The sequence below is a fragment of the Triticum urartu genome, chromosome 2 (assembly GCF_003073215.2).
Source record: "Triticum urartu cultivar G1812 chromosome 2, Tu2.1, whole genome shotgun sequence".
Taxonomy (NCBI): Eukaryota; Viridiplantae; Streptophyta; class Magnoliopsida; order Poales; family Poaceae; genus Triticum; species Triticum urartu.
The window spans coordinates 558,440,957-558,513,045 of NC_053023.1; the positions used below are offsets into that span (position 1 = coordinate 558,440,957).

Here is a 72,089-nt window from a genome sequence, read left to right on the forward strand (position 1 = left end):
GTGCATACTCAGGGAGAACACTTTTATCTTGAAATTTAGTGAGAGATCATCTTATAATGCTACCGTCATAACTAAGCAAAGTAAGATGTATAAAAGATAAACATCACATGCAATCAAAATATGTGACATGATATGGCCATCATCATCTTGTGCCTTTGATCTCTATCTCCAAAGCATCGTCATGATCTCCATCGTCATCGGCATGACACCATGATCTCCATCATCTTGATCTATATCAATGTGTCGTTACATGGTCGTCTCGCCAACTATTGCTCTTGCAACTATTGCTATCGCATAGCGATAAAGTAAAGCAATTATTTGGCACTTGCATCTTATGCAATAAAGAGACAACCATAAGGCTTCTGCCAATTACCGATAACTTCAACAAAACATGATCATCTCATACAACAACTTATATCTCATCATGTCTTGACCATATCACATCACAATATGCCCTGCAAAAACAAGTTAGACGTTCTCTACTTTGTTGTTGCAAATTTTACGTGGCTGCTACGGGCTTAGTAAGAATCGTTCTTACCTACGCATCAAAACCACAATGATAGTTTGTCAAGTTGGTGCTGTTTTAACCTTCGCAAGGACCGGGCGTAGCCACACTCGGTTCAACTAAAGTTGGAGAAACTGACACCCGCCAGCCACCTGTGTGCAAAGCACGTCGGTAGAACCAGTCTCGCGTAAGCGTACGCGTAATGTCGGTCCGGGCCGCTTCATCCAACAATACCGCCGAACCAAAGTATGACATGCTGGTAAGCAGTATGACATATATCGCCCACAACTCACTTGTGTTCTACTCGTGCATATGACATCTACGCATAAAACCAGGATCGAATGCCACTGTTGGGAAACGTAGTAATTTCAAAAAAAAAAAATCCTACGCACACTCAAGATCATGGTGATGCATAGCAACGAGAGGGGAGAGTGTGTCCACATACCCTCGTAGACCGAAAGCGGGAGCGTTAGCACAACATGGTTGATGTAGTCGTACGTCTTCACGATCCAACCGATCAAGTACCGAACGCACGGCACCTCCGAGTTCTGCACACGTTCAACTCGATGACGCCCCTCGAACTCCGATCCAGCCGAGTGTTGAGGGAGAGTTTCGTCAGCACGACGGCATGGTGACGATGATGATGTTCTACCGACGCAAGGCTTCGCCTAAGCACCGCTACGATATGACCGAGGTGGATTATGATGGAGGGGGGCACCGCACACGGCTAAGAGATCCAAGGGATCAATTGTTGTGTCTTTGGGGTGCCCCCTGCCCCAGTATATAAAGGAGTGGAGGAGGGGGAGGGCCGGCCCTCTCTATGGTGCGCTCTAGGGGAGTCCTACTCCCATCGGGAGTAGGATTCCCCCTTTCCTAGTAGAACTAGGAACCCTTCCAAGTGGTAGGAGTAAGAGGGAAGGAAAGGAAAGGGAAAAGGAGAAGGAAGGAAGGGGGCGCCTCCCCTCCCTAGTCCAATTCGGACCAGTCCATGGGGAGGGGTGCGGCCACCCTTTGAGGCCTTTCTCTCCTTTCCCGTATGGCCCATTAAGGCCCAATACGAATTCCCGTAACTCCCCGGTACTCCCGAAAATACTCAAATCACTCAGAACCTTTCCGATGTCTGAATATAGTCGTCCAATATATTGATCTTTACGTCTCGACCATTTCGAGACTCCTCGTCATGTCCCCGATCTCATCCGGGACTCCGAACTCCTTCGATACATCAAAACACATAAACTCATAATATAACCGTCATCGAACTTTAAGCGTGCGGACCCTACGGGTTCGAGAACTATGTAGACATGACCGGGACACGTCTCTGGTCAATAACCAATAGTGGAACCTGGATGCTCATATTGGCTCCTACATATTATACGAAGATCTTTATCGGTCAAACTGCATAACAACATACGTTGTTTCCTTTGTCATCGGTATGTTACTTGCCCGAGATTCGATCGTCGGTATCTCAATACCTAGTTCAATCTTGTTACCAGCAAGTCTCTTTACTCGTTCCGTAATACATCATCCCGCAACTAACTCATTAGTTGCAATGCTTGCAAGGCTTATAGTGATGTGCATTACCGAGTGGGCCCAGAGATACCTCTCCGACAATCGGAGTGACAAATCCTAATCTCGAAATACGCCAACCCAACATGTACCTTTGGAGACACATGTAGAGCTCCTTTATAATCACCCAGTTACGTTGTGACGTTTGGTAGCACACAAAGTGTTCCTCCGGTAAACGGGAGTTGCATAATCTCATAGTCATAGGAACATGTATAAGTCATGAAGAAAGCAATAGCAACAAACTAAACAATCAAGTGCTATGCTAACGGAATGGGTCAAGTCAATCACATCATTCTCCTAATGATGTGATCCCGTTAATCAAATGACAACTCATGTCTATGGTTAGGAAACTTAACCATCTTTGATCAACGAGCTAGTCAAGTAGAGGCATACTAGTGACACTCTGTTTGTCTATGTATTCACACATGTATTATGTTTCCGGTTAATACAATTCTAGCATGAATAATAAACATTTATCATGATATAAGGAAATAAATAATAACTTCATTATTGCCTCTAGGGCATATTTTCTTCAATCCCCAAAGTGCTTGACAGTGTCAGTGAAAAACTAGATGTCCTCCTTGATGGGCGCAAGAAAAATCATGGCGTCATCTGAATAAAGCAAAGCTCAGATAGCCATAGCATTTCCACCAAGGGGTGTAGATTTCCTTGAGCCATGCTCTTTGCCAGGATGTGGTGCGGCGAGTCGATGGCGAGCACAAATAACGGGGGGAGGGGGGTTAGAGGGTCCCCTTGCCTCAACCACCGACCTAGCTTAATGGGATCGCCGGGCACGCCATTAAGCAGAACACGAGACGAAGCCGACGACAGCAGGGTCGAAGTAGGTCGAGGAGGAAGTCCCAATGCACCAAGTCAAAGGCTTTTTTATGTCAAGTTTAAAGAGCAACGCCAGGGTTTCCCTGTGATAGAAGCATTTCGCGAGACTGCGCACATACATGAAGTTGTCATGGATGCATCTTCTTTAAATAAATGCACTTTAGGCGTGTGAGACCAGCTCATTCATGTGCGGGGCAAGCCGGTTGGACATCATCTTATCAATTAGCTTAGCGATGACATGGATAAGACTGATGGGACGAGAATCGCCGATGTTCTCGGCACCATCCTTCTTCAAAATAAGAGCAATGTCGGTAGAATTCAACCAATGAAAGTGCGTAGCATGAAGATCAGAGAAATGGTTGATGGCAAGCATGATGTCAGGCTTGATAGTATCCCAACATTCCTTGAGAAAGGCACCCATGAATCCATCGGGGCCCGGTGCCTTGTCACTAGGCATGAAAAAAACAGCTCTCTTAGTTTCCTCCTCGGTGAAGGCCTCTCCCCTCGGTGAAGGCCTCTCCCAATACATGAAGGTCATAATTGGGCGTGCGAATGATTTCCCAATTGATGTCAATGTCATGTGAAGGGCCCTTTTTGTGATGTTCTTGAAGTGGCAGTGGACAATGTTTTTTCTTGTGAAGGGCCTTTTTTGCGATGTTCTGAAAATGGCAGTGGACAATGTTTTCCTTGTGCCCGTGCTCGGTGACCCAATCGTTATTGTGCTTGAGGCGGTGAATGAATTTCTTTTCTCCTTCAATGGTTGACACGTAGGTGGAAGAAACGGAGTGTTGGGATCTCCTTCTTTGAGGTAGGTGGAAGAAACGAGTGTTTGGATCTCCTTCTTTGAGGTTAGTGATTCTGGAGTTTGACGCTCCCTAACCTTCTCCAACACGACAAAGCTAATAATCTTTTTCCTAAGCCTTTTACGGATGTCACTTTCTTCTAGAGTAAGGCCCTGTTTGGTTCGGCTGTGGATTTCTAAAAGCAGCTATGAAAAATCTGCTGTGGAAAAATAGCCGTGAAAAATTTGATGTGAAAAAGATGTTGGTCATTTGGCAAACCAGCTGATACATCTTTTTCAGATTTTGGCCCGCAGCGAAATTAGATTTTGGAAAGCACGTCCTGGTCTGCTTCCGCTTTTGATTTAGATTTTGACAGCGGATTTTTAAAATCGGATTCTGCTGGGTTCTCTCTTTGGTTCAGATTCTGCTGCGCGGCAGCAAAATCCATCGATAAAAGCTGAACCAAACAGGGCCTAAGAACTCTTTCCTCTTGCGCTAAATCGGGGTGGAGAACGACTTTGAGGGCCATGTGGAGTTGGACCTTCGAGTTGGCAAAGAGGGTCTTGCTCCAAACACAGAATTTTTGGCTTGTCTTCTTTAAGCTTGTGGAAGAGCCTTTGTAGGGCTCAACATGCCTTGTTTCCTCCCAAGCATCACTGACCACCTGTTGGAAGCCCGGCATTTTGATCGGGTAGTTTTTGAGGTGGAAGGACTTGGTCTCTTGGGCCCATCATCGTTAGCAAGCAAAAGGGGACAATGGTCGGATAAAGATGATGAGAGGGCATGAAGTTGAGAGGATAATGCTGCATCTTTATCTCAAAGTTGAGAAATTGCACCTGAACTGAACTTAAACCGCGACAAATCATGCCATAAAAAGGTCACACAAACGCTAGCGATTTCCGAACTTACCACACACAACACGTATTCACATATTCTACGCAACATCAACCAGCAGTAAGCATTTTATACAAAACCAAACCATCTAAACATCAGACGCCACATTGGTGGACAAAGATCATAGGCACTCACATATATACACACACATTTTGAGATCCAGAGCAAAGGATCTCAGCTGTCCTGCAGCTGAGCAGAGCGGCTGGTGAGAGGGACGTAGCGAACAGAGGCATCGTTGCGGGTGCTGATGGATCCGTCGGAGCTCTTGTCGATCACCTGCAGGTCCTGAGAGTATGTGCCGACGGGTATGACCATCCGCCCGCCAGGCTTCAGCTGTTCTAGCAGCGGCCTAGGGATCTCGGGTGCCGCTGCGCCCACATGAATAGCATCGTATGGCGCCACATCCGGCCAGCCGAGCCTTCCATCTGTGGTTTTGTGAATTGCAACAAGACAACTTTGAGCTCCAGATGTTTTGGACTTCCATAGAAATATTTGCTTTATCATAGTATGCATATCATATCGGCTTGACGTTTTGAGGCTATAAAACGACCAGCGGAAATTAAAATTTCATTGATGTATTGAATGGCTCAACACACCATAGTACCAACTAGCATACCTGAAACATGAAGAGAAAGTGAACCATCCTTCAGTAGTGCTGCTGCAGCACTCCGTTCAACATTTTCAGTTGAAGCAGCAACAAGCTCAGGAATGTGTTCAATCCCCACTGCGCGACCTTCTGGTCCGACCATCATTGCAAAACAAGCTGTCAAGTAGCCACTGCCTGTGATAGGAAATGGATGAAGATGGCAGTAGTTTGAGACAAAAATGTCAGTTGGATATTGATAAAGTTATTTATTTATACAGATACAGGTGTATCATCTGAAGGCACTAAACAGAGTGACAGCGTATCAGGCAGTCAGCAACAAACCTGATCCAACATCTAGAGCATGCATGCCTGGCTGTAAATGATCCTTCAAAAGTTCTAAGCAGGTTGCATGCATGTGAGGAGCAGATATCGTTGCATTGTAACCAATAGGCATAGGACTGTCAATGTAAGGGGTAAAGCCCTCTGGTACAAATAGGGCTCGATCGATAGTTTCCATAACTTCTGCCACTTTATCTGTTCGAACAACACCATACTGTTTCAGGTATTCAACCAGAGCGTTGTTCTTCTCCAGTGATCCTTCAGTCCAAAATTGCTGCAAGTTAAACAACAGATGCTGAGATGTACTCCCTCCGTTCCGAATTACTTGTCACGGGTACGGATGTATCTAGATGTATTTTAGTTCTAGATACATCCATTTCTACGACGAGTAATTTGAAATGGAGGGAGTAGCCCTCATAGGTAAACTCCAGTGCTTGCCGTCACTGAGCAGCAACGACTATGTGCTTCACTAAAACATTCACAGTGTGCCAAAAATATATGATGATCGCAGATTTCATTACATTGATATCGCATAACATTGTCGCATTTGTTAGGAGTAAACTGCCCTTTCCAAAATAAAATGTTTGTGGGCACATAATTCCCAGTTTCTGCAACAGATAAGCTACCTTCACAGCATAGTTAGGTTCAGATTTAACCTATATTATCACACTCAAGGTGCCACGCTTGCACAAGATAGCTTAACACTATTGAATTTTCAGCACCAACCGGTAAAAAAGATCAGTAGCATGGCTTCACTCATAGCTGGACCTGCTAGAAGCCAAGTTCACCATCATACTCTTGTGCTCTCCAGCCCTCAAAATCATAATCGCTCTCCTTTAGAGCTATACAAGACTAAAATCCACCGATCAGCTAGAGCCTAGGGCTAGCCCTCCCGATTTCCAAATCTCTCTCGAGTCCAAACGCGCAACTAAGATATCCTGAATCGGCTTAAACTCGAGGGTGCAGGTTAATTAATCATCCAATTTGCCGCGGCAATCGTCAAACAGTTATGCAGGATGGCAGTACAACAAACAAAAAAGGGGAAGGAGAAGGGTAGGGCGTCACGTGTGCTGCTACGTACCGCCATCCAGTGGTACGGGGAGCAGCGACGAAGCTGCGGCGGCCTCGGGGGCGCGGCGAGGAGGTGGTGGAGGAACCGGCGGCGGGCGGCCGTGGAGGGCGACAGGAAGCGGCACGACGGGGAGGCTGCGGCGGCGAGGGACATGGCGCTGGCGCGTGGAGTTCGGCTATAAGAGGGGTAAGGGGGGCGAGGCGAACAGGTGTGGGAAGCTCGGCCCGCCGTGGCGATGCAGGGGAGCCTCGTCTCGACAGGTGGTCGCGCCGCCGTTCTTTCTAGTCCTAGCGTGGCTGCACCGCACGCATCCAGAGACCCAACGGCGGAGCTTCGTGGGGGAATATCCTATTTGACGCATTTTGCGTCAAACTGTCGACGAGCCGTATACCCCTTCGCCTGATTTGGGCCGGCCTTTTTAGTACATGTTTGCTGTTTCTCCGTTCCTCTTTCTCGAGTCACTATTTTCCCGTTCCTCTTCCTCATCCTGCATCTCCCGTCTTCTTCCTTCCTCGTCCCGCATCCGCCGTGCTCTTCCTCCCTCGTCCCGCATCCCACTTCCTCCCTTTTCGTCTGCTTTTTCCTGCGGGGATCCCGCTCTGATAAGAGGCCACCGCCCTGGTAAGCAGCCGACAGACCTCTGTCCCGTCGAATCGTCCGAGGCATCGCCGATTAGATCTGGCGGACATCGTCGTGATGGATGCTTTTTTGCAGGTGGTCACTGCTTCCTCGTCGGCGTCGGCGTCGTCTAGGGTTCCCTCAAGATCGGGTCATCTAGGGTTCCATCGATCTTCGTCAAGTTCGTCATCTTCAAGGTAATGCCCCCAGTTCCCTCTTCTGTGTTCTTGTCAAGCTGGTTCGTGTCCTCTGTGTGTGATTTCGCCAGATCGAGACATTTTTTTCCCGTTTGTGTCGGTCCAGCGTTTCTAGGGTTTGTAGGAGGTTTGGTGGTAGCAGTGGAGCGATTTTTTCAGTCTGATTTGGGTGAATATGAGGCTAGACAAGGTCCCTTTGGAGCGATTTTTTCAGTTTGGTTTCCCGGATGTGATTCAGAATTTGAAATCAGGTTATGAATGCAGCATAATGATGGTAGGAGGTTGTCTGTTTCATGCGGTTGCCCTTGGAAATTTTGTGTGTGTGTTTATTTTGATGATGATAGGACACTTGTTAGTTTCTGTAATGTGTAAATTTGTTTGAACATTGTGTGTTCACTCAAATGATTGTTCTTGTACTACATCACATCTAAATTTTATAACATCAATTTTTTTTAACTTTTTAACATGGATGAACATTTTCTGAAATTGAGGATCAAAAAATGTTCGCCAATTTGAAAAGGTGTTCTAGAAAAATTCAAAAATAAAATAATGTGAATTGTTTAGAAAATTTAGAAAAGCAAGGAAACAGAAGAGGAAGAAAATAAATTTTAGAAAATAAATTTTAGAAAAATTGGGTGTTAGGGCTACATATCCTTCTTGCATTGGAATTAGTCCTTCGTCACTTCTGCTTTCTTGGCAATCAATTGGCATCTTCTGCTTTTTTGTGTATAATGTAACTATGAGTGATACTATGTACTTCTCTTCTGTTTTGCAGAATTAATTTTTGTTTCAGCAGCTTACATTTACATGAAATGTTTTTTATACCTGAAATTTCAGCACCTTACTTTTTATTATTTTTATACAGCTCTCACTCAACTGTCAAAATGCCTAAACTTTACAAATACCCTCCGGGTAGTATCAAACACAGATTCTCTACCATTAGGTGGCGTAAGGCAGTTGCTGATTTAACTGACATCCGGAAGTCATATGTTACGAAATATGAGCTTGATCATCTCCTGAACATTCACCCTCATTTAATGATTCCAATTCCAGTACTGCAATGGGTTGCGAACCACTTAAATTGTAATGGAACAGGAGTTTTCAGGAAGGGTCAAAAGATAATTCATCTGAGAAGGGAAATGGTAATTCAAGTTTTTGGTATTCGTTCTGGTTCCGTGCCTTTTCCTATGGACAGCACAGATCAAGTTATCGTGGCTAGAGTATTGGAACTTAGGTCTGAGTATCTTAGTGCTGGGGAGAAGAACATTTCATTTGATAACATAATCACCAAGATGAAAAATGATGAGACTGAGGAAGGCTTCATACGGAGCTTCATGTTTCTGTTCATAACATCTGTTTTATGTCCAACCACTCGGAAGTATGCAAACTGGAAACTTCTTTATGGGCTGGATGACATTACCAAGCTGAAGACCTTTGATTTGGCTCAGTTGTGCATTGATCACCTGAACAATGAAATTGATAACTTCAGCACTAAACTCTTCAATAGAACTGAAGTTCCATTGAATGATTCAATCTATGTTGGTGGATGTTTACCGTTGGCTGCTGTAAGTTTTCTTTTCTCTGTCATTTTCAATTTTTTACATAGACTTTAGTTCTGCAATCTTTTTTTATAGTCACTGATTACCTCTTATATCTTCTCTTATGATTCAGAACCTTCCTAGATTGTGTATCTGGACTTTGTAGACTTCACAAAAGCTTCTAAACAACGAAACATCAATTATGGAGTCCCTAGAATTGCACATGTTCAGAATGAAGACTTTGACTATCTAGCTACAGTGGATCTGAACAGAGCTTCCAAGAAGAGTTTTGCATTGGGTTTCTTACCAGTAAGCTTCTTGTATAAATTTGTTGTTGTTCATTTTTCAAGTTAGCAAAAAGTTTTTTCTTCTACAAGCAATCTAGAAGGAGCAAATCTTGTCATTTATAATCCTTTTCAATTGCAATTTTTTGTGCAGTTGAAAGACATCTCTAGGACACCTTACAGTGCTCGTGCAATTGTATTGGCTGAGGAGAAGTGGTCCAAAGCGCCAGAGTCTTTTCATAATGATGAAAATGACATTCCAAACCAAAATGACAGAGAAAATGTTGCATCTACTTCGAACAACAATCCAGAAGTATGTTGGCCTGCTTTTTTTCTTTTCTTAATAGATATTAGTGTTGTCACTTTACTTTCATACCAGAAACTAATACACATATATCTGTTCTGTTTGCTCAAACTAATAGGTTATGAAGATAGTCTCTAAAATAGTTGCAAAACATGATGTCATTTGGAAGAAGTTCCATGAAGAGCATGTACAGAGTATGCTAGCAGAACTCAAAGCAACTGTCTTGTCTTTACAGCAAAATTCTAGCAGCCAAGTCAATGATGCTGGCACTTCAACCACGAATCCAACTGTTCTTCTGTCTGGAGCCAGCAACAGAAATGTTCTCAGAGAACCATTAAATCCTGGCAATCGCACACTCCAAGTTAACAGTGAGGCAATTACAGGTTCTTTATTTGACGACCATATCAGAGTCATTCCTACTCCAGTTGTTACCAAGGATAACCAAGTTCAAATTTTCGATGAAGTTCAAAAGCAAGTGTCATTACCTCAGCAATTCCAGGAAAATGAGCAAGCACAAACAGGTGTGGACAATGATATTCATTCTAATAACACATTTGGTCAACATTTTTTCTTTTACTCAAACTAGTCATAGCACTCAATTTGTTGTTCATGAGGCAGTTTTATTAGTACTCAGTTTCCTGTTCCTGACATCACTATTATGGTAAATACATTCATTCTGTAAACACATTCTGACATCACTATTTTTTGCCATTTTCAGGTAACGTTTCTGAGGCAGTTCATACTAAATCAACTGGATTCCTGGAACCACTGGATTATGTTCATCCTACAAGTGTTACTGAAGCAAATCAGATAGATTCTCAAAATGTCAACTCTGTGACGGTAAATCTGCAGGAAACTCCTCTTACTGGAAACTCATTTTCTATGAGAGAAAATGTTCAGTTACTGAATGAGCAAAAGCCAGGTGATGTTAGACCTGCCAGTCAGACACCAAACAATGAATCATCTTCCTGTCCCATCTCTCCTTTTCTAGTTCAGAACAATCCTAGTCTCGAGATCATATTGTCTCCTTCGAGCAACATTATAATTGAAGATGCCTCCACACCAACAAATCTGAATTCACAATCAATTGACAATGTTGCAACTGGCATTGAAATTGCCATGAAGTATGGAGATGATTTATTAGTCGAAGAAGTTGTCAAGTCTGTTCCCAAAGGTAACTCAAAACATTTTTTTATCATCTCCCCATCCTGCTGTTCCCTTGTTTTGCTTTTTGCTTCACTGATTTTGTTCTTGCAATGCCCTGTCTTTTTTTTATATGTTTCATTGTGTTGTCAGCACAATACTTATTATATGCAACTGCTTAATTGGACAGATCCTCTAGTACCTGAGAAGCAGTCATCTGATGTTACACTAAACATGTCTGGTCCAAGCACAATAGAGAAGAGAAATAGAAAGAAAAGGAAAGCAAAAGTAATATCTCCTCAGGAAAAGATTTCAAAGATGATTGTTGAACCTCATGTTCAGGAGTTTTATAAGAAATACCTTGCAAACAAATTCTTCAAGAATGGCAATAAGTAAGTCATTTCAATGTGCAAACTAATTTTTTCAATATCATGCATTCTTCTGTTTTGTACAATTTGTTCAATAAGCGTTTCTATTCTTTTTTATCGTGCAGTCCAACTGTTATTGATATCAATGGCTTTCCTGTGGAGTATGATAATTTCTATAATTCATTAAAGGCAATAGGAAATGTTGATAATGAAGTATTCAATGCCTATGTCCAAGTTTTCAATTATGAGAATGAAAATCCAGACCCAAACAGCAAGGACCCTTCAAAATATTGCTTTACTAGCTATTTCACGGTAATTCTCTATTCCTCATCTATGTTTCTTTTTGTTCACGATACACTCATGGAAGTTATGTTTCTTGGTGTTATGATCTATTTTTTAATTTAACTTTGCAGCAAAAGGTGCTTGTAGACCCCAAAATCTTCAATTCTCGGTCTTGCCTAAGAGAATTCAAGAAAATTACCTCTGGAAAGAACTTGCATAAGCGTGATCTGGTAAACAACTTTTATCATCACAAGTATTTCTCTTTTTTGCATTCTATCTCATCTTATCTGTTTTTTCTACTTTTTTTGCCATCCAGCTATACTTCCCCAGAGTTGACTCATTCCACTGGTCTTTGTTCTGCATCAACAATTTGTTTGAAACTATCAATTTCTTTGATTCAAGATCTTCTGTTCCTCAAAATCTTGTCAACAAGTTAACATCAAACCTGGTTTGTTTTCTTCCTTTACTTTTAACTTCTTTCGCTTTGTAACATAATCTATTTTTACTGCTAACTGCCCTGTAAGCTTCTGTATGTTTAGGCATTCAACAAAAATTAAGTACCCTTTTCTTATTGAAGTTCTGTGGTTGTTGAACTCTACTACTTTTCAATATAGATCATCAACATGGCTACCCTCTTCAAATCTTCTGGGTACACATACAAAAACATCGAAAATTTTGAGTGCATTTCTCCTGAGGACTACCCCCAGCAAAACAACCTGTGAGTAAAACAAAAGCATCATTACAGAGAATCCACTCTTTTCTGTTAAACTCTTTTACTCACTTGAATTTTTTTAAACAAGTTTCTTTTACTGAATTTTAAAATTCTTGTGCAGCCACAATTGTGCTCTGTATGCTATCATGTACATGGATATCTGGGATGGGAAGAACATGAAGGAATTTGATGATGTATGTTGCCATGAAATTGTTCTTCCTCCATACTTGCTCTATGTTTAGTTTCCAGCACTTCTCTTTTGTCATGCCTAATGTGTTGTTCACCTTTTCATTTGTATCAGGAAATTATTCCTCAATTTCGGCAGCTCGTTGCTTACAAATTGGCAAAGTCTGACATCAATGAAGAAGACTTCGAGCGACTTCAAGAAGATGTTTCAAGCAAGAAGAGGAAAAAGCGTCGTTAGTTCCGTGCAGAAAGAAAACACTTCCAGCTTCTAAAATTGATCTCTTTCCAATTGCGCCATGAATGAAACAGAAGTAGTTGTAAAGTCAGCTGTCTCTTATTTGAAAAACTTTTTAAGAACCGCTCTTTTCTCTTGTTGTGGGAATAAGTCTTCCCCAGTATGACCAGAAAACTACAATTATTATGAGGAGAATATTCCCAACAATTTAAATTTTTCCTCTGGGTTTCGACTAAATGATTTCCCAATAGTTTAATACATTTATCGGAATCGTGTCACCAGCATCTCTTCTTTCATATATGTGTTTGGTGCTCATAGTTGTTTTCAAGTTTTTTGATATCTGGATCAAACATAAGTTTATAGAAGGAAACACAATGTGATGAACAAAACAATGCTGATACAATTTTTGGTCTTCCTTAGGACAGACTTCCCAAAGAACATTGAAGAAGTGTTCACTACAATTTGAATAATGTTCTTTTTCCTGTTTTAATAATGTTAACAAAGATTCACAAAATTTGGTCCGCTTCTCGACCTCGTTCCTAGGAAATTTTGTTCCAAGGAACATTATTCAATTATCATTTTGTTCCTAGAAATATTTTTTGGCTTGAAGAACATTTTTTTTTACTTCAGAGAACATTAAGTAATGTTGGAGAACTTTTTTAAATTTTTTTACTAAGAACATTATTTTAGGGAACAATATTCAGTGAACATTTTTTATTCAAATTGTAGTGAACACTTCTCCAAAATTAAATTGGTCAACGAACGAACAGTATTCAACAAACATTATTCATTATTCAACAAACATTATTCAACGAACGAACAGTATTCAACAAACATTATTCAATTATTAAAGAAAATTTATTTAGGCAACATTCCTCCGCATCAAACAATAAATATAGTAAAAAATTCCTAAAAAAGGGTGAACAAAAAATTCCGCATCAAACAATAATATTCCTAGGAACGAACAAACGAAATAAATGTAGTAAAAAATTTCCTCCAAGCAAATTTTGTTCACCCTTTTGTTAGAAGGAACATTATTCGGTTATCATTTTTTTATAGAATATTGATTGTTCGCCTAATAATGTTCCTTCAATAATCTCCCCCAAATAAATGTTGAATTTTCTTTTTGTTACCCTATTTTCCCTGATTAATGTTCCTTCAATAATGTTCTTCAAATAATGTTCAAACTTTTTGGTTCCCCCAATAATGTTCTTTGAATAATGTTCTCTAAATAATTTTATTCCTTCAATAATGTTTCTCAAATAATGTACAAACTTTTTTGTTCCCCAATAATGTTCTCTAAATAATTTTATCTTTTAATAATGGTGCTCAATTGTGTTCAATAATTGTTCTTTTAAGAATGTTCCACAAATAATTTTCCCCAAACAATGTTGAAAGTTTTTTTTCACAATAATGTTCTCTTAATGTCCTCTAATAATGTTCCCAAGATAATGTTCAAACTTTTTGTCCCCCTAAAATGTTCCCTGATTATTGTTATGTTCGGCAAGTAATGTTCAAACTTTTTTGTTCCTCCAATAATGTTCTCCGAACAATGTTCTCTAATAATGTTCCCAAGATAATGTTGACCAAATAATGTTATCTGAAGTCCCTAAATAATTTTGTTTTTAATAATTGTGTTCAATAATTGTTCTTTTAATACTGTTCCATAAATAATGTTCCCCAAATAATGTTCAAATTTTTTTCCCAATCTTGTTCTATTGTTCAAACTTTTTTGTTCCTCCAATAATGTTCTCCGAACAACGTTCTCTAATAATGTTCCCATGATAAATAATTTTGTTTTTAATAATTATGTTCATTAATTGTTCTTTTAATAATGTTCCACAAATAATGTTCCCCAAATAATTTTTTTCCCAACAATGTTCTCTTGTTCTCTAATAATGTTCAAACTTTTTTGTTCCTCCAATAATGTTCCTCAAATAATGTTTGTCTTTTAATGTTCCTCAAATAATTGTTGATTCTGAGGAATTTTTTTTACTTGAAGAACATTTTTAAACTTTAGAGAACTTTATTTATAGGGAACAATTTACTGATTTTCTTAGAAGTAATGTTCAAACTTTTTTGTTCCTCCAATAATGTTCTCCTAACAATGTTCTCTAATAATGTTCCCAAGATAATGTTGACCAAATAATGTTATGTGAAGTCCCTAAATAATTTTGTCTTTAATAATTGTGTTCAATAATTGTTCTTTTAATACTGTTCCACAAATAATGTTCCCCAAATAATGTTCAATTTTTTCCCAATGTTGTTCTATAATAATGTTCAAATTTTTTTTGTTCCTCCAATAATGTTCTCCGAACAATGTTCTCTAATAATGTTCCCACGATAAATAAATTTATCTTTAATAATTATGTTAAAAAATTGTTCTTTTAATATTGTTCCACAAATAATGTTCCCCAAATAATGTTCTATTTTTTTCAAATAATGTTCTCTTGTTCTCTAATAATGTTCAAACTTTTTTGTTCCCCCAATAATATTCCCAAATTAATGTTTGTCTTTTAATGTTCCTCAAATAATTATTAATTCTGACGAATTTTTTTTACTTGAAGAACATTTTTAAACTTCAAAGAATTTATAAGGAACAAATTACTGATTTTCTTGGAACATTATTCAGGAAATATTATACAAGGAACATTTTTATATTGAAGAGTTTGAACATTGTTGACCTGATTATCATTATAGTAAAAACATCCCTCCAAGGAAATTTTGTTGACCCGAATGAAACATTATTCAAGGAAATTTTGTTCGAGGTAATATTCACTTATCATTATTTTATATAATATGTTTGTTCCCCCAATAATGTTCTTCGAATAATGTTCCCCAATTATCTGTTCAATTTTCTTTTTGTTCCTCTATAATGTTCCCTGATCAATGTCCTTTCAATAATGTCCCCCAAATTCTGTGAATAATGTTCCCTAAATAATGTTGATGCCGAGGAAATTTTTTTGCCTTGAAGAACAATTTTAAACTTCAAAGAAAATTATTTATTATGGATCAATTTAGTGTTTTTTTAGAACATTACTTAGGGAACTATAATGTTCCCTGAATAATGTTCCCTAAATATTGTTGATGCCGAGGATTTTTTTCTTTGGACTTAAAGAACATTTTTAAACTTCAAAGAAAATTATTTACTTTTTTATGCAATAATGATTGTTCCCCCAATAATGTTCTTTTAATAATGTTCTACAAATAAATGTTTTTCAAAATGCAAATAATAATTTAGTCTAGAATAACCTTTTTTCAGAGAACATTATTTATTTTTGAATAACAATTTTTAACTTTTCACTAAGAACATCATTGAGGGAATATTCAATGAATTTTTAAAAATCAAGGAACAATATTGAGGAACTATTTAGTAAGCGTTAAACAGTTTTTAATTGAGGCAACATTATTCGGGGAACAATTATTTATTCAAGCTTCGGACAATATTGTTCAACTAATTTGTTTTGGCCCCAAGGAGCATTTTGTAAAGAACATTATCCTAGGAACATTATACAATTATCATTTTTTTATCCAACGAACATTATCCAATCATCATTTTGCAAAGAACATTATCCATGAACAAGAAAACAAGGGACATCATCAAATTTCTTTGTCCACACAATAATTAAAATCCATCTAAATTTTTTCAGCTAACAATGCAAAAAATTCTTCAACGAAGGAAATTATCTTCTTCCTTGCTGCAAACAGAAATTATCTTCTTCCTTGTTCTGAACAATGAAAACCATCAACTAGTCTTCTTTTTTGGAGCTGCTTTCTTCCTAGATTTCTTTTCAGATTGTGGCTTCAATCTTTCTCCTTTGTTCACAGACTTGGAAGGCCGTATAGGAGGATCTTTCAACGAATTTTCAGACTGCAATTCTTCTTGCTGTTTCTTCCCTTGCAAGTACTTCGTATGAATTTGAGCAACAACATCCAAAAGTTCTTTGCTAAGTTCAGAATCTTTGCTGATGTCTAAGCAAGCTTCACCAACTTTACTCATCAGAATAGAATATCTGACTGCATTGTGTGACTGATCTTCACCTGTAAGCAGCACCATTTCTTTCTTGCACTTATCCAATTCTTTTTCTCTGAAGGAAATAGTCCATCTGTCAACAATCAGCTTATCTGGAATATGGGTAATGTCAAACTGCGTAAAAAGTCTGAGGATATGGCAACAAACAATACCATCACGCTCAAACTTCCCACAAAAACATTTGAATGAACCAGTACTAAGGTCCACATGGACTCTGAACATTTCTCTTGTGAATTCTGGTTTTTCATACCTGATGTGTTTTTCCAAATCATACACTTTATCCTTCTCAATTTCTATAACTTTAAAAGCTGTTGAATTCACTAATTCTGTCAAAAACTTCAAGTAGATTCCTCTGGTATATATTGCTGCTGCATGCCGTTCAACAAGCTGATGACTCCAAAAGACGGGAGTCTTCTCATTAGACAAGAATCTGTCCTGGTTTTCTATGTGAATAACATTCTCTTGGAACAGCACATACTGTTTCATGAAAGCCTCTATAGTATCTTTCCTCTTGATGTAGTCCTTGAAATTTGAGTTGAAGCTTTCACTCCAGCTGGTCGACCTTATGAAAGGGCAAAACACGCCTCGAAAATAAGCTGGAACAAAGAAGGTCCAGTTCTCCCACATCCTTTTGATGTGAGCATGTTCAGCACAGTTATACTTCAGCACAAATTTCTCCCATCTTTCTTCGAATTCCTCAACAGTAATGGACTGCAATAAACACTTCATCATATGTTTTTCCATCTTTTCCCTTGTAGCCATGTAAGCACTCATGTTTTCCCGCACATTTTTAAATATATGCCAAAGACAGAACCTATGTAACGCATCTGGAAATACTTGAGGAATAGCAGCTTTCATCCCTGCATCTTGGTCAGTCAATATTATTCCTGGTTTTTTCCACTGCATGACCTCCATGAAAGTTTCAAACAGCCACACAAAAGTATCTGAAGTTTCATCTTGCAATAGCGCCCAACCAAACACAATTGTTCTTCCATGGCCATTAATTCCCACTATAGACGCAAAAGGCATGTTATACTTATTTGTGCTATAAGTGGTGTCAAATGAAATGATCTCACCAAACAACCTGTAGTTCAATCGGGAACGAGCATCTGTCCAGAACAAGCTGAGAACCGTGTTGTCTGTATCTCTTTGCATCATGTAGCAGAAACCAGGAGTATCAATTTGTAGCTTCTCAATATACTACAATGTCCATTCAATATCTGTGTTCTCCTTTTTACGCATCCGTTCTCCCTTTTTCAAATTATCCAGTTTCTTCACATCAAAGGTAATGTTTCCCAGCTTGCCACCACAAAACTTTCTGAATATGCTCATGATTCTTCTCGGTTTCACTCTGTGTTCTTGAAGCAATTTTGACAACATGATTTCTGCCTCGTTCATGTTTCTGTGGCTTAAGAAAAATTTTGTAAGTGATGGAGACCTTACTAGATCATGGTTGTGCTCAAGACACATTGAAGCGATATGCCACTTGTCATCCACCAACTTCACTGTTATATTCATTGGACAATTTGTCCCTTCAATAATGTTTCTTTTCCTTTTCCTCAAACCAGTGTTGATACTTGGTCTTTTCCTACTTTTATTGCACTGGAAATACAACTTCCTATTCTTATAATTCCTTCCTTTTATCGTTGCGAAACCATTCAGCTGAGCATAAACATTTACAAACCGGGCAGCATCATCCAATGTTGTAAAGACTTTACCAATTTCTGGCACACTACCATTGTCTGCTTCATCTGGTGTAGGGAACACATACTCTTCATTCCCGCACAAGCTATTGTCTCTTCATCAGAATCTGCACTCTCAGAATTTCCTTCGTAATCACATTCAGAATTCTGAGCCAAAGAAAGTACCTGCAAAGGGAAGGAACACAAGTATTCAACATCAGAATAAGAATCTTTACAAAACAAAGTTAAAATATGAAAAGTCTATTTTTATTCTTTTTCCCAAGCATGCAAAAATCGTACCTCGCGGCAAATATTTTCCACTTCTTCTGTTGTCGTCAAAGGTTCAATGTTCATGTTCTCACCAACACTGTCCTGTAAAGATTTATTTACATTTTAATACTCATATCACTTCTTAATTTAGTATATTTGCAAACAAAAGCACTTGCAGGTTTTCATTTTTTTTCTCACACTGACCTGCTTGCTCAAACTTAGCACTACTGCTGAAGATGATTCAGAAGCATTGTGGTTGTTATCATCATTTCTCCCCATTGACTGCAAAAAACAATGAAGATATACTTTCTGTCAAACACTACAACTGTATTCAAGATCTTGTCACACTTTTTGGTTGAGAAAAACATGTGCTACAATTATAATCACACTACCCACTTTGAAAGTAGTTACAGTCTGTTCATTGTTATTTGACATTCGCAAAAGTTCGCTGATCATGTTTGGTGCAGCTACTTCTACTTCTTTGTCAATGCCACCAAATAAATTGAACCCCATTTCAGCTTCTTGACTCTCAATCAGTTCTTGGACACCATTTTTGAGTGTATTAAAGTTTAGTACTGCATATCATTTGCAACGAAGAAATGCATTTTAAATCACAGATCTCAAAGAACCAACCTCAGTTTCTTTCCTCAAACTTTGATATTGAACAAACTAATCAAATTCTTCCATCAAAGGACACCCCTAAGAGAAAAGTGATAGTAATTTAAAAGATCTTGTCATCTTAACTGAAACCCTGCAAAGCAATGATTGAATCAAGGACAGTCACTCACCACACTTGCAGGTTCTGCAACATATTTGCCCGCTGAACGTTCCAGCAGTTTGTTTTCATTGTTGGTCCTTCTCTTCTTCACTTCTTTTCCATTGGATGCAGTTCTTTTCTCAATTTGTTTCTGCATCCAGAAGAAAACATGACACATTCTCTCTTTTGAATTTTTCCTGGTGTTGTAGTCACTAACTTTTTCAATGAACACACTCAACTTCTATTTTTATAAACAAGAAATGTAGAGACTAACCTTCTTAGTAATCTTTTTCTCCTTACTGATTACTTGCTGGTTAGCAAATTGCACAAAACTGCTTTCACCTTCCATCTGGATGATACCATAGGCTGCAACAAACAAGACAACACGTACTGCTTATTATGTATTTTCAGTGAACTTTGTCAAACTTGCAAATATGCGAAGTAAAATGAAACAGAGGATTAAACTACGTAACACATTAATACTTTATAAATATTGTGTATATGTGGTGATAAGTATTTGTAAAACGAAACTTAGCTGGAATATGTCCAACATAAATAGGTAGAAGATAGATAGATGCCACTAAGGCAGAACCTTGCAAACATAGTTGGATCATTAATCATATTACTAGATTCAACTAAACAGCTCGGATATTCTCAAGTTTCAATGACTGGACAATTTCTTTGGTCTTCCTCATGTGTTTGAAAAAATGGCATTATATTCCTACAGATTTATCATGCATGTAACATACTGGAGCTCGGTGGCGGCATCATCTACGTGCGTTTATTAGTCCTGTGTTTCACTTCTCTACTCTGCTGGCACTATTTTCTTTTGTGACATTTGTTCAGGAAACATAGCAGCGGCCAGAGCAGCTTCAGAGTATTTTCTCTAAAACATGTTAGCAATTTTTGGGAGAACTAGCATTACATTGCCGCTACAACATCTGCAAGACAGTGCTTGGAATAACTTTTCACTAGTTTAAGGACTGATTCAATGAATTTTTAAAAATCTAGTTGAAATTGAATCATAACAACAATTGCAACTCAGGCCACAGGAAATTCTTCAGAGCATTAAACTAGGTAATCATCAAGGTTCAATGACTGGCCAATTCTAGCTAGTCATTAAACTAAGTACTTGTTCGTCAGATCAACAACAACTAACTGACCAATTCTACCTCTTACTATCCTAGAAACTTCAAGTAATTTTTCTTCCACTTCTTCCTCCTTTTCCCCCAACCAAACTTTCTTCAATGTACAACAGAATTAAGGAAAGGAAAGGAAGAAGATCAAGAAGAGAGGGCGAGGTATTCTACTACCTGTGCGCTCGAGCACGGCCGCCGGTGGAAATGGGATTTTAGGTGCCCTGGCGGCGCCGCCGCTACACTGCCGCCGCCGCCTATCTCGTGGTTTGGTGGAACAGATCAGGCCACGTACCCCCCAGGTCTTATCTGGTCGGAGTTTTTTTCCTCCTTTATTTTCTGTTCAGCAACAGACAAGTGGGACCATCCACTTAGAACACTTTCCCCATTTCACTTCTCTGTTCTCTCCTCCCCTCCGCTCGTCGTCGCCCCTCCTGAGATCTGAAGTGTTGTTCACCGGTATTTCTCCGTTGGCTGAATCGGCTCCAAGCAAAAGGTTCCATCCCCTCTCCCTTCCGCCCTGCCTATGTTCTACTCGCCTCTAACCTCTTCATTTGTGTATATTTTGTTCAATCTTGCGGAAGTATCATCGTGATTAAGATCTTCTTCCAAGGATTGCAACTTAGATAGGTTGTTATTGCTGTCTTTTTTAGGTGCCTCTGACTACAACGCGTGTTCTGATGGGCTAGGGTTTGTTCTCATGGAATATTTTAGCAGCCATGTAGTTCGATTTGAACATGTCAGGAATAGTAGCCTTGTGGAAATACTTTTTGTTCATGCCAATTAAGATGTTTTTCCTGCTTACATTCACTAATTCCTAGAAGTACTATAACAAGTGCTTATTAGAAGATAATTTCAGTAATACTAGTCCTACAACATAGTGCTAATTAGAAGATAATTTCAGCATCTTTTTCCGATGGGGAACCAAAAAATGATTTTGGGATGGCCCTCAACGCATTGATGGAAGCATGAATGAAAAACAACGGTGCAGCTGCAACCAACCCAGCAGTTCACTGCACTGTCCTGGTTTGATTTGCCAGTCCGGGAGACCTTCCGTTGGTAGATGACAACGGTGACGGTGACATAGGAAGATGCTGGTTACCATTTGCAGTCGAATTGTTGTTATCACGACAGGACTGATCAGACGATAGCTCAGCGGTAACTGTTTCGTGTTCATAGCCTCTGAAAACTGTTAACTATTCCTGTCGCAGAATTGAAGGTTGTTGGTGCGGTCGTCGTCAGGCGATCAATGAGCTGCAGTTTGTTAGTAGTTCAACACAGTGCTTACAATGAATGCATATTAGAAATTTGTGTTTCAATACTGATAGATAGTATCACTTCCACACCGAAGCAACTGCCATGTTTTCCTACTTTGAATTTCTCCCCACTTAATTTCATTAGAACAATTAACGATACTCTATTCACTGTAGATGGAACAAGGATGTTCTAAGAAAAGAGAAGCAGAAGAGATTGTACATGGAGGCAAAAGATCCATGGTAATGAAGATATGCTCTATAACATTCTCTGATATGTTTTGCTCAGTTCTCTAGCAGTACAATTACTGTTTATGTTTTGCTTTTTATGTACCCATTTCATTTCCCAAATCAATGAGTAACTATCTTCCATGTCCACACCCATTGTGCAATGATATAAAACTTCAGCAAATAACAGTAGTTCTTTGCATTGTTGTTTCAACCTGAATATTTACTCTCTTTTTTGTCACCAGATGTTTTTCTTCTTTATCTGGAGGCTGGTAAAAGCTTGAAAAATCTGTTTCCACTTTCAGAATTTTTTGACATTTTTGTACAAAACATGTAGTGGCTCCAAGACATGCTTGTCCAGCCAACTTTACTCTTCTTTGCCGTTCCTTACCAAGAACAAGTCTGCATTGTTTAATCAAACTACTTATAGAGACACTATTTCGACTTGATAAGCTGTTGAATAGCTAGCAGATTACTGGCCCCTCTTGTGATCTTTTCTGCAGCCTACCTCTAGGATTCATGACGAAAAAGGGACATATTTTTTTGAACAAATCCTCTAATATTTTCCTTTCTTCCTTTATTTTTTTCCATGCAGTGCAATCAATTTGAGCATGTCAAATCATTTCTGAAGCTTGCATCTGAAATGAGTGATAGACACAAACAGTGTGTAGGTAGAATGGGGTTTCAAACATTCCTACAAATAACAAGCATGTCCAATATTGACTCCATTTACCTGTGGCTTTCAAACCATTTCAACACTACTTCTTGCTCCATTGAAATGGGAAATGGATTCAAATTCCCTATTACAACTTCAACTGTTCACAAGATTTTTGGTATGCCAATTGGTGGAGTTCCTGTCATCACGAAACCATCAGAAGCAACGTATGAATTCATCAAGCACGAGTTAGGAACAACTTCACCCACTATTGAGTACCTTTTCTCAATTATCAATGATGAACTTCCTGAAGATAAATACTGCCGAATCTTCATTCTGATACTAATGTCACTGTTTGTTGCACCTAATTCAAGTGGAGTTGTTACCAAGTTTGTCTACAATGCAGTAGTTGACATAGACAGTATTTCACAATATGATTGGTGTCTGCTATGTCTGAGCTACATGGTTTATTCAATCAAAAAAGCAAAACTAAACAAGGCAAGCACCAAAAAGTTCATTCCTGGAGGATGCAAATTACTTATGGTGGTAAGCTCATTTCCCACGACAAAATTTCTTTAATTTTTCTTTTTCTATGCACCAATCAATTTTTTGTCTCTAATTCACACTTGTCATTTTTTACCAAATCTTTCTGAATTTTGTTTTAAATGTCAGATATCCTATTTCGAGTTCCTCATAATAAGTGAATTGAAGTTCCCAAGCATTGAACCAAGACTACCACTATGGTCGGCAAACATGCTTAATTCATACATGGCACTTGATGCGCTCCATGGCGAGAGAAACGAATATGGCAGACTACCGGTATGGCCTTGTTCTTCATAGATATTACTCTTGCACATTACGTAGTTCTATTCCCTGTCTTTAATTTTCATTTTATAGTTATGGTACTACTTCAAAGTGCAATGGAACATTACATAAATATTTAACATCTTCTTCTTACCCAACAGATAAAACACATCTCCTCTACTCCATTCAATGATTCTGTTTTCATTGAACTTCCTGAAGAGATATCGTAGTATATTGAATCCAAATTCACAGATATTAGTATGACACAAGTAAGTTCTCTTGCTGCTTTTCATCTTTTTCGGAGCAACAACAAACTGACTTTCTCATTTTTTAAAGTTTGTTTAACAAGATGTACTCTCTCATTTCAACGGGACAAGATAATTCTTCAAATACAAGCTCAGAAATTCTACACGAATATCATTCGGAACTCAGCACCTACTCTAAAGACCTATGTAGATGACATGCATACTTCATTGCTCAAGACGTCGACATCTTCCAGCAGCCCAAACCTGCAATTTAAATCATCAGTTTCGGATAACACATTCAAAGTTCCTAGGACTAAACAATTGTTGGCTATAGAATCACCTCCAAACTTCCCAATACTAAATGTCCCAACAATCGTTGATGAAGATAAACAAGTCAACATCAATGAAATTCTTCAGCAATTGGTCAATCATTTCACTCAATCTCTGAACATAACCAGCTCTAATTTCTCTCTATCTTTTAATGGTAATCTACCATCTTTCGAAGAGCTTGCTTGTCCGGAATTATTTGTGAAGACATCAAGTCGAAAAACAACACCTCCCACTGATGTTTCAGAAATGTTGCATCGTAAGTTTTTCTTTCATAGCTCTTCTAAGCATGTTTTTTCTCTGTACCCAAATAGAACATGAATTAAGTAATGACAAATTTTTTCTACAGGATTCTTGTCTGAATCAAAACCCCCAAAACAAAGAGTAGAAGAAACAAAATTTTGCTTTCCACTGTTCAGATTCTTATTACCAGGAGAGCATTTGGAAGGTCATTTCTCTTACAAACTTCATTTTATCCAAAGTAATTTTTTCAGACATGTAGATGAACTGAGTTGTTAAAATTTCTTATTCTTAATGTTCTTTTAACTTTTTTTGTTCAACTAGATTTCATTGATGCTGAACTGGATAAAGACTTGTTGCCTGATGAAAATGTAGTTGCATCTCAGAGTACTCTCAACAATACAATGCATGCCAATTCAAATGGAGAGGCTGGTACAGTCACTCAATATCAAGACACAAATTCTCCTTCATTTGATGCAATTACCAATTCAATTGAGTTAGTTCACAATGTTCCATTTGCATCTCGTTCCTCTAGTCAGTTCACCCTCTCAGCAAATCAGTATAGCATGCATTGCAATAGTCATGCCAATCCCAATGTTCCTGGAACCGAGAGCCCAATAAGGATAATGGATTTCCTATCACCAAAACTCTTCCCAAACAATATTGCCACACCTATTGAAGATTCTTTGCTAGTTAAAGCACTCGAACAACATGAAGCACATTCCAGCAAGTTTTCAAAACCAGAAACTTCAACCTGGCAACAACATGTGAACAATTCTTTCAAATCTGCGACACTAGTCATTCAAGAACCCAAAAATTCTGGGCAACAGGTCATCTTTTCAGATGGAATAGAGAATGATTTCTACCAAACATTGGTTGGACTACTTCCCAAATTAACTTTCAGGTATGTACAAAAAGCATATGAATTTTTATGTGATATGTTGTACATGATTCGAACATAAACAATTTTATATATGCTATCAATGCTTTTTTCTCATGTTTTTTTTCACTTTTCTTGATGATATTCTTCTGCCATTAATAGCCAAAGAATATTTGAGATTGAAGGTGTTTGGGTGGATCAGAAAACCATAACTGTATCATTCAAGCCTGGTGGTTGGATAAACCCTCGGGTTGTTGCCTGTTTTTCAAAACTAAAGAACAAAGACCAGCTGAACCGAGGAAGAAAAGGCCTCCTACCAAACAGTGAAATAGTGGAGCACATAGTTAACATTGACGACATGGTCAGCCTATTTTTTAAATTCTTTTCCTCTGTTTTCATTTTCACACCATTGACATTTCCTTTTCTTAACTATCAATAATTTTCTGGGAAACAAACTTGCAGGAGAAGCTAATGAACCCAATGCTAAATCATTCAGATCCTACAAATAAACTAATCTTACAGGAAAGTAATGTTGGCTTCAGTTTATTGAATGCTTCCTTGGTAAGATAAGTTCTTTTTGTACAAACTGTTTCTTACTAATTTTTCTTGTTGAAAGAGGTTAGACTAATAGATTTTTCCTTTCCACAATTCCCTAGGTAAAAATGCCCGTATTCAAGGAAAAACAGTGGATTTTAATCACTGCTAACTTCAGAGCCAAATTTTTTGATATCATGAACCCGTACTACAGTGCTGATACATTTCTACCAACAATTAGTGCGGTTATCTACAACTTCAAGGTCTTGTTTGCTGCTACATATGGAAATTCTACTTCTTTCAACATAGGTAATTTCGAATCAAGATTTGTACCAGCTCCCAAGGTCAATTTCAGGTGGGTTTTCCATGGAAATCTCCAGTTTTACAATATTTGTACCAGCCACGGGCAAATTTTTGGCTCTTTCTCCTAAAAAAACAGATTAGAAGTATTTTAAATTCACAATAATTTCCATTTTGAGTATGGAACTGATTGTGCTATTTCATTTCACAGGTATGACTCAGGAATTTTCATTCTGCAGTATGTTAGCAAGTACAAAGGTCTTGAATTGCAAGGTTTCTCTAATGTAAGCTATAAACATTTTTTCCCTTTTTTGCTCATTACTTGGAACATATCAGGAATTAAACTGCACTTTTTCTAAAATACGGTAGGATGATTTACAAGCTCTACGTCAAAAAATCCTGTTTGAGATTGTAACATGCAAGGACAATCAAATTCAACTGCCGTTAGTAACTTCTTTCCTGCAGCGACATGTAAGTTCTCTATTTTTTTCTCTCCTATGGAAACAAAAGAGATGTTATTTTCTTAGAGCCTGTTCTTTCATTCCAAACAGTGAAATTAATTTCTTCTAATCGCGTTTACGTTTCTTCAAATTCTTCTTTCTCTTCTCAAGGGTCTCATTAATACTGCCACCTTCAAGGGAAGTGCACTGCAAGATTCAACTCCAAGGAATACTTCCATGGCAAAAAAGTTTCCTTACCGATAGAGCAATCTTTTTTTCTCTTGCTGGTCCAGTGATAGTTTCTTCCAAGACCATCAGCTGTAAACAATGTCCGAAAACAGCTGAAAAGGTATTGAATACAAGTAGTAAGACATGTACATTTTTTCAGTCTTTCATGACACCTTGGTGATACTATTATCAGTCAATTTCATCAAGTTGTAAGCTCACCACTTTTTATGATAGTTTTAGAAGTACCAGTTTGTAATAAATGGAACCAGCACCTGGTTTCATAAAATGGAACCAGCAACCATTGTTTAGTAAATTCAAGGTTTTTCTGTTTCATGTTTCTTTGGGAGACAGTTGAAACAGTGGAACAGTAGAAACTATACCATTCTTTAATTTACTACCATTGTTGAAACAGCAGAAAGAGAAGAAACAGAAGAAACAATGGAACCATTCTTTACTTTATAACAGTAGAAACAGTGTAAAACAACAAGGACAGCAACCAGTGGAACAGCTTCGCGAAGCAGAAACAACGAAACGCTAACAGTTCAAAAACAGTTCGCGCGCGCCAAGCGGCCCACAAAGCCCGCCAGTCAGCTGCCCCTGTGCGAAGCCGCAAACTAGTTGGACCCAGAAGAGGAGTTCCCCCTTCGTGGGGGCGAACCTGGGCCGTCGCCCCCCCCCCCCCCCCCCCCCCCCGCAAAAAATAAGTTTTTCTACTATCCCTATGTATTACAGCCCACAAGGCCCATTTTCTTATCTACTCGTAGCAAAGCGACCCATTAAGCGAGCGAGAGCAATCAAGATTTCACGTTTGACCTGTGACAGCTGACGCCTGAGAGTGGGGGTGGGGCACCGCACCGGCGGACTGGCCGGCGGCGGCTGTGGCTTGTCGGCGTGGAGGTTGCCGCTGGTGGGCGAACGGCTAGGGATTGGTTATTGCTGGTCAGAGACATCTCCGTTCCTACCTGCTGAGTCCTGACTTCTCATTGCTGCCGCACGGATGCAAACAGAATCAGGCAACACCGGCGCCGCGCGCAGTGCCGAAGTGAGCTGGTGAGCAAATTGCTCTCGCTGTCTCTCTCTGTCTCCCCCCTCTACAAATTGTGGAAATTTAGAGTATTTTGATTCTGCAGTTGGGGAAAATTCTAATTAGGTCATGGATTTTGTGCTGAATAGAAAATGTCCTTCACAGAAAAACGGTGAATACAATTCTTGAGGGAAAACAATTTATGTATTTTTCAAAAAGAAAAAGTGAGGCGATTCAGTTGAATGTAAAGTTGACGAACCAACACAAACAGAAGCAATACATGTTCAGCCTCCTCTGTTGTTACTGGAATTTGAGCAACACGGACCACATCCTTCGATGCCGCAACAATAAGGCCATCAAACAAATGAAGCCCTATTTTGAGGGATTGAATTTTTGCATCGGGATCCAACACTACGTGTCTACGTCCACAAATTTGACAACATCCAGCTAATCCAAGAGATGATGTGGGGCGAGCATATTTGAAGCTTTGTGCAATGCAGCCCGTTTGAGATTTCTTCGCCCCTCCTGAGATTTCTTTCAAGCTCCGCCACTGCAGAGACCACCACGCCTTTCTTTCACAGGCCAGTCACACTCACACGTAGCGCGTGCTCTGCTACCCCCAGCGCGGAGGATTTTCCAAGGACAGTAAAATTCCACGGGAAATTGCACGAATTGGCTGCAGACTTGTGGAACAAAACCCCAATTTACTGACTTGTGAATCAGGGCGGCAGTGTTATATTTAACTGAACTGGTTTGTCAGGGTGACAGAAACAACATTCTCATTACAAGATTAACTATGGATTGCTTCAGGCGCCTTGGCTATCCATCTGTGTCCGGGACAGGTACCACCGTACCAAGAAGGCTAGCTAGAAGTCCAGAAGAAGCTGCGGCAAAACTCGCTCCAGGTGGGTGGGCTCAATTGTGGTCGTCCCCTCTGCTTCAGCTATAACAGCACACCGCTGGACAGCCTCTGCAAGACAGAATTCAGAGGTTGACTGCATAAGTGGAACCAAATGTTTACTTGTTATTAGCATGAGGTGGTGTGATATTTTTCGTCAATATGCAGACCTGCGACAAACATCCGAAGAAGTTCGCAGCTCACTTGAAGTGCACTTGCATTGGCTGCAAACATTAAACAAACAAAGCATCATGAACAAGGTGCGGGAAGGCTTCTGTTGGAAATCATTTTGATATCTTAGGTTTGAGTTATCCAAAGGAACCTAAGGGCAGAAATTCATTTGTTTTCGGCTATTTTTTTTCCATTTTCGATCAAGGGATTGATAAACAATCGAACAGTGAACATGATAAATGTGTCAATATAAACATAGTATGGGTAAAAACTGGCACAGATAGCTGCAACATGCACGAAAACTGTGCACGCAACTACTAGCTTGGAAAGACAGAGAATCCGGACTAGGAAGGACCCAAGGACTCCATCAGTTTAATTTGCAGGTGCACGCGGAATCGACAGTCGACAGTGCTACTGAATTTCCAAGAACAAAGCATTGTTTATCATCCTAGAAAACACCATTTATTTACCAGAGGTACTCCGGTTCCTCCTTGACGTCTCCGCAGCAGGCTGCCAATTAAAAACTGAAACATTCTCATCTGATATACATACATAGCAAAAGGATAAAAAAGAAACTGAACAGTTTGGGGTAGGAGGAAGGAACAGAAAAGTTAAGCATCTGAGATTAGATTGGACCACGGAATCACCTCGACGTCTACGGCCTCGTCGACGACGCCGCCCCTGTCGGTCCGCCGGCTCCACACAAGCTTGAATATCGCGCGGATCAGATCCTGCTCAGGTCCCGACAGCTCTTAAAATCCAACATCCGGAAGAACAAAAAGGACAGAGAAAAGGGAACATCCGATGGAGGAACTGAAGAGAGGGTGAGCTCACCGGATTGAAGGTCTCGTCCCGTGCCTCGCGCGTCTCTTCATGGAAATCTTCCATGGCGACTTGCGGTTTCGCCGGGGCGGCAGATGCAGGAGGGTGGGCGGGATGAGGGGGGCGAGTTAGGGGAGCTCCTTTTTTTTATTATTTTTTGAGAAAAAGTTAGGGGAGCTCCTAACCGGCGCTCGCAGCGCCGGTTTCTCGTATCGGCGCCCGAAGCCGATCCGACTGGGCTGGCCCAGCAACAATCTACAGGGGCGCGAAAAAATCAAAAAAAAACACCCTAAATTCGTTCTCAGCAAGTATGGAACTCTCGGCGTTAGAACAGGGAACAAGAATGCTAACCACCTGAGCTTCTTTGCAACTGACCAAATACAGGCAAAAGACTTTAAGTACACCACTGTAGCGCTTTGATTTTTAATTTTTTTAAAACATTTGGGAAAAAGTTCATAAATTACAAAACAGTTCATTTGTTTTGAAAAAAATAATCGGTTTTGAAAAAATGTTCACGATTTTGAGAAAAAATTCTATCGATTTTGAAATAGGTTCATCGTTTGAAAAAATAGTTCACGAATCTGGAGAAAAAGTTCACAGATTTGAAAAACGTTCATCAAAATTCAAAAAAGGTTCACTGATTTTGAAAAAAGTTCATCAATTTTTTCTAAAAATTCACCGATTTTGAAAAAAAGTTCATCGACATTGAAAAAAGTTCATCGAGATTCGAAAATAGTTAATCAAATTTGAGAAATAGTTCATCGAATTTAGAAAAAGTTCATCAAATTTTTTAAAAAGTTTATGAATTTTAAAAAAGTTCATCGATTTGAATAAAACGTTCATGTACTTGCGAACCAATTCATCGGACCAAGACAAAGAAAAAAAGAGAACAAAAAAATGGGAGGAGAACGAATAATAAATTGAAATATTAAAAGGTAACTAGATCCCTCCCGGCGGCCGCGTGGTTACACTGGCGTTCTTTGACGGGAGAGCTACTTGGTTCGAATCCTAGCAGCGCTTTTTTTTGCGGATTAAGACACAAACGAAGACACGTTAGATGGGCCGGCTCAGCCTGACGCGGGGGTGTGCGCCCGTTTGCGCCTATGCCTGTAACGGGCGCAACGGGCGCCGTTTAGGGAAGGCCGCGAGTTAGGGCGAAGGCGCGGGAAGGGGTTCATTTCTGGGCCTACATGGGCCGTTTCTTTAGCGCTGCTTACGGGGAGATTAAGGTTTGGGCTGGGTTGAAGTTCTTGAGGCCGAAATAACTAATTAACGAGTACTTGTTGCAAAGAACACTCTACTTTCCTAGGTTGCGACAAGTCGTGCACATTTAGCGCGCCGTTTGTCGCAACATGGGAGTTTTTCCTTTTTTCGTAGATCCGTTTATTCAAAACGTTTTATCTTTTAAACCGTGCGTCCAAATCTCGAACCGTTTTCATCATTGGATTCCTCGCATTGAGATTTTCAAAACTAGATACCATGTTGATAGGTTTTGACAAACTTTTTTTTATGAAAAAGTCCGGACGGAAAAAACCGGGCGAAAAAACCGAACCGGGAGCACGATTTTTTTCCCTTTCCGAAAGAGGCACGCCTGTGCCTCTCGCGAAATCACACCCGTGCCTCTTGTGGAAGCAAAACCATGACTCTCTTGGAAGGAAAAAAAATAAAAAACGCGTTTTTTTCGTTTCCGAGAGGCACGACCGTGTCTCGCGGAAGCAAAACCGTGACTCTCGCGAAACAAAAAAACAGAAAACACGTATTTTTTCCCTTTCTGAGAGGCACGGCCGTGACTCTCACGAAAGCACAACCGTGCCTCTCGCGAAAGCAAAACCGTGACTCGCGAAAGAAAAAAAAATAGAAAACGCGTTTTGTTTTTCCCTTTCCGAGAGGCACGGCTGTGACTCTCGCGAAAGCACAACCATGTCTCTCGCAGAAGCAAAACCGTGACTCTCGCAAAAGAAAAAAACAGAAAACGTGTTTTGAAACAGTGACTTTCGCGGAAAAAAAAACGCGTTTTTTTTCGTTTCCGAAAGGCACGGCCGTATCTCTCGCTAAACCACAACCGTGCCTCTTGCGAAAAAAAACTATGACTTTCGCGAAAAAAAAGAAAACGTGTTCTTTTCGTGCAAAAAAAAATTCGAATTTTTTTTATCGAAAAGCTAAGAAAGACCGGTAGAAAACCAAAACGTCGAAAAAACCCGTTTAAAAAGCCGAAAACGCATGCAGAAAAATATTAAAAAACCCAGAGGAAGTGTCCAAAGCGCGACACGTGGCGAATGGCTGAGAGCGCGCCAAGTGGCGCTGATAGTTGTGAGGCTTCCGAAGAAGCGCTCGTTAACTAGTTGCTCCCTCTTTTTGTTGTTGTTTGAAACTGGTCTGGATTAAAGTCCGAATGGGCTTCTTCTACTGCTTTTATTTTCACTTTTGCAGAGGTAAAAATGAATGCTAGTGCCAAACAAAAATCAGCGGTAATTGCATGTGGCTCGGCGACAGTGGTGAAGAACATAGCGGAAGGCATGCAAGGAACAAATGCAATGATCATTGTGGAAATTAGAAATTTTCTCAAACTAGTACTGCTATCTCTTTTATTTATTCTTGTGGGGAATCGAATGTTGATGCCGACAATATAGCTAAAAATGCTCTAGAACTACATACAGGTATGGCTCCCAGTCTCCTGCGGCGGGCAGTGGGGTTGGCGTGGTGCCGGCGATATGGTCAGGTGGCTGACGGATCTCCGGTGGCCTGGGGCCTCGCGTGGCTGCCTTGGCGGCGCCAGATCTGGCTGCTGGCCTTCTTCCCTGCTCGGTGCGCTTTTCCTGCGAGGGTCCCTAAGCGTGTTGTATGGCCTGCCTATGGGATGCGGGCGATTCTGGTGGTCGGGATCCAGATCGGGGGAAACCCGGGTCGGCTCCGGCCGGCCGCGACGACGACGACGCCCGCGGGCGCCGATTTCTTCATGGAGACGTCTGTCAAGGTCTGCCCTTCCACTCCCCACCACCTAGCTTCTCGGGTGAAAACCTAACTTCGGTGGGCGGCGGCGGCGTCTTTGGCGCCGCGACCTTCTTGAAGACGCCACCTTGAGGGCTGGGTGGTGGCAGGCGCTGTTTGGGGTCGGTGACAGCTGCCGACAGCGTGCCCTTCTTGCCCAAGCCTCCGCTTTTCCTCCGACGCGTTCTGGTTCTCCTGGGGGAGTCGTTCTGGAGTAAGTGTTGGCTGGGAGGATGGTGGAGCGGTGCTCCATCTCACACATTGATGGCGGCGGATGGCGGTGGCATGGCACTGTGGAGGCTCGACGTCCGATGCACGGAGATGGACTCGCGCAGGAGGAGGGTGCTGTTTGGCGTCATGATGGCGTCAATGGTGGAGTGGCCAGACAAGGTGGAAGCCTCAATTTGATCTGAAGACGGACCTGTGGAAGATGGCGGTGACGACACACGAGTGCGTCTGACCGGATTATGCCCCAGACCCGGTATGTGGCTCGGCTGGGGCTTCCGAATGTGTTTCGGCTTCCGGCTTTTAATGTTAGGCTTACGTGAGTGGTCTGGATAGTGGCCCGACTATCACCCCTTCATCATATTGGATAGGAGTAGTGGCATATGTTGTCAAGATGATGGATTCAGGCACATTGGTATAATACTTTGTAAGGTACTCGAGAATAATTAATAAAGTGGTCGTATGCATCTTCCAGATGCAAAGGCCGAGGGTCATCCTCTTTTTTAAAAAAAAAAGGTATGCAAACTACCTAGCAACGACGAGTACTAGTGTCCTGAAAAACAAAAGGTAAACTTGCCATTCCTTATATTGTTCTGAAAAAACTGGTCATTTCTTGTTCATATGAAAATTCTGTTGGCCGATAAGGCAAGTTGCCTCAAGTCCTCCTCCAGTTTTGAGATGCAAATGAAGTATTTTTCCAAGTTTCATCGGCAATCCTAGTCATTTTTTTTAGAAAAGGAGGATGACCCCGGCCTCTGCATTTGGGAGATGCATACGGCCACTTTATTGATTATTCTGAAGGACCTTACAAAGTATTACAAACAATATACCTGAATCCATCATCTTGGCAACATATGCCATTACTCCTATCCATATGATGAAGGGATGCTAGCTGGGCCACTAACCAAACCACTCACCTAAGCCTAACATATAAAGCCGGAAGCCCCAGCCGAGCCACATACCGGGTCTGGGGCACAATCCGGTCAAACGCACTCGTGTGTCGTCGCCGCCATCTTTCACAGGTCCGTCTTCAGATCATATTGAACCTTCTACCTTGTCTGGCCACTTTGCCATTGACGCCCCCATGACGCTAGACAGCTTCCTCCTCTTGCACGAGTCCATCTCCGCGCATCAGACGCCGAGTCTCCATAGCACCATGCCGCCGAGATCCGCCACCATCAATGTGTAAGATGAAGCACCACTCCACCAAAGTCGCCGTCCTCTAGTCCCTCGAGTTCGTGTGCACCTCCAAGAATGACGCCTCCAGGGGGGAAACGACACCAGAGAGCCGCCGTCATCCGATCTACTGATCTAGGGTTTCCTCCGGAGGTAGCAGAGAGTGGCCTTGAAAATCTCCACGGCGATGCCTTCAGGAAGGTAACGACGCAGACAGCGTCGCCGTCGCCGACCTTGGCAATAGCCAATAGCAGATTTTCACCCAGATCTGATCAAAGATCTCCATCTCTCGTGCACGGGTCGCCGCCGTCCTTGCCGGAATCTGGATGATCCCGCTTGCCAGATCTCAGCACGGAGAAGCCCCCCCACCGAGACCCGCTGGCCGAACAGGGGAGGCCGAGGCCACGTCCGCAGGTCAGATCCGCGATGAATCCAAACCCGCGCCGCCGCCCCGGAGTCAGCCCCGCGCGCAGTCGTCACCGCCTGCCGAGGCTCGCCGCCGCGTGCCCCGCGCCCCGCCATCGCTCGCCGAGGCCTGCCGCCGCAGGACACCGCCGCCTGCCGCCTAGATCCGCCGCCCGCGGAAGCAGGCAATCCTAGTCGTAAAGCAGTTTGAACTTTCTTTTTCTAAACCTGCATCGGTCTGCGTGGTTAGGCGTCTTGTTGGTTGATTACAGTTGGCGTAATGGCGTGATTAAGCTGCTCCCTTAAAGAGGTGGGTCACGACGGTCGGGAAAAGCGAACACGACCAGCATTATCATGACCATGGCCGATCGCTTTTGAAAGCGGAGTCTCTGCTCTGCTCCTGCTTCCATTCTCTCGACATCACGAGCATATTTGCTCATTCAAAACCCCTTTGCGGTAACACGATTCCTTGTTTCTTCCATAGTCTAAACAGACATATCTGCACGACTGCACGTCTGACCCGGCAAGCCGGTCGCCGGAGCCGCATAAATACCACAGCAAGATGATTTATCTTGTACAGTACGTACCTGTAAAGGGTTATGGGAGCGACGATTTTTGTGTGCTAGTGCAGTTTAGGCGCGCCCAAGTTCCGAGTTCAGATCGGCATCGGCGCATACTGTCAGCGTCAATCCACTGACATGCCCCTTATCCATCCGAGTCATGGGCCTCGCTTGTCTGCTAGCTTCCCAGGCCGGGACATGGGCGCCGGTGACACTGTGACAGTTGACCAAACACCCCGGGATATAGTTTTTTTCTTTCAGCATTCGTCCATGGTACGTGGCGAGAAGCTTCTGGAAGGCGAATACCTCAGCTCCAATCATGCCGCTGCAGTGGCGTTTCAAAGAAGATTTGCAGCACTGGTGTTTTATACTACTCACTTCAATCCAACCTTAGTTCAAAACTTCAACACTTATTTCGAATCGGAGGGAGTAGTATAGATAGTTTCTTTTGCCGATTATGGATTTCCTACTATGTTTCGTTTCAACCATAGGCAATCGATGAGGAGAGACCATCGGTAGCAGCAGTATTCTACAGGAGCAGCGTCCCCACGTCCACACCATACATCTAAGCCTGCCTGGCTTAGCTAAGCAGTTGACATGGCTTACTACAGTAGTCGTCGTCGACTCAACCCAGTTGTTGACAAATTTAATGATCGAATATTCCGACGCCGGGGGCGTTCATGCATGTAGACGCGCCTGACTTGCTGGTCCGTTGAAACCACGCACGGGGGAGCGGTCTCAGGCGAAAATCGGCCACTTGTTTTTGACCTCGCCGTGGCGTCTTGCAATCAAGCTAAGCTACAGGCTGACATGCCCAACTCCGGCGCATGCATGTGGACGAGTACATAAAAAAAATAGCCACATTGGTCCTTTCTCCTTGATTGTTTTGATCAAATTGTATTTCTTTGTTGTTATACATTATACATACATGTGGAGTACCTCCCATTCCCATGTGCTCAAGAGTCAATTTGGTGTATACATTTTCAACATTGCGAAATGTCATTTGTTTTTCATTCCTTCCATTAGCTAGAGGAGGCACGCTGTGCCCATCAAGGAGAGAGGCACTAATGCTTTTGATGAGATAACGTTTCTGCTAACTCACCTACCCAAGCAATTTGCAATGAGCATAATCACCATGGCCTGCTGGCACATTTGGATGCAGAGGAATTCCAAAATTTTCAAAACTCAAACTCCATCGCTGCAAGCTTGGAGAAGTTTACTCAGAAATGACCTCAAGATGATAGCTGTGAGAACCAAAGAAAAACACAGAGAGGCTTTCAAGGGCTGGATTACAGATAATCTAGCTTAATTAATTATGAATATACCTAGAGCTGGTATTGGTTAGATGGCCCTATTGTTTATTTTCTTTTTTGATGTACATAACTTTGCTTTATTTTGAATGAAAATTATCGTAGAAGAATAGTTCTACGGTCTTCGGTTCAAAAAAGAAAAGAGAGGAGACACGCTCTGTTAATCAGACTAACTAGCTAGCTCAGTAGCAGTGGATCGTTTGCTTCTGACTGAATTCAGCATTTGGCGCGAGTAAAGTGCCCAATTGCATTTGACTTCAGATGTGAGCACCAACTAGGTAGGCAAGCGCAAGAAAAGGATCGATCAGCTGGCCTGGAATGGATCGATTAGTTTAACATGATTGATCGAGAGAGCGTGTGGGTACGTGAATTAGTGGAGGAGTAATTAAATCCCAGTAGCTCCTGCTCCTGCTCCTGACGCGCCATTGCTCCTCCTCCTCCTCCTCCGTGGATAGATTCGGGGGACCAACCGCGACGACCCAGCCCCGCCTAATCCGCGCAACTAGCCGCGCTTTGTTAATCCCGTCTGGCCCTCCGCTCCGCCCACTGATTCGTCCGTCACTTCGTCGCCCGGTCTTGAAAGTTTTTTTTGCCTGTTCCCATCAGGCAGATACTGCATGAGACCTCTCGTAGTTATCTGCATGCGATCACCAGACGCGATAAGAGTACACTTGGTTGCATTGCATCGGTGTTGATTAATTTACTGCAGAGCTGACGTGTCCACTACACATGGGCTAATAACCGGCTGGTGTGTCACTTGCCACCCGGGCTCAGGCGGTCATCACGCACCAGCACCAACCCCGCGCCCAAATATCTCCGGAAATGGCTGCCGCGGATACGCTCCTTGTTCCTTTCCTCCCGCCGGTGCGGCACGGAGAGGAGAAGACAGATCATCATCATCAATCAAATCAAACAACAAAACTACGTTATCGCCTGTCGTGCGATGTACAAATCTGTCCGGTATCTAAAACCAACGTGTTGTTTCTGTCCGGTATCCAGCGTGTTGGAGCTTTGCTGATCAGGACGATCGCTCAGTGCACAGGTCACATGTACCACTCCTCCAAGTGCAAATCGACATATACATATACACACATGTCGATCTCGCGTTGGATCGTAGGGCAGCAACCGTTGGCAATAATTGGACGGACGCTGAAACCGTTGAGAAATCTTATCGTTCTACTGTATCCAACAAGTGTACGGCTCAACAATTCGCACGCTCAAGTCGGCACGCCACCATGAAAGCAACTCGACCCCGGGCCGGTCTCCCGCTCCCCAGCGATACAAGGCGGCTTTACAGCCGAGTAACAATGTATGCTGCATGGCAGCTGATTGGAAGTTGGCATCGCATCCAATCGCAGGGTCAGGGTGTACTTCAAATGCCAGTGGTCCAGAAGAGAAAGTGAACTGTTCAAGTAAAATAGAGAAATCACTTCTAAATCGAAAAGAAATATTTTTTGATCTCTTGGCTATAGTAAAAAAAAAACGTGTTCCTTTTTTTTCTGTGGGAAAAATGAACTAAGTTGAGAGAACAAAAGGAAAACATATTGAAATTTTAGACAAGAAATGAGGTTTTCATAAACTAGAAGTTTTGGAGAAATGAACTTTAAAAAGAAGATTTACTCCAGAAATAATACTACTATAAAATTAGGGAACTGAAGGAAACAATAGGAAGGTAACCAGGAATTCATAAATATAAATAATATTTTTTTCTAAATTGGAAATAAATAATATTATAAAAAACATGTTTTTGACTGAATTACAAAAATGGCGAACCAAACAGTTGTTTCTTAATACGGGAAATAAGAACATGCGAAAATAGATAACATGCAATACGGTAGGCTCTGATCTTTGTCTATTAAAGAACTAGAAAGATGGATGCATTTTTCTGTTTTTTTTTTTGGAAAGATCCATTTTCTGTTTTGGACATGAAGAATAGAGAACCAGTGACAGCCTGCAAAAAAAAAAACAGCAAGAAAAGAAGAACCCCAGGGGGAACAGAGCACCCCACAGACCCATCCCAGTTCAAGCTCATGGTTCATCAGTTGGACCACTGAGGGGTATGGCTCATCAGCTCACGCGCGCTCAGTGCCAGTTCGAATCTGCCCACGCCAACATGAAACCTACTAAACTCCAGGTCGATCTCCAGCTTCCAAGCAACCAATGGATGATCACTTTACAGCTGCACGGATTTGCCCGGTGGTCCGATAATCAGTACCGAGTAAACCATGTGTCAATGTGTGTGCATGGCACGTTTGCTGTTGGCATCCCATCCTTTTTTTTTCCTTTTCTTGAGGTGAGCATCCAATCTTTCAGGTCCTTGGCTCATGGTACAACTATAATTCACTAAATTCAGTTCTGGTATGTGTTAATTTTTTTTGCGTTATTACCAATGGAAAAAATAGCACGATATGATAAAATATCGTGACCTTTAAAATAAGGTATTAGCGTGCTATATCGCGCTATAAAATGCTATTAATAAGACATTGTACACCTATTTATTTAGCGAGACATTGCTCAAAACGCTATGGCATTATTATTTTCACTAGTTACTACATCGCCGGTAGCTTCTTTCAAGATTTTATCAAAACATGAAAACCATTACTTGTTTTCAATGTGAAAACTTGACTATATTTTTTTTTCTAAATTGATAACACAAACAATCATACATTTTCTCAAGAGTATTAAACAACCCCAAGCAAACCAAGCACCGGTGCCAATGTTAATTTTAACATGGTCCCCCTTACCTCCCTTTTTCACATGGGAGGTAGAAAAATAACAGTCTCACTGCTTAATGAAATTAACGGCTTAGGTATATTATATACTCTTACCTCTACCAGGGATTTGGTGGATTTAGCCCCCCAAATGAGTGTGTCGGATGCTGGCATCGAGGGAGGGGAGCCATTAAGTCTCACGCGCGCCACCTCACGCCACCCGACCACCAATGCAAGCCACCATGATCGAACAACCGCGCCACAAACCATTGAGGACATCATCCCCGTGCTAGAGCTAGTCACGTTAGTCCTCCAATCTGCCGGTATGACCCTAATCACTGCCAATCAAAGGGTAAGAATCGTCACCATGCGCCAACTCCCATGTCACGACACTAGAGGAAGGCCCTACATTTTGTGGGCTTTGTCCAATGATGCTCACTGGTGGTAGCGGCCTGTGGGAGGTAGGGGGCATCTGCTCGGCCACGATTGCCGTGTAGCCTAGCAACCTTGACTCACTAGAGCATAGCCCCGTGGCCATTGGACCCAAATCATGACGCTAAACCCTCCCCAAGACTTCTATATCCTACGCTTTCATGCCACAAGACGACCTCGACATTGCCCTACAATGGCGACAAGGGGGAGGGGGAAGCGGAAGAGGCCCTCAACAACCGGATATGAGTTTCGATAGCCCGCTGGAGCTACACAAGGGGAACTATGGCTTGGAGCCGATCTAATGGAGGCGACTTGTTTTCTTTTATTTTCTTACTTTTCCATTTCTAATATTTGAGAACCTTCGTGTCAATCTTAGGGTAAAGAATGTGGCTAAATCTCAGTCGGTTGAGACTTAATCAAGTCTAAATCAAGTGACATAACATGTAACAATTTAAAAAGAAACTAAAAAAAATTGCATGGATCCTTATGTAAGATTTCATCAACATAGGTTAAGTCTTACTGGCGGGCTGAGATTTACAATCCCATAGGTAAATGGCTAAAAGAGGCGACGTGTATTGGATTCACCACAAGAAGCTCCGCCGAAGTCCAAAAAATACAGGTAGATAAATTACCTCTTTCCTGTATGTACACGACCGTATGTATCTCTATCTCAGCTATCAAGATCAGATCAAAAATCAGGAAAACACTCTTTCCAACGTCAAAAATCGTAGCAAATCCAACCTACTACAAACCCGTCGTCACCCGCAACGACCAGACCCGCACCTCGCCGTCAAAGCTGGCGCTGCACACCCTCCATTCCTCGCCGCCGTCATCGCCGTCGTCTCCCCCCTGCAGCTGCTTCTTGCCCGGAACGAGAGCCACCGCCACCGAACGGACGGCGCTGCCGTGCCCGTCGATCACGGCGACGCACGTGTGGCCACGTCCGTCCGTCTCGCGCCGCCAGGCCCGAACCGTGTGATCCGCCGACCCGCTCACAACCAGCCCGCCCCCCGTGCTCGCGATGGAGAGCACCGCCTTGCGGTGCCCCCGAAGCGCCCCGATCGCGACCATGTGGCTCGCGCTGTCCTCCCGCTCCCACACCACCACGCAGCGATCGTTGCCGCCGGAGTAGAGCACCTGCCCCCCGCACCCGACGGCCACGGCGTTCACCGCCGCCGTGTGGCGGGAGAGGGTGGCCGCCAGGTAGTAAACCGGCTTCTTGCTCTGACGCTTGGTGGTCTTGTCCGACGCGGGCCTGGGCGCCCAGACACGAACGCGCCTGTCGGCGGAGCCGGTGTACACCGTGCCGTCGGGGGCGACGGCGACCGCGTTGACGGCATCGTCGTGCGCCGGCAAGGACTGCAAGCAGCGGAGGGACGGGATGGCCCAGACCTTGAGCGTCTTGTCCCAGGAGACGGAGAAGAGGAGGCGGCCGTCCGTGGACGCGGCGACGCCGGACACGGTGTCGGCATGCTCTATCCAGAGCCGGCGGTGGTGGCGTCGGACGGCGACGTGGTTGGACGGGAGCGGGAACCGGCGGAGGCGGTCGGAGACCGTGGGGAGCGCGGCGGCGAGGCGGATCCGGGCGGGCGCGCGCGAAGAGACCCGCCACAGGCGCAGCCTCCCGTCCTGGTGGCCCGTCACGGCCTTGCCACCGTGGACGTGCGCCACGCACTTGACCGAGCCGGCGGTCGCGGTGTCGTGGCCCGGGTCGGAGGTGGACGTCGGCTCGAGGGTGCCGAGGTCGTGGAGGGCGACGGACGCCGGCCTGGCGACGACGAAGCCGCGGGAGACGTCCACCACCGCGACGGCCGCTGCCGCCGACGCCGCCGTGGGCGGAGGGAGGAGCGTGGCGACGTGGGCGAAGGAGGCGGCATTCGACGTGGCGGTGGAGAGCGAAGGGAGGGACGTGGAGGAGGACGCCTCGGAGACCGCGGCCGCGGCGGCGGAGGAGGAGGTTGAGACGGTGGAGGAGGAGGTGGAGGCGACCGAGGCGAGCTTGTTGCTGCTGGCGTCGCTGTCGCCCGCGGCGGCGGCGCTGCTGGTGGCCATGCAGAGGCGCGGGAGAAGCTTCATCTATCGGGGAGGCGGCGCGGCTGCTCGGGTGGAATGGAAGGTCGTGCTGGGTTCGCGGTCGGGCGGGGGGCCTATTTGTACGCGGAGCGCGCGGGTTTCCGGGTTGCCACGCGTGAGTCGCGACTCTGCAATGCGGACTACGGAGGCTCGGAGGCGACCCGTCGGCACAGTGCTCGCTTTGACAGCCCGTGGCAAGGTGTCGGGGCGGCCGCCTCGCGTCAACGTGCGACGCGACCGATACAGCCAGCGATCGGGCATCAACCTGGGACCAAACACACGCGGCAATCTGGCTTTCACCTGTGGCAGGGGGTAATGCAGCACGGTACAGCGGCATCTTTCGATGAGCAGAGCCTGTTTCCGTCAGGGTGATCCTAGCACAGTAATTTTTATTTTCATTTTTGCGTGGGAATCTCGGTCTCTCAACCTGATACGCAATGTGCTTGCAGAACCAGCGTTAGAGCCACACGGAGGGACCAATCACGCAGCAATCTCGCTCTCATCGGGGAAATGCATATGCAGTGCAGCAATGTACTACGGCGGCATCTTCCGCTTCTCTTTCGATGAACAGAGCGTGCTCCGGCGTCGAGCGGAGACGGTTGGCGAGTTGCTCTCCGTCAGGAGAAGGACCGCTAGCTGATTCTGGCCTCATCCTGCATTCCTGATACGCAATGTGCGCCTGTAGTAGAATCAGAGGTGTCGATGGATGGCTTCAGTGTGTATGGGTAAAGCGTTGCACTAGACGGAAGCTCTGCTTTTTGGCTCCTTCCCATGTCAAATCACCGGGACTCGGAACGTGGGACGCTTCTGCCTAGCCCTACCAGGCTAGGGATAAAACATGTCACGGCGCAGCCTCTCAAAGGGACGGCACAGCTTCGTCTGAAAAGAAAAAGAAAGGGATAGCCCTCTGCCATAAAGTTTCTCATTATAAAAATGGGAATTTAAGCGTGTCCATTTATGTCTTTATTCCGACCCGCTGTGTGCATTTGGTGCACCCACGGTTGAACATGCACCGAGCTAACGTAAATATATGAAGTAGCATCGTCAGTAAGCTAATGTGTGATCCTCCTTTTTTTATTTTTATAAAAAAAATAGTAAGCTAATGCTCGAAATTAAGGTGGTGTTTTGGTAGAGCCTGCATGCACGCATGTGCAGAAAAGCTACCGGCTGCCTCATTTGGAGAATAAAATCTTGACAAATCAGCCGTGGACAAAACGGTTCGCTGTATAGACAAAAATCATCGAACAAAAACAAGCTGAGGACAAACACTTACTACCAGCTTTCGACGTTGGAAAAGACGAGATTTTTTATCATGGATTCATAGTACATCGTGCTATATATAATTTTGAGTGCTGAACAGAGAGGGGAAGATCGACAGAAGCACTTAATAAAAGAGCTATTGATCCAACATGTGCTGCCAAAAGTGGACGATTTACACAACATTATCTCACTAATGCTGGGAAAGGTTAAGTAGGAGCACATGCAAATCCCAACCAACTCATATATGGTGTAAAGAGCCTTCACAGCGCGCGTATGTAAAGGAAAAGCAGTGCATTATAAAAGGGCAAGCGAAATATCATTTTCCATTCTTTGCTCCTCCAAGCAACCAGTTTGATATTTTTCACTCTAAGTGCTCCACTTTATGAAATATTATCAAGGTTTTAAGCAGGCCCGGTTAAAGGCCATGTCTGCCGCTACCTCCCGGTCCCCCTGCCAGCCTCGTAGCCAACCTTGAAAGCCATTCTAGCTCACTACTTTTGTTCTTCTCGCGATGATAAAAAACCATCCAAGTGTATGTCGTTAGCTAATATTCAGCTCAGATCTCAAAATGTTCGGTGCTTGCATGAGATGATTGTCAAACAATTACCTCGAAAGGCGCGGGAAGGCCGCAAAGAATATCATGGAGCTGAGTGTTCAGTGGAGATGCAGCAAAGAATACATGTCCTCACCGCCGTTGCTGCGGCTGCTGCTGTCCCTGTCTGCCATTTTCTCTCTTGTCACGCTCCTCAGCTTTCCCTACGCACGCTCAAACAAAATGGGGACTAGTCTTTCCTGCCACAATGCGGTAACCGTTAATTAAGCGTGGGCATGCACTTGATATTTTGTCAAAGCCTCCTGTGACTCGTCACTTGTGCGTTAATTAGTTGCTACTGGCTCGTTTGTCACCAGTGAGAGAAGCAGATCGCAACGTTGCTCAAGTGGCCAGCCGTGCATACTATATACTGACAGACATCGATCGGCGTCACGCAACATCTGCAGATACACAATCCACAGGGGGGGTAACTAATCAGGAGACACCACATGCCCACTGCCCACATGTATGCGTCGTCGTCGCCTTCTACCATCGTAAACGACGGCGACATGCTCGCCGGTCCAATTGGTCGCCTCCCCGAATAGGATACGGGTAGCTAAAAGATTGGTTAGATCTTGCGTACGTACTCGGCGGAGCCAGATCGACGGGCAGAAGCAGCTCAAAGCTCCGATGCTCGCTCGCTCGTGGTCCAGGCGTTATTGCTCGCACTCTTTTTAGAGCAAAAAGTACCAAAAGGAAAGGCGATGTTCGATGCATGCTAGCTCACGCAAAGAACCTGCACCGCGATCTTCCTGGCACAATCTAAATCACCTCTACATGGATCCACTGCAAACTTCACAGACTGCAGTGAGAAAAACAACAACGAATCATGCTCGATACGCTTGTGGTGGTGGTACCCGGTCGTGATATTTTCGTCCTCGGCAATGTTTGATGGCGCTCGTCCTGTCGAAATGATTGTGCTGGGTGTGATTCGTTCGCCATGGGTCGCTTCCATGCATCCAGGTGGCGCGCGCGCGGCAGTTAGGTCAAGGGCCGCGTCGAGTAGGACTAGGGACCTGGAACGCGTCCCATCCATCAGCAAGCACAAGCAAGCACGGAGAAGAAGGACGAAAGGAGAAAGCTCCATTGGTGCCCGCCTGCTTCGGGTGGGGCTGCAATGGCACCGCAGATCGATCGGGGAGGTTGATCGTGGGCGACCATGGCACATGTGTGTGTGGAAAGAAAGAAAAGAGAAAGGTTCAGGTAGGCCACGGCAGAGAGAGAGACGGACACATGGCGTGGCCTCCTTGGGCGCGCGAAACGTCCCAAGATGATGCGTTGTTGCGCTGCCCTTTTCTTGCATCGTATCATTGCCGGTGTTGGTCAGAGGAGGTGGTGGTTTGTGGTTTCTTGCCTTTTTTCCAGGGGAAGATTGTGGGGAGGGGAGAGCGATCGGTGTCGTGTCGCCCATGATTATGGGGGTTTCGTAGGACGTGTCGAAGGAAACAAGTCTTGGATGGAAAGAGGGTCGTCTTTCGACCGAGTCCGACCTAATCTTTGCCCATGGTTTCATCATCTACGTAACATCCGATTCAGCGCTCAAGAAATCAAAGCAGGTGGCGTTAGACGTTGGGTAAAACCGGGTAGCTACCAGTTTCGCTTTCTGAAGTGAATTTGACCTCGGCAAAGCGGGTTTAGCGTCATTTCTTCTTGGCTGAAAAATTTGTTGCCTCCGCATCTTGTTGCCTAAGCGTGACCTTATCTTACATCCACGTAGCAGGCCCGTAGAGAGTATTTTGAGTTCAAGTAGCATGGCATTACTTTACTCGTGTCGTGCTTTGGCCGGTCGATCACTGGCGTGAACGACACAACGTGACAGTGCGTCGGGAAACATGCCCTAATCTGTCAACCGCAGCGCAGCGCTACACGCGACAGTGAACAACAGACAGTTCATCAGACGACCGTGACGGGTCCAGTCCAGTCAGGTCCAGGATCGAACAGCAATCTCTCTCCCCGTCCCTCGGGCGCGAGGTGTCGGCCTGCGGGCGCGCGGCGTGTAAAGCGCTTTCCGCGCGGCCGCCCCGCGAGCCGGGCAAAAACGGGCCGGAACGAGCGACCCCCGCGCGCCCGCCGGCGCAAAAGCGAGACTAGACGGCGGGATGGGCGCTCCAGTGCCGGCCGGCGTGTGCTGGGGCTTCGGTTCAGACTTTCGTCGGGGGTAGATGGCGACGGAGCGAGCGAATCCCGCGAGGTCGCGTTGCCGTTTCGAGCGTCTTGGACGAGAGGACGGCATGGTTCTCACGGCCGCGCGGCGTCCAGCGCCGGACGCGTGTTCCTGCGTTTGCCCGGAGCGGCAAGAGGAGCAGGTAGATCGGACCACGCCGTCGAAAGAGACCGTATCGGTTGATGGTTTCTTCAGTCTGGGGTGGCGGTGGATGACATGGCGGTGGCGAGGGAGTGGGAGTTCGCCTTTCGTCCGGTGTCACTTTTTGTTTCTCCTGGTTTTGGCGCTACGTACGGTAAAGATTAGAGCCCACGATGTACTGGCCTGGTAGTGCACATCCTCCATATGCCATTGCGTGTCAGCGCCCAGCACTCGGCCACTCGCCTCCTTCTCCTTCTCCTTCTCCTTCTCGGGGTGAATGATTGTTCGGCCGCGATGATGACGCAGGGGGGAGATGTGCTGAATCCACGGGCAGACCGACAGGTGGATCGCGTGATCCATCTTCGTGACCAATTCCGGCGCGTATGATCGGTGCATACGGTGATACGGATCAGGGATGGGCGGCAGAACGACTCCCAAATGGATGGGTTAGCATGGCACTGATGACTGATGGGTGCTGGGCTTGTGTGAGAATGAATGACTTTTTTTTTTGTGGGCGTGAGAATAAATGACTTGCTTGAGCACTTGATGCTTCGCAGCTTTGATTGTGGTTTTGCTTGTTCTAGATTTCCAGTAGGGATTTCTTGGCTGTTTGCATCATTGCATGATGTACAATGAAACTGTGTAATTATCAACTCCGTGGAAGGACGTCTGAATAACTTTAATTTATTTCTGGTTCTCGCTGCTCCAACTAGAAAAAAAACGCTGCTGGCCCCATGTCGTCTCCAGGGCGACACGGGCGGCGACGGCCTCCACCCCCCGAGGTTCCCCCCCCCTCCTCCTGTTTCCCTCGCCGCCGCCTGTTTGCGTCACCGGGGCAAAGCCCCGTGTGGCGTAAGGTGGTGGCGGGGCGGTCGTCTTTCCTTCCCGCGTCCTTCCATGGATCTCGACGGAGATCTTCCCTGATCCGTGATTGCCGGCACCACCACATGTCCTCGTCGGCAGCTGGAGTTCCCAGGCTTGTGGGAGCCGTGTCCAACGGGGCTGCGTCTCTCGTTTTCGGCTCTGGTCCAGCGGCTGCCACCATGGAATTTCCATTGCCAGATCCAGACGAGGCGGATGCGATCTGCATGAATTGACTGGGCGTGGTGTGCCATGGTGATCCCTCGACAGTCTGGGTGGAGAGGGCCACCCATCTCTAGCAAGCTACGGCCAAGGTCCTGTATGCTGGAAGAGAAACTTCCTCCTATGCACAAGGCCGAGCACGGCGGCACTGGTGATAAGGACCGTACGCCTTCTTAGGCATACCGCTTCCCAGAGCGACCCCGGGCGGTTGTCATCGCCAGATCTCATGACCAAAGGGCCTGGTTGAGCTGATGATCGCTCACTGGTTAATCGGATTGTGCTACAATTTAGGTGGCTGCTACCGACGGCTTGTACCGATGAAGTCGGATTGCGGCGGATTCGTCTGCCGCGGGGGCCCTAGGCGTGGGCTACTATCGACGGCAGATCTAGTCTGCACTCTCTGCTGCGAGCTGGGCCATGGATTCGGTGTGGTGGGCGCGTTGGGCTACTACACATGAGGTGTGCGTCGGGCTCGGCATGAAAACAATCCTCTTTGATTTGGTCATTGGTGAGTTCCGGACCTCTCCTTTGAAGGAAACAAGGACTGTCGTATATGGCGCTCTTTGGACACCTTGATTGGACAGGGCCGGTCATGTGCACCCGAAACATCAGGATAACCAGCTTCACAGGGGTATCGCGAAGCTCTGTTTTTGTTGACACATTGGGACATTTGTAGGACTCCGCAAGTGGAGGCGGCAACATTGGAGGACTTTTTTGTCGGTGGTGCTCTTTTGGGTACCGCGACATGATTTTCTAGAGTGAAAACTCAAGGTCTGGACTTTATTGGTTGTGCCTGGCAGTGACCTTGTTGAAGTCATTGTTTTGGAAACGTGTTCTTTCTTCAGGCTGAAAACCTACGATCTTTGATCAGGCAACGACAACGCTTATGCTTGTTTTCTTTTTGGAGGCGTTGCTTTTGAAGAACCTTCTTTCTAGTCTGGGTGTTGTCTTTGGTAGTGGTTAGAGTGCTGCTACTGCGGGTGATTGATCACCATGGCAGGGTCATTTTCTCATTTTCCTTTTTTATTTCTTTTTTTGTTGTGTGCATCTTGGATGTTTTTAGGCATCTTGTTGGTGCAGAGGCTGGGTGTAATTGCTATCTATTTGATATTAATATATATTCTTCTTTAAAAAAATCAACTCCGTAGAATGAAACTACCTGGAAAAAAACCGTGGAATGAAACTACCCGCAAAGAAAACCATGAAATGAAACTGGGAGCGATAAGCTCCTTAATTTGAATTTGGGATTTAGAAAAAGATAATTTGAATTTAAGTTTGAACTTTGGAAGTTGTTATGCTAAAATTGTGATCATACGTACCAACAGCTTCGTCCTTGAACTTTCAACTTGCACAAAACATGACAACAACTCAAAACTTAGCCGTGCAAGAGACGACTCATATATTTTTTTTCTCTAAAAGAAACGGTCATCCGGCCAAGATGCCCAGCCCACCTCCCGCGTCGGCCATTCGACAAATAAAATGAATCAAGCCGCGTACGCACAGAGCCATTTTCTGGGAGCGGCTTTGTCTCGGGCGTGAGTATGCCCCGTATATTTTTTTTGCGGGGTAAAGGAAGTTTTTATTGCAATGTCACAGTGTTACAATCAAGAGGCCATAGGTCCTCAATACATGATGGAACCGAGTGCAACCATACAGTCGTGGTTCTCTCAGAGCGGCTATAGGTGGCCAAACGATCTACAACATTATTTTGACTATGGTGGATCTTTTGAGGTAAAAACTTCCTTAAACACATGAGCTTCTGGACTAAATGCCCAACAGCTGACCGAACAAGACTAGCACTTGTAACACATGAGCTCCTGGATCTCCTGGACTAAATGCCCAACAGCTGACCGAACAAGACTAGCACTTGTAAGAGCCCAATAGCTTCGTCCTTGAACTTTCAACTTGCACAAAACATGGCAGCAACGCAAAACTTAGCCATGCAAGAGACGGCTCATATATTTTTCTCTAAAAGAAACGGTCATCCAGCCAAGATGCCCAGCCCACCTCCTGCGTCGGCCATTCGACAAATAAAATGAATCAAGCCGCGTACGCACCGAGCCATTTTCTGGGAGCAGCTTTGTCTCGGGCGTGAGTATGTCCCGTATATTTTTTTGCGGGGTAAAGGAAGTTTTTATTGCAATGTCACAGTGTTACAATCAAGAGGCCATATGTCCTCAATACATGGTGGAACCAAGAGGCCTTGATACGTCTCCAACGTATTTATAATTTTTGATTGCTCCATGCTATATTATCTACTGTTTTGGAAAATATTGGGCTTTATTTTCCACTTTTATATTACTTTTGGGACTAACCTATTAACCGGAGGCCCAGCCCAGATTTGCTGTTTTATGCCTATTTCAGTGTTTCGAAGAAAAGGAATATCAGACGGAGTCAAAACGGAACGAAATCAACTGGAGAAGTTATTTTTGAAAGGAAACCTACCAGATAGACTTGGACCCTACGTCAGAAGATGAAGGAGGTGCTCACGAGGGTAGGGGGCGCGCCCACCCCCCTGGGGCGCGCCCCCTGCCTCGTGGCCCCCCCTTCGGTCCACCGACGTACTCCTTTCACCCATATATACCTACGTATCGTAAAACTTCCAGAACGCACAATAGATCGGGAGTTCCGCCGCCAGAAGCCTCCGTAGCCACCAAAAACCAATCTAGACCCGTTCCGGCACCCTGCCGGAGGGGGCAATCCCTCTCCGATGGCCATCTTCATCATCCCGGTAGTGTCCATGATGAGGAGGGAGTAGTTCTCCCTCGGGGCTGAGGGTATGTACCAGTAGCTATGTTTTTGATCTCTCTCTCTCTCTCTCTCGTGTACTTGATTTGGCACGATCTTGATGTATCGCGAGCTTTGCTATTATAGTTGGATCTTATGTTTCTCCTCCCCCTCTTCTCTCTTGTAATGAATTGAGTTTTCCCTTTGAAGTAATCTTATCAGATTGAGTCTTTAAAGATTTGAGAACACTTGATGTATGTCTTGCCGTGGATATCTATGGTGACAATGGGATACCGCGTGCCACTTGATGTATGTTTTGGTGACCAACTTGCGGGTTCCGCCCATGAACCTACGCATAGGGGTTGGCACACGTTTTCGTCGTGATTCTCCGGTAGAACTTTGGGGCACTCTATGAGGTTCTATGCGTTGGTTGAATAGATGAATCTGAGATTGTGTGATGCATATCGTATAATCATACCCACGGATACTCGAGGTGACATTGGAGTATCTAGGTGACATTAGGGTTTTGGTTGATTTGTGTCTTAAGGTGTTATTCTAGTACGAACTCTAGGGATGTTTGTGACACTTATAGGAATAGCCCAACGGATTGATTGGAAAGAATAACTTTGAGGTGGTTTCGTACCCTATCATAATCTCTTCGTTCATTCTCCGCTATTAGTGACTTTGGAGTGACTCTTTGTTGCATGTTGAGGGATAGTTATGTGATCCAATTATGTTAGTATTGTTGAGGGAACTTACACTAGCGAAAGTATGAACCTTAGGCCTTGTTTACCATCATTGCAATACCGTTTACGCTCACTTTTATCACTTGCTACCTTGCTGTTTTTATTATTTCAGATTACAAAAACTATTATCTACTATCCATATACCACTTGTATCACCATCTCTTCGCCGAACTAGTGCACCTATACAATTTACCATTGTATTGGGTGTGTTGGGGACACAAGAGACTCTTTGTTATTTGGTTGCAGGGTTGCTTGAGAGAGACCATCTTCATCCTACGCCTCCTACGGGTTGATAAACCTTAGGTCATCCACTTGAGGGAAATTTGCTACTGTCCTACAAACCTCTGCACTTGGAGGCCCAACAACGTCTACAAGAAGAAGGTTGTGTAGTAGACATCAAGCTCTTTTCTGGCGCCGTTGCCGGGGAGGTGAGTGCTTGAAGGTATATCTTTAGATCTTGCAATCGAGTCTTTTAGTTTCTTGTTTTATCACTAGTTTAGTTTATAAAAGAAAATTACAAAAAAATGGAATTAAGTTTGTCTCATACGCTTCACCTTTTTAATATCTTTCGTGAGTATGATGGAAAGGATAATTGTGCTCAAGTGCTAGAAGAAGAAATCCATAAAATGTTTGGCACTAAATCTTTGAATGATGAGCATGATTGCAATGTTGTTAGTACGAATTCTTTGAATATCCATGATGCTAATGATGATTGCACTAGTTATGATGAAAATACCTCCTATAAACATGTCAATTTTTGTGGAGTAGATTGGGTTTGCAAGTACACACCAAATAGGGAAGATAGATATTGCAAGAGACATAAGTGTTTAGAAACTAAACTGTTGCAAGAAAGTCTTGATGTGAGTGCTGAAAATTTAAAATATCTTTACCATACTTGTGAACTTTGCAATGAACATGGTCATTTAAATATCAAATGAAAATTGTTTCATGACCGAATCATGTCCAAAAATTGTGATGACTTGATTTCCCTTGCGCATTATAATGAACTAAGTTTGCTTTTGGGTTATGAAGAATTGAAATGTCAAACTAAGCATATTCCAGAATATAACCTTGAGAAATTCCTTGATATTGATCTAGAGAAGGTTTATATGTATTGTGCGGTGAATTGCATTGAAAATCCTTATATTGCCAATTACATAAAGAAAAGAAAACAAATAGAGGATGAAGAGAATACTAATGAAAGGAAAGAGACTTCCCAATATCCTCCTATTATTTCTTATGATGAATCAAGTAACGAGGAGGAGCCTTTTATTCAACCAATCTCATTAATAAGGAGCTCCAAAAAGAGGATTAAACCCCCACATGATGTGTAAAGAGGAAGAAAAGAAAAAAGAAGAGAGGTAAAAAGGTATCTCTCCCAAATAAAGTTGCTCCTATTATTGTTGTGCCTTATGAAAATGAAGACGATACACTTTATGATGATCTCGTTATGCCTATTGCTTGTTGTGATGATTATGATTGGGAAGATAATGATACTTCTTATGATCTTGAAAATCTTTTTGGTACTTGCTTGGAAGAATATGATAATAATGTTTGCTATACTATTGGTGTTATCCATACTATTAATGATGAGAGTGATTATGCTTATGATACGAAAAGGCCCAAGCTTGGGGAAGCTATATTTGATAATGATGACATATTTGAGAATATATTTGCTGCAATTAATGTTTGTCCCAAGCTTGGGGATGCTATGTTTAATAATGATGATATTTTTAGTCTCCCAACTTTTGATATGCAAGTTTATAATGATGATAGCATGCCTCCTACTTATGATAATTATTGTGATGATACATATGCTATAAAAAGTAGTGATTATATTTATAAAACTTACCATGATTATGATTACCCCTTCTCTGAACATTACTCTTTTAATTTGGAAACAACTTATAGTATTCAAGTCTCTTATGATACTCCCACTATTTCGAATGAGAAGAATTTTGCTTATGTGGAGAGTAATACAATTTCTATGATTGTAGATCATGAAAAGAATGTTTTAGGTGCTGCTTATATTGTTGAATTCATTCATGATGCTACTTAAAATTATTATGAGGGAGGAATATATGCTTGTAGGAATTGCAATAATACCAAGTTTCCTCTCTATGTGCTTAAAGTTTTGAAGTAATGCTTGTTTTGCTTTCCTATGCAAGTTGATTATTGTTCCCATAAGTTGTTTTCTCACAAAATCCCTATGCATAGGAAGTGTGTTAGACTTAAATGTGCTAGTAATATTCCTCATGATGCTCTCTTTATGTTACAATTCTTATCTTTTATGTGAGCATCATTAAAATCATCATGTCTAGCTAGGGGCGTTAAATGATAGCGCTTGTTGGGAGGCAACCCAACTTTATTTTTATTCCTTGCTTTTTCTTCCTATTTAGTAATAAATAATTCATCTAGCCTCTGTTTAGATGTGGTTTCATGTGTTTAATTAGTGTTTGTGCCAAGTAGAACCTTCGGGAAGACTTTGGGAAAGTCTTGTTGATCATGCTGTCAAAAAACAGAAACTTTAGCGCTCACGAGAATTGCTGCCATTTTTATTTGGAGAGTGCTATTTAGTTAATTATTTTTGCAGATGATTAATAGATAAATTCCTCAGGTCCAGCAATTTATTTGAGAATTTTATGAGTTCCATAAGTATACGTTTGATCCAGATTACTACAGACTGTTCTGTTTTTGACAGATTCTGTTTTTCATGTGTTGTTTACTTATTTTGATGAATCTATGGCTAGTAAAATAGTTTATAAACCATAGAGAAGTTGGAATACAGTAGGTTTAACACCAATATAAATAAAGAATAAGTTCATTATAGTACCTTGAAGTGGTGATTTATTTTCTTATACTAACGGAGCTTACGAGTTTTCTGTTAAGTTTTGTGTTGTGAAGTTTTCAAGTTTTGGGTAAGGATTCGATGGACTATGGAATAAGGAGTGGCAAGAGCCTAAGCTTGGGGATGCCCAAGGCACCCCAAGGTAATATTCAAGGACAACCAAGAGCCTAAGCTTGGGGATGCCCCGGAAGGCATCCCCTCTTTCGTCTTCGTTCATCGGTAACTTTATTTGGAGCTATATTTTTATTCGCCACATGATATGTGTTTTGCTTGGAGCGTCATTTTATTTTATTTAGCTTTGCTTGCTGTTTGAATAAAATACCAAGATCTGAAATTATTAAATGTTAGAGAGTCTTCACATAGTTGCATAATTATTCGACTACTCATTGATCTTCACTTATATCTTTCGGAGTAGTTTGTCATTTGCTCTAGTGCTTCACTTATATCTTTAGAGCATGGTGATAGTTTTATTTTGAAGAAATAGATGAACTCTCATGCTTCACTTATATTATTTTGAGAGTCTTAAATAGCATGGTAATTTGCTTAAAATCCTAATATGCTAGGTATTCAAGAATAATAAAAGTTCCCTTATTATGAGTGTGTTGAATACTGAGGGAGTCCTGGATTAGGGGGTCTCCGGCCAGCCGGACTATCTCCATTGGCCGGACTGTTAGATTATGAAGATACAAGATTAAAGACTTTGTCTCGTGTCCGGATAGTGCCAAAGACAACAACAATCTCCTCCAGCAAGATTTAGAGCAGGAGGATGGAGGAGCCAGCTCTCCTGAGAGAGTGGCAGACAGAGAGGAGGAGGATGACAATTACATGCCCCTCTCCGAAGACGAGGCAAGCCTCGACGACGATGAATTCGCCATACCAGAGGATCCCGTCGAACAAGAGTGCTTCAAGCGCCGGCTTATGGCCACGGCAAATAGCCTGAAGAAAAAGTAACAACAGCTTCAAGCTGATCAAGATCTGCTAGCTGACAGATGGACTGAAGTCCTCGCGACCGAGGAATATAAACTCGAGCGCCCCTCCGATAATTACCCAAAATGCAGGTTACTACCCCGACTGGAGGAAGAAGCGTATGATACGGCTGATCGGCCACCTCGTGGCCGCGATAGAGAGGCATTCCAGCCAAAAACTCAGCCTCCACCCCGACGCCATTCAAATAAAAAGGCATGGGGAGATACGCCAGACCTGCGAGACATATTGGAAGACAAAGCAAAGCATGCAAGATCGATCTACGGATCACGAGGGCGCACCACTCTGTGAGACGATAAACATCATGCCGGATACAGTAAAAGAAAATCCGGCCGGGCCGAACACAGCGGGCAAGACCCATTCGGGCTGCGTTGCGATATAGCCCAATACAGAGGTGCCGCACACCCCTTATGCTTCACAGACGAAGTAATGGATCATCAATTCCCAGAGGGTTTCAAACCTGTAAATATTGAATCATACGATGGCACAACAGATCCCGCAGTATGGATCGAGGATTTCCTCCTCCACATCCACATGGCCCGCGGTGATGACTTACACGCCATCAAATACCTCCCACTAAAGCTCAAAGGACCAACGCGGCATTGGCTTAACAGCTTGCCAGCGGACTCCATTAGCTGTTGGGAAGATCTGGAAGCCGCATTCCTCGACAACTTTCAGGGCACTTATGTGCGACCACCAGACGCCGATGACTTGAGCCACATAATTCAGCAGCCAGAAGAGTCGGCCAGGCAATTCTGGACTCGGTTCCTTACAAAGAAAAATCAAATCGTTGACTGCCCGGATGCAGAGGCCTTAGTGGCTTTCAAACACAACATCCGAGACGAGTGGCTAGCCCGGCACCTTGGTCAGGAAAAGCCGAAATCTATAGCAGCTCTCACGACGCTCATGACCCGCTTCTATGCGGGAGAAGACAGCTGGCTGGCTCGCAGTAATAACATATCAAAGAACCATGGTACCTCCAGTACCAAGGACGGCAATAGCAGGTCACGTCGCAACAAACATAAGCGTCGTATTAACAGCGAAAATACCAAGGATACGACAGTCAATGCCGATTCAAAGGCTCTAAACCCGGTCAGCGGAAAAAACCATTCAAACAAAGTACGCCGGGTCCGTCCAGCTTAGACCGTATACTCAATCGCTCGTGTCTAATACACGGTACCCCAGACAAACCAGCCAATCATGCCAACAGGGATTGTTGGGTGTTCAAGCAGGCCGACAAGTTAATTACCGAAAACAAGGACAAGGGGCCGCATAGCGATGACGAGGAGGAGCCCCGACAGCCACACACCGAAGGACAGAAGAGGTTTCCCCCGCAAGTGCGGATGGTGAACATGATATACGCAACCCACATCCCCAAGAGGGAGCGGAAGCGTGCGCTCAGGGACGTATATGCGTTGGAGCCAGTCGCCCCAAAGTTCAACCCTTGGTCCTCCTGCCCGATCACCTTCGATCGCAGGGACCACCCCACTAGTATCCCTCATGGCGGACTCGCCGCACTGGTCCTAGACCCAATCATTGACGGATTTCCCCTCACTCGAGTCCTTATGGATGGCGGCAGTAGTCTGAACCTGCTTTATCAGGACAAAGTGCGCAAAATGGGTATAGACCCCTCAAGGATCAAACCCACAAAAACGACATTTAAAGGCGTCATTCTAGGTGTAGAGGCCCATTGCACAGGCTCAATTACACTGGAAGTGGTCTTCGGATCCCCGGATAACTTCCGAAGCGAAGAGTTAATATTCGATATAGTCCCGTTCCGCAGTGGTTATCACGCGCTGCTTGGGCGAACCGCATTTGCTAGATTCAATGCGGTACCACATTATGCATACCTCAAGCTCAAGATGTCAGGACCTCACGGAGTTATTATAGTCAATGGAAACATAGAGCGCTCTCTCCGAACAGAGGAGCACACCGCGGCCCTCACAGCAGAAGCGCAAAGCAGCCTCTCAAGGCAATCAACCAGTTCGGCGCTTCAAAGCCCGGACACCTTCAAGCGTGCTCAGAGCAATCAGCAAATAGACCGCCTGGCACAATCTGAGCTCGCGTAGCAATACGGCGGCCTCCCCAATCCCAGCCCAACGGCGAAACTCGTGCCGTGCGTACATAATTATGCATTAAAAATACCATGGGCACAGGTGGGGAGGGGGCACAACTGCGGCACGCACCAAGACGCGGCTTAAACCGCACTAGGGGCTTCCTGTTTGGTTATTTTTCTCCTTTTTTTCAGGACCTTAATCTCTGGAAACACTGTCCGGCAGCACTATTGCCGAACACATGATGCAGCAACCAAGGAGGCAGACCGCTACGTCATACCACGGAATTCCCAGGTGGATGACAGTAACGAGCGAAATATTCGATTTAATATCATTCCTCAGCTTGCCCTTGGAAGGGACATAGTCCTACTCTTTGCTTATCACACTATCTGTATCACTCTGCTTTAACGCAATTTTTTGAATAAACAATGCATGACATTACGACTATTATTGCATTCTGATTATATATATATATCTATGTGTTCATTAATGACGCCTTGCAACCGTACACTTTGGTACGGCTAATACACCAGGGGCTTACGTACCCCACAATATGGTGTGAAAAGTCCGAACACTTTCACAAGTACGGCACCCCGAACTTATAGCATTATATGCATCAGCTCCGAATCATGTCTTTGGTCAAATGTTGGGTTTGCCCGGCTCCTATGTTTTTGTACCTTACGTTCCGCTCTATCGGCTAAGGTAGCGCTAGGAGAACTACTGCGATTGTGCCCCGGTTCTGCTGGCTTCAGCACCTCAGTAGAGAAAGCTAAAACTGACTGTCATGATAAGGCGAGAGACTAGTCGCTGTTCGGCGAGGTTTTCGAGTCCCTAAAGACTTATGCCGCTTAGGGCGAGGGGCCGGCCCTGTCCGGCTTAAAGGCGTGTATCACGCCCCAAATTCGGCCTTCCGAATACAAGGGGCTTCGCCAAAATTTAAAATTATAGAATTCTATGGCTAAGTGAGAGTGATAAAGCATTATTAGTCCGATTGCCTTGTTCGCTGTGCTGAGCACCTCCCTCGAAGGACCCAAACATGGGAACAAGAGTGCTCAGGTTTATCCCGAACACCCAAGCACACGTGGCATGGGGGCAGAAGCCGAGGACTAGCCATCTCTCAGATTGGATAAACAACCAAACAGAAGGTAATTATTTAAATTCAAACAAGCGTTGCATAGCGCATATGAAATAAGTTTTCATAAATACAGGATAAAATGAGCAAGTCTCACTCAAATATTACATCTTTTGAACACTCATCCGCTATAAGACGGGCACCCGGCAGAACACCCTCGTAGTACATCTCGGGCTGGCGGTGCTCCTTACCCTCCGGCGGCCCCTCCTTGATCAGCTTCACGGCGTCTAAGTTGACCCACTACAATTTCACACGGGCGAAAGCCCGGCGTGCACCTTTAATGCAGACAGATCGCTTGACGACCTCCAGTCGCGGGCAGGCATCCACAAGCCACCTCACCAGGCCGAAGAAGCTATTCGGAAGGGCGTCGCCAGGCCACAGCCGGACTATAAAGCTCTTTATGGCCCGATCGGCCGCCTTATGTAGCTCGACCATCTGCTTCAGTTGGTCGCTCATTGGCACCGGATGTTCGGCCTCAGCATACTGAGACCAGAACAGCTTCTCCATTGAGCTTCCATCCTTGGCCTGGTAAAATTGTGCGGCATCGGACACACTGCGGGGCAAATCTACGAATGCTCATGGAGAGCTCTGCATTCGGGTAAGTAATCGGCAATTTACTTTTACATGCTTGCTTTGCATATAGAAAGCCTTACCCGCCGCTATCTTCTTCATTGCGTCGATCTCCTGGAGGGCCTTTTGGGCTTCGGCCTTGGCACTTTTTGCGCTCTCGAGGGCCGCGACAAGCTCAGACTCCCACGTCTTTGAGTCAAGCTTCAACGCCTCGTGCTTCGCCACGAGAGTCTGGAGCTCTTGCTGCACCTCGCCCACCTGAGCCTCATGCTTCTCTCGCTCGGTGCGCTCCTTGGCCGCTTTATCTTCGGCCTTGGTTAGCGCTTGCTTCAGGGTCGCCACCTCGGTCGTGGCCCCTGACAAATATATGATGATCCTGTCATTTTGCAATCGCGTCTTCTTTTATATATACATATCTATAGACATGGTATTACTTACCCTTGTTCTCCTCGAGCTGCCTCTTGGCAAGGCCGAGCTCTTTCCTGGACCCCTCGAGGTCCTGCTTCAGTACGACGACCTCCGCAGTAAGTGCGATGGACGCCAGCAGCGAAGCCTGCATACTCATATTGACATACTTATATTAGACTCTCTGTTGGAAAAGGCAGTGCCTAGGAGGCGCTTAGGCAATGGCCAAACGCCTCGCCTAGGCCATAAATGGAGGCCTAGGCAGGGCAAGCAAGGAATTGCCTACCCAAGCAAGAAATCATGCCACATACTTCACTGATATGCCAAACGGGTTATATTCCAATGGCAGTAGACAGTAACTAACTTATTTATATGCCCTAAACTAATATCATCACCCATATAATAACCACAAATACACTACGAGTAAAAACTATATTACCGCCTAGGCCTCGCCTAGGGCGCTTAGGCACCGCCTAGGCACTAGGCGAAGGCCAACTGCCTCGCTTACGCCTACCGCTCTTTCCAACCTTGCTAGACTCCTACGATATTATTTGATCCTCTGTTCGGCTTTTCTTTGTGAACATCGAACAAAGCATCAGGGGCTACTATCTATGCGGTAATATTTTTCCTATATTTTAAAAACACTTACCTCAAAGCCTGTTAGAAGGCTGGCACAGGCTTCAGTCAACCCGCTCTTGGCGGACTGAACCTTCTGGACCACCGCACTCATAATAGTATGGTGCTCTTCGTCGATGGAAGCGTTGCGAAGCGCTTCCAGCAGATTGTCTGGCGCCTCTGGATGGACAGAGGTCACCGGCACAGGCGTCTTGCCCCTCTTAGGAGGAGGCCGCCTGCCCGAGCCCGGAACCACTGGAGGTTCCGGCGCGGTGTTCGGCTGAGGGCCGAACTCGGAGCTCTCAGGGGCCCCGTCCCCTCGGCTCCCAGAGTCCGGAAGGTTGCCTTGAGGTGCCTCCGGGACTGTCTCCCCTCGATCCGGTGCCTCTTGAGACAGCACCTCGGCGTCATCGGCGGGATGAGGGGAGGCGGCGGTCGGGACTGGATCGCTATCCATGTCTGACGAGCCCAGGGAGCCGTCTGATGATACATCGATACGGACTTGGGGCGGCCTGCATAATCATATTTCGGCGTTAGGTGAAGTAGTGCGGCAAAGGAATACTATGACTTACTCTGGTATCCGAATACTTACGACTTCCCCAAGGGCTTGGCCCTGGGCAGCCACTCATCTTCACCGTCGGCGGCAGTGGTAGAGTAGTCCGGAAGGAGAGTTCTCCCCTTCTTGGACCCTTCGGCCTCCCCAGTTGGGGCGGCCTTCCTTTTCTTGTCTCCCCCGCCTGGAGGGGGAGCATCTTCTTCTTCCTCCTCGTCTTCGGGGGAGGAGTGTGCCACAGAGTTATCGGACGATGAGTCTGATAACACCTGGCGCCGGGAACTCTTTCGGGTTCCCTTGGCCTTCTTGGTCTTCTCCGACACCTTGTAAAGAGCCGGAGTCAGCATCTCCGTCAGGAGAGCGCCCGCAGTATCTTCGGGCAAAGGGGCCGGACAGTTAATCCGCCCCGACATCTCCACCCAGTCCTGTCAAAGGCATGGAGATTAGACCCCGCACATAATTAAGCTAGGGAAAATAAATGTCCTACGAGACGTATTGAACTCACCGAATGCGCTAGGCACTTTGCGCTTAGTCCGCGGTCCTCGGCGAGAGAAGGAGGGACCTCGGTGCCCTTGAACAGCACCTTCCAGACGTCCTTCTGCGTCGTATCAAAGAGCTCTCTCAGAGTCTGGTGCCGGGCCAGGTCGAACTCCCACAAGGTAAAATCCCGTTGTTGACACGGGAGGATCCGGCGGATGAGCATAACCTGGACTATGTTGACAAGCTTGAGCTTCTTGCTCGCCATACTCCGGATACATTTTTGGAGTCCATCCAGCTCCACCGATGAACCCCACGACAAGCCCTTCTCTTTCCAGGAAGTGAGCCGTGTAGGGAATCCGGATCGAAACTCAGGTGCTGCCGCCCATTTGGCGTCGCGCGGCTCGGTGATGTAGAACCACGCCGATTGCGATCCCTTTATTGTCTCCACGAAGGAGCCTTCAAGCCATATAACGTTGGGCAACTTGCCCACCATGGCTCCGCCGCATTATGCTTGTTGGCCTCGTATCACCTTCGGCTTGATATTGAAGGTCTTTAACCACAGGCCGAAGTGGGGCCGGATGCGGAGGAAAGCCTCACACACGACGATGAACGCCAAAATATTAAGGACGAAGTTCGGGGCCAGATCATGAAAGTCCAGCCCGTAGTAGAACATGAGACCACGGATGAATGGATGGAGGGGAAACCCCAGTCCGCAGAGGAAGTGGTGGAGGAAAACTACCCTCTCGTGAGGTTCCGGGGTAGGGACGATCTGCCCCGCAGCGGGCAGCCGATGCGCGTTATTCGCGGCTAAGTATCCGGCTCCGCGCAGCTTCTTGATGTCTCCCTCCGTGACGGAGGAGACCATCCACCTGCCTCCCGCTCCGGACATGGTGGGGGAAGGTTGAGGTGGGAAGTGCGGACTTGGGCGCTAGAGCTCGAGTGTGCGAAAACGGATGAGCAAAGGAGGAAGAAGGCGTGGATAGAAAGGTGAATCCTTATCCCTTTATATGGGCGGACGAAACTAAGCGTCTCCACTTGCCTGGTAAAACTCACTTATCCCCCAAGCGTCGTAATCGATGGCGCGGTTGGGTTACCCACGCCCGTATTGATGAGAATCCCGTAATAAGGGGACACGATCTATGCTTTGACAAGACGTGTCGAAAAACTACCTCGCGTTATGTGCAGGGCTAGTTAAAGGAAACGGTTCGAATAATCACCGGGCCATGACATAATGTCATACTGTCAAAACAAGTCAGCAAATTAGATTTGCAAAAATATTATTCTCTCTACGGAGGTATGTGGAACTTATTTTGCAGGGTCGGACACTATCCTCGTATTCAAATTCTTCTGTGATGTATTCGGAGAAGGAACCCGCCTTGCAATGCCGAAGACAATGCTGCGCGCCGGACTCATCGTCATTGAAGTCTGGTTCAGGGGCTACTGAGGGAGTCCTGGATTAGGGGGTCACCGGACAGCCGGACTATCTCCATTGGCCGGACTGTTAGACTATGAAGATACAAGATTGAAGACTTCGTCTCGTGTCTGGATGGGACTCTACTTGGCGTGGAAGGCAAGCTAGGCAATACGGATATGGATATCTCCTCCTTTGTAACCAACCTTGTGTAACCCTAACCCTCTTCAGTGTCTATATAAACCGAAGGGTTTTAGTCCGTAGGGGACAACAACCACAACATACAATCATACCATAGGCTAGCTTCTAGGGTTTAGCCTCTCTGATCTCATGGTAGATCTACTCTTGTACTACCCATATCATCAATATTAATCAAGCAGGACGTAGGGTTTTACCTCCATCAAGAGGGCCCAAACCTGGGTAAAACATTGTGTCCCCTGCCTCCTGTTACCATCCGGCCTAGACGCACAGTTCGGGACCCCCTACCCGAGATCCGCCGGTTTTGACACCGACAAATACTAAGAGAAGTTTGATGCTTGATAATTGTTTTGAGATATGAGGATGGTAATATTAGAGTCATGCTAGTTGAGTAGTTGTGAATTTGAGGAATACTTGTGTTGAAGTTTGTGATTCCCGTAGCATGCATGTATGGTGAACCGTTATGTGATGAAGTCGGAGCATGATTTATTTATTGATTGTCTTCCTTATGAGTGACGGTCGGGGACGAGCGATGGTCTTTTCCTACCAATCTATCCCCCTAGGAGCATGCGCCTAGTACTTTGTTTCGATAACTAATAGATTTTTGCAATAAGTATGTGAGTTCTTTATGACTAATGTTGAGTCCATGGATTATACGCACTCTCACCCTTCCACCATTGCTAGCCTCTCTAGTACCATGGAACTTTCGCCGGTACCATAAACCCACCATATACCTTCCTCAAAACAGCCACCATACCTACCTATTATGGCATTTCTATAGCCATTTCGAGATATATTGCCATGCAACTTTCCACCGTTCCGTTATTATGACACGCTCCTTCATTGTCATATTGCTTTGCATGATCATGTAGTTGACATCGTATTTGTGGCAAAGCCACCGTTCATAATTCTTTCATACATGTCACTCATGCATCATTGCACATCCCTGTACACCACCGGAGGCATTCAATAGAGCATTGTCCCCCCAAAAAAGAGAAAGGCCAAATAAAAAAAGAAAGGCCCCCAAAAAAGAAAATAAATAAAAAGGGGCAATGCTACTATCCTTTTTTTCCACACTTGTGCTTCAAAGTAGCACCATGATATAGCGAGTCTCATATATTGTGCTTCAAAGTAGCACCATGATCTTCATGATAGAGAGTCTCCTATGTTGTCACTTTCATATACTAGTGGGAATCTTTCATTATAGAACTTGGCTTGTATATTCCAATGATGGGCTTCCTCAAAATGCCCTAGGTCTTCATGAGCAAGCAAGTTGGATGCACACCCACTTAGTTTCTTTTTGAGCTTTCGTATACTTATAGCTCTAGTGCATCCGTTGCATGGCAATCCCTACTCACTCACATTGATATCTATTGATGGGCATCTCCATAGCCCGTTGATACGCCTAGTCGATGTGAGACTATCTTCTCCCTGTTTGTCTTCTCCACAACCACCATTCTATTCCACTTATAGTGCTATGTCCATGGCTCACGCTCATGTATTGCGTGAAGATTGAAAAAGTTTGAGAACATCAAAAGTATGAAACAATTGCTTGGCTTGTCATCGGGGTTGTGCATGATTTAAATATTTTGTGTGGGGAAGATGGAGCATAGCCAGACTATATGATTTTGTAGGGATAACTTTGTTTGGCCATGTTATTTTGAGAAAACATAATTGCTTAGTTAGTATGCTTGAAGTATTATTGTTTTTATGTCAATATTAAAATTTTGTCTTGAATCTTATGGATCTGAATATTCATACCACAATTAAGAAGAATTACATTGAAATTATGCCAAGTAGCACTCCGCATCAAAAATTCTGTTTTTATCATTTACCTACTCGAGGACGAGCAGGAATTAAGCTTGGGGATGCTTGATACGTCTCCAACGTATCTATAATTTTTGATTGCTCCATGCTATATTATCTACTGTTTTGGAAAATATTGGGCTTTATTTTCCACTTTTATATTACTTTTGGGACTAACCTATTAACCGGAGGCCCAACCCAGATTTGTTGTTTTATGCCTATTTCAGTGTTTCGAAAAAAAGGAATATCAGACGGAGTCGAAACGGAACGAAATCAACTGGAGAAGTTATTTTTGGAAGGAAACACGCCTGATGGACTTGGACCCTACGTCAGGGGAGACACGAGGTGCTCACGAGGGTGGGCGGCGCCCCCCCTAGGGCGCGCCCCCTGTCTCGTGGGGCCCCCGTGGCTCCTCCGGCGTCCTCCCCGCACCCATATATACCCACGTGACCTAAAACTTCGAGAACGCACAATAGACCGGGAGTTCCGCCGCCAGAAGCCTCCGTAGCCACCAAAAGCCAATCTAGACCCGTTCCGGCACCCTGCCGGAGGGGGGAACCCTCACCGGTGGCCATCTTCCTCATCCCGGTGCTCTCCATGACGAGGAGGGAGTAGTTCTCCCTCGGGGCTGAGGGTATGTACCAGTAGCTATGTGTTTGATCTCTCTCTCTCTCTCTCTCTCTCGTGTTCTTGATTTGGCACGATCTTGATGTATCGCGAGCTTTGCTATTATAGTTGGATCTTATGTTTCTCCTCCCCCTCTTCTCTCTTGTAATGAATTGAGTTTCCCCTTTGAAGTAATCTTATCGGATTGAGTCTTTAAAGATTTGAGAACACTTGATGTATGTCTTGCCGTGGATATCTGTGGTGACAATGGGATATCGCGTGCCACTTGATGTATGTTTTGGTGACCAACTTGCGGGTTCCGCCCATGAACCTATGCATAGGGGTTGGCACACGTTTTCGTCATGATTCTCCGGTAGAACTTTGGGGCACTCTATGAGGTTCTATGTGTTGGTTGAATAGATGAATCTGAGATTGTGTGATGCATATAGTATAATCATACCCACGGATACTTGAGGTGACATTGGAGTATCTAGGTGACATTAGGGTTTTGGTTGATTTGTGTCTTAAGGTGTTATTCTAGTATGAACTCTAGGGCTGTTTGTGACACTTATAGGAATAGCCCAACGGATTGATTGGAAAGAATAACTTTGAGGTGGTTTCGTACCCTACCATAATCTCTTCGTTCGTTCTCCGCTATTAGTGACTTTGGAGTGACTCTTTGTTGCATGTTGAGGGATAGTTATGTGATCCATTTATGTTAGTATTGTTGAGGGAACTTACACTAGCGAAAGTATGAACCCTAAGCCTTGCTTACCATCATTGCAATACCGTTTACGCTCACTTTTATCACTTGCTACCTTGCTGTTTTTATTATTTCAGATTACAAAAACTATTATCTACTATCCATATACCACCTGTATCACCATGTCTTCGCCGAACTAGTGCACCTATACAATTTACCATTGTATTGGGTGTGTTGGGGACACAAGATACTCTTTGTTATTTGGTTGCAGGGTTGCTTGAGAGAGACCATCTTCATCCTACGCCTTCTACGGATTGATAAACCTTAGATCATCCACTTGAGGGAAATTTCTTACTGTCCTACAAACCTCTGCACTTGGAGGCCCAACAACGTCTACAAAAAAAAGGTTGTGTAGTAGACATCAGGCCTCAATAGGTCCTCAATCAGGAGCTGATGGTGAAACTTTACAAGCACTCACACCATTTGTAAAAAAAGAATATTTCTTTTTCTGATTTTACTATTGAGCTCAGGTCCAGAAGAGTACTTTCGGACCTAGCGTACGCTCGCGTCAAGAAAGCACTGGTGGGCCTGCCCAGTATTCCCAGTCGCGAGTAATAGGCCGACACAACTTTCTGGTTAGTTACTTTTGTTTATATATTCGAATATATATTAAATACATATACTCCAAAACTTATTTACTTCAAAAAAAAATTTAAAATCAAGAATTTGAAAAATGTTAATGAAGTGTAAGATTTTTGTTAGCATAACTTAGAAAAGGGTTGATAGCTTCAAAAATAAGGTCTGTGACATTTAGAAAATGTTCACTCATTTCAAAAGCATTTACACAGAATTTTGAAAAATATGTTTATACCATGTACACAAATATCCCTGTAATTCTGAACAAGCTAAACGTGTATAAAAAACATTTCACATGTATAAGACAAATGTATGTTATGCACAAAAAAAGTAGACTTCAAAAAATATATTTGAAAAATATTAATCATGTATATGAAAAATGTTAAAAATGTATAGATGTATACAAAAATGGAATAATGTATATAGAAACAATAGACATCAAAACATATATTTGGGGAAAAAATGCTAATCATGTCTTTAAAAAATGTTAAATGTGTATAGAAAAATGTTTTTGGATTTATAAGAAAAATGTATGATGTGTACAAAAAAGAGAGTAGACATCAATACCTATATTTGAAAAATGTTAATCACATAGTATATAAAAAATGCTAAATATGTCTACAATTTTTTATATCTTTACCAAAAATGTTGAATGTGTATGAAAATTTAAATAAAATAAACATTAAAACATATATTCGAAAAAATGGTATTCATGTACTTAAAAATGCTAAACGTGTATAAAAATTGTTCTTGACATATCAGAAAAATGTACAATGTGTGAAAAATGTAGATCTTTTCTAGAAAGGAGAATGAGGGAAAAAAAAGGAAAAACCAAAGAAACACTAGAGTAAAAAGGGAAAAAGTGAAAAAAACAAGAAGATCGGAGAAAGCCAAGAAAAACAGGTGAACACAGAGGAAGAAACAAAGAAAATAACAAAGCACACAAAGAAAACCAGTGCAAAAGGAGCGGAAACAGTGAAAACAAGAAAGAAACAAAGAAAACTGAAAACAACTAAGAAATGCCAAAGAAAAAAAAAGACAAAAGTACTCCCTTTGTAAATTAATATAAAAGCGTTTAGATCATTACTTTAGTTATTTAAACGCTCTTATACTAGTTTACGGAGGGAGTACCAAATAGGAACAACCCAAAAATACGGACAGAAAACCTACAAAATACTACAGCTAACGAGCGTCTTTTATCAAAACCTGAGCTTTTTTTTAGCGGGGATCGATGGAAAAAAAGGAAACAGGTCGGGCCAATACCTACGTAAGGAAGCAAAACCTTCAGGTGACCGAGATATTGCTCCCGTGCATTGTCTCATCACAATAGCGAGATGATGCGTTCGCTCGTCTGGGTTGGCCATAGCGGGAGGAGCGTCGGGTCTTTGGCGCACGTTTTCTCATTTTTTTGTTTCTTTTTAATCATTTTTACTTGCATTCCTGAAGTGGAGAAAATATTCAATAAATTTAAAAAAGTGTTCATCACGCATTTAAAAAAAGTTTGCCTGACTTGTAAAAATTGAAAATTTGTTCCCGCGTTTCAGAAAACTGTACATGATATTTAAAACAGAAATGTTTATATCTTGAAAAACATTGTTTGAGTAATTTAAAACAATGTTTTGTACCATTGAAAATAATGTACATGACATTTCAAAAAATGTTAGCGTGGTTCACAATTTTTTTCGTGATGCTTTTTAAAGTTCTTTATACAATGTAAAACAATGTTCACGTAATTAAAAAAATGCTCCATATGATTAAAAAAAGTTCAACTTATATATTAGAAACTTTTTAACACATATTAAGAGTATATTCAAAATCATATATTCAAAAAATATAAATGATGTATTTGAAAAATGTTAAACTTGTACTGAAAATTGTTCCTGGTGTGTACAAATCCTGTACAATGCATAGGAAAAGAAATAGATAGAGAAACATTATTTGAAAAGAAATGTATTTGAAAATTTTAAGCATGTATAAAAATATCCTGATGTATACAAAAAATATAAAATGTAGTCATGTGTTCAAAAAAATAAAACAATAGAAAGGGAAAAAATGAAAAATGAAAAATAAAATCACTTAAGAAACACAGAAAACCGACTATGAAAACGTGAAGAGATAAAAAAAGGAAAAGCAAAAAAACCCTGAAAAAATAGATAAAACACACAACAAAATCACTAGAAGGGTTCTTAATTGGTCCAAACCTGTCTATATAACCTTTCTAAACCTATTTAAAGGGTCAACCCACTAAACAGGACTAGCCCCGCGTGAGAAGCCATGGCGTAGTTTTTCCGTCTTCGATACGTCTATCGCTCGTGTCGCTCGCTTGCGGCGATCTAAATTGGATTGGCCCAGTAGACAGCCAGCACGAGCCATTGCACCGGTCGCCTGCAGCGCAATATTCGTAATACCGTACCCAGCCATTGCAAACCAGTGCATGGGTGAGTTATATCTTTTATTTTTATTTATTTCCATTATCTTTACTTTAATTCAAATTTTCATGTTTTTTTTGCTTCTTTAAAAATGTTCATAAATTTTACAAAGATTCGGAATTCAAATTAAAAAATTCCTAAAATTTTAAAATATTCACAAATTAAATAGAAATTCATTAATTCATAAAATATTTTAAATTTTTAAAATGTAAGTGAAATTTAAATAAAGAAAAATAAGAAGAAGAAAGAAAAGTTATGTAAATAAAACAGAAAAATAAAGAAAAAACCTTCTCAAACATTCCCGAAATCAAAAGGAAGGTTCTTGAAGCTTCATAAAACCAGACGAACCTTCTACCCAGTGATTCCCTCCTCCCGCATACAGTAGCATTTAATGGGCCAGCCAAACAATAGCGCATAGTTAGCGACCGCGCTGATATGCATCACAACGAGCGATACGTATCATTTGCATTTTTTCGGTAGTATATTCTAGGTGTTCGGTGCAAGCCATCTCCTCTATACCTGCCCAACGTGGATTTTATGGCCGATATCGCGGAGTTATTTCAACCGTACAGTGGCACAAAGCCCACTGAAATTGTTATGTAGACGTTGATATTATGATTGTAGCAGTAAATGTGGCAGGGTTTCTGTAAGATAAATTGAACTCTGCTACTAGCATACATAGATACTGTTACAACTTAGAATAAAGCTAACACAACACCAATGAAAATCTAACTTCATCCACAGAGGCAACAATAGTAAATATTCCATCCGTCTCATAGTATAAGATGTTATTACAACCGATATATGTGAACTCTCAATATTAATAATTATTCTGAACTTAACAAATTGATTTTAAAAGTGCATGCAGAGAAAATACTTCCCTCTTTGTAATGGTCAATGCTAGTATTGGTTTTTTATCTTTGTAATTTTCGAGGAGTGTTTGGGAGGTTTATAATCATATTTTTATCCATATAAATGGCTCTAGACTAGAATGCAACGGACAGTCTCATAATTAGTATGTTAAAGTTCTTCAAGTTCTCATTGTGATCAACCAGATGTTGTCCTTTATTGGGCTTATCGAACGCCTTTTGATGGGAATTAAGCCTACAAGTGGTGAGTGCTGATAAGATTTGTTTGCCTGCAGCACTGCCTCATCAATAGTAGAGCAGGCATATTGTTAATGCACAAGTTTGAATCTGGGTATAATTCCGCGCATCAAATTAGTGCATGTTTTCGGGTATATAGAAGTCATATGTAAGAGAGCCTGCAACATCTAACCAACTTTTGATGAGGCAAAAGATCTCATTTCTCGTTCCCGGGGATTGGATCTTTTGCCCCAGAACTCGACAACCCTAACATGTGCTCCCAACTCCCATACCGCATAGTCCATTGTCCATCTGTCCCTCAGTTATGTTTGGGACTACCGTTCTCTTTGGTGTCTCTTTATGTGAGTAGTTTCTTGCCTTTGAAATTTTGCTTGAAAGATCTTTTAGCAAACAAATAACTTTGAATAGGACATGCTTAGTGTGAGCATATGCACAACTGAAAAAATTACTAGTATATTTTTCTGTCGTTTACTTCAACACCAAGCTGATATATTTTCCCCGTCATTAGTGTAATGTACCTCACACCCATTATGGTTTGCATTTTCAATTCAGCGTACAATTTTGTGAACTTTGTTTCCATTATGTTGTTCAACGTTTACCATGGCATTTTGGGCTTACCTTTCATTTAGACTATTTTGTTTAATCATAAGGGTTTCCAAGATATAAAGTTGCTATCTAACCAACCCGAAATTGTGGGCTCTTGCCTCTTACATATACTGATCATCATAACCTTCCTCGCAGTTGCCTCTTTTTTATTTCGAACACATTTCAAATTGTCACCATAATTGAGTCCCACCTGTCCTTTTACCAACGAAGAACACATTAGTTTGGTTATGTTCAGATTTAGTCTTATTACTGATGAACTTTACATAATTAATTAATTATATGATGCAGGATCCCTATCTAGCGCTGACAAGTCCAAACCGAGCTATTGTGGTGTCATCAGATCCTTCGTACTTTGAGATTAAGTTGAAAGTGAAGGGCACTGCTGAATCTAAGAATAAAGATTTATGCTGTCTATTTATGACATATAGGACATATTTTAATGACAGAAGTTTCACTAGTGAGCTTAGCACTCTGGAGATGGCATTCGAAGAGATCGTCCAATCTGTGGAGGCCACAATCAGTGTAAAAGTCGTTGATGGATCATGGCCAGATGGCCTTTGTGGTGTATTTTGTGCCAGCATCGACAACATAGATGACTTGAAAGTCAAGTTGCTGGAATGTGCAGATGTTAGATTGCCTCTTGATGCTGATGGCAAGATCAAGCTTAGATGCGAGGTTGTTTCTGTAGGACTTGAAGGATTGTTGAATATTTCTGTCATGGAACATTGTATTAATGGGGATCAGGTTGTTGAGAATCAGTGCAGAGAACATGTTAAGAGTCATGAAGTAGTGTTTGAACCAAAGAAATCGGGTACAAGCTCCAGTATTGAGCTTATAGTTGGCTCTTGCAGAATGGAAGTCAGCTGGTTCCTTTTCTCTTATCAGCTGTAATTTACCCGGGAAGGGTGTTGCTACTAGAGCCCATCCGCTTTTAGCAACAAGCAAGTTATATTTTGTGCCATATTAAATAAAGTACGCACTCCATCCGACCCATAATATAAGATGTTATTATAACCGATATACATATTGCCAAGGCTTTTGACACTGTCTCGTGGCCCTTCCTTCTCGAAACCCTCCGGCACATTGGTTTTGGCCACCGCCGGTGCGAATGGATCTCTATTCTTCTCTCCACGACATCCACCCGAGTCCTCATCAATGGCAACCCCGGGCGCCAATATCCCACACGCAAGGTCTACGCTAGGGTGACCCCGTCTCACCTATGCTCTTCGCCCTGGTCATTGACAATCAACTCGCTGCTACAGCATGCCACGCATACGGGCATCCTCAAGAGACTTACCCAATGGCACATGGCGTCCGACATCGCCATATTCGCTGATGATGTTGTAACATCCCAAATTTTCAATTTGGAATGTTATACATTAGATCATCATTGCATATCATATTTTATTTCATTTTGGTTGATCCTAGAAATTTCACGCAACTCAAGGACCCTCGGAGAGAGTTGGGAATTTCGTTATTTTCATATTTGAGTTTTCTCAAATTTTAAAAATAGGATCATTTGATTTTATTTATTTTATCTCCAATTATTTCAAATCATAAAATATGAGAGAGGGAATAAAATGACTTTCCCAAAATAAAGAAATATTGGGGATTTAATAACAAAATCAAATAAGATTTTATTTTGGTTTTATTTGCTATTTTATTTGAATTTAGGAAAAATTGCATGTTTTCGAAAATTGCATTTAGGGCCAAGAAAATGTTCATCCGGTTCTAAATATTTTATTTAGACGGTGAAAATTTATTTTGGCAATTTTAGATTTTTATTTATTTTTCTAGAATTTTTCTTAGTTTCAGAGAAATTGTTTTTTTTAAAAACCCGTAGGGCCCAGCCGAGCCAGGTCGGCCCAGCCCCCGCCGCCTCCTAGCTCGTGCAGCCACCGGACTCGGGGAGACCGAGCCGGGTACGCCGCCGCCGCCCGACCCCCTCCCCAAGCCGGGTACGCCGCCGCCTCTCCCTCCTTTAAATAGCCATCCCGGGGCCCCCTGGGAGCCCCGAGCCGCCCCGCCCCACGCCGCAAGCCGCCGCCACGCAGCATGCCGCCTACCGCCGCCGCCGCGCCGCACGCCGCCTGTCACCGCTGCAGCTGTCGCCGCCGCGCCGCACGCCGCCTGCCGCTGCTGCTGCTGCCGCCGCCGCGCCGCACACCGCCGCTGCTGCCCACCGCCGCCGCCGGAACCCCGCCGGAGTCCGAGCCGAGGTAGCCGCCCCGCCGCCCGGTTTTCTGAGAAAAAACGATTCGGTTATTTTTTAGAAAAAAACCTAGTTTCGTTTTTTTAATAGATCGGTCTTTTTTCGGTTTATTTATTTAGCGAGCGTTCGCTCGTCCGTTCGTCTTAACGAATGCGTTCATCGTTTAGATCCAGTTAACGAACGTTCATTTGTTTTTCTGTTCGTCGTTTTTATGTTTCTCGGTTTTTCCGCGATTATTTCTAATCGCGATTTCTGATCCGATTTTTGTTCTAGTTTAACTTTTCGCTCGTTTATCGGAATCAGGCGATTCAAGCGCCTGGAGTTTCGTCTTGAAACCCTCTCTCCGTTTAACCAACTCAAACAAGTTTTTGCCTCTGTAAAATTTGACCTAGATCTAGAATAGTAAATCGAAGCTTGTTTCTTTTGCCGTTTGTCTTTCGTTGCTTCGTTCGATTTGATCTTTTTGCCAAGCGGAGTTCTTAAGTTGAACCATCTGGTTAGATCTCTTATTTGAATTTTACCTGTGCATTAGTTGAGTACTTATTGTATGCTTGTTTGTTTGCGATAGAGTACCCGCAGTGCGCCGCTTGCTACTTTGAATCGCTAGGTTTTGCGGATCATCAGCAAGGCAAGTAACACTTTGATCATACTTCCTATTATCCAGTTTTTATTGCATTAGATCAATCCTCACACATCACATGATTAGGATCTAATTAAATTATGGGTTTTGGGAAGTAGATGAGGTAGTACCTATTACCTGTTTTATT

At 43.4% G+C, this 72,089-nt stretch overlaps 3 protein-coding genes across 3 annotated transcripts; all 3 read right to left on the reverse strand.

Annotated features, from left to right (window-relative positions):
• Positions 1 to 4,555: 4,555 nt before the first annotated feature.
• Positions 4,556 to 6,917, reverse strand: LOC125538733 (protein-L-isoaspartate O-methyltransferase). Its single transcript, XM_048702007.1, has 4 exons — positions 6,591 to 6,917; positions 5,513 to 5,783; positions 5,201 to 5,365; positions 4,556 to 5,009 (listed from the first exon to the last, which is right to left on the reverse strand). Exons 1-4 carry the CDS (start codon positions 6,732 to 6,734, stop codon positions 4,759 to 4,761), a joined length of 831 nt encoding a protein of 276 aa, XP_048557964.1. The 5' UTR covers positions 6,735 to 6,917; the 3' UTR covers positions 4,556 to 4,758.
• Positions 6,918 to 28,171: 21,254 nt separating this feature from the next.
• LOC125533645 (protein MHF2 homolog) lies at positions 28,172 to 29,548 on the reverse strand. Its single transcript, XM_048697022.1, has 5 exons — positions 29,388 to 29,548; positions 29,201 to 29,284; positions 29,024 to 29,063; positions 28,553 to 28,606; positions 28,172 to 28,454 (listed from the first exon to the last, which is right to left on the reverse strand). The coding sequence occupies exons 1-5, from the start codon at positions 29,439 to 29,441 to the stop codon at positions 28,351 to 28,353; spliced, it is 336 nt and encodes a 111-aa protein (XP_048552979.1). The 5' UTR covers positions 29,442 to 29,548; the 3' UTR covers positions 28,172 to 28,350.
• A 10,239-nt stretch (positions 29,549 to 39,787) lies between these two features.
• LOC125538734 (protein JINGUBANG-like) lies at positions 39,788 to 41,618 on the reverse strand. The gene has a single exon (XM_048702009.1). It carries the CDS (start codon positions 41,256 to 41,258, stop codon positions 39,927 to 39,929), a length of 1,332 nt encoding a protein of 443 aa, XP_048557966.1. The 5' UTR covers positions 41,259 to 41,618; the 3' UTR covers positions 39,788 to 39,926.
• Positions 41,619 to 72,089: the final 30,471 nt, after the last annotated feature.

Excerpts from the sequence above, each read along its gene's own strand:
- LOC125538733 (XM_048702007.1), bottom strand. The coding sequence starts at position 6,734 with ATGTCCCTCGCCGCCGCAGCCTCCCCGTCGTGCCGCTTCCTGTCGCCC. Across the intron at positions 5,366-5,512 it reads TGCTCTAGATGTTGGATCAG|GCAGTGGCTACTTGACAGCT; the intron begins GTTTGTTGCTGA and ends TTCCTATCACAG. Across the intron at positions 5,010-5,200 it reads ACTTTCTCTTCATGTTTCAG|ATGGAAGGCTCGGCTGGCCG; the intron begins GTATGCTAGTTG and ends ACAAAACCACAG.
- LOC125533645 (XM_048697022.1), bottom strand. The coding sequence starts at position 29,441 with ATGGAAGATTTCCATGAAGAGACGCGCGAGGCACGGGACGAGACCTTC. Across the intron at positions 29,285-29,387 it reads GGGACGAGACCTTCAATCCG|GATCTGATCCGCGCGATATT; the intron begins GTGAGCTCACCC and ends GGACCTGAGCAG. Across the intron at positions 28,455-28,552 it reads TCTTCGGATGTTTGTCGCAG|AGGCTGTCCAGCGGTGTGCT; the intron begins GTCTGCATATTG and ends TCTGTCTTGCAG.
- LOC125538734 (XM_048702009.1), bottom strand. The coding sequence starts at position 41,258 with ATGAAGCTTCTCCCGCGCCTCTGCATGGCCACCAGCAGCGCCGCCGCC.